Here is a 72,089-nt window from a genome sequence, read left to right on the forward strand (position 1 = left end):
ACACAGTGGCTCCTCAGCAAAATTCAACTGCTTGACTGCATTTATTTTCCTGCCATTTTCTGTTTACTACCTACTAACTTGAGAGCTTCAGGTCATGGACCTGCATTCCCCTGGCCAGACTGTTAGTGGGATTTTTAACACTAGAAAGGAAATCATTATGCAATACATATTTTTGCCCAATCTTCTAGAAACCTTGAGCCATTGAAGAAAGTAACTAATATGACCTTCTTAGTGATTCCACTCCCTTTGCCATGAATTTTATTAGTGAAAAGATTCTTTAACATGGAAGGAGAGGTAAATATCACTTCATCCAATCCTTTCAGTTTAAAGATGAAGGAATGAAGGTCCAGATAGGTTAAATAATCTGTTCAAAGGCATTCAATTTTTTAAATGGTATTTCTTTAATGAGTTTATGCCATTTTTAAAAAATTGAGATATAATTGAAATATAATATTGTGTAAGTTTAAGATGTACAATGTGCTGATGTGATACCTTTATATATTGTGATATGATTACCACTGTACTCTAGCTAACATCTCCATTACATTATATAATTATCAGTTCTTTTTTTGTGGTGAGAACATTTATTTAGTCTCTAAGCAACTTTGAAGTGTACAATTCAATATTGTTAAATATAATCTCAAGAACTTATTCATCTTCTCACAGCAAGTTTGAAACCTCAGTTCCCCTAACCCCTAGTCCCTGCCAACCACCATTCTACTCTCGGTCTCTACAAGTTTAATTGTTTTAGACTCCACATATAAGTGATAACCATGCAATATTTGTCTTTCTCCGTCTGACTTATCTCACTTATCGTAATGCCCTCAAGTTGTATCTCTTGTCTTCCCACTAGTGCTATTGAGTTGAGAGTGTTACAGTATGACGATGATAACTAGATTGTAGGTTCAATTTCTTCATCATAGTCTGCATATCCCCAGGCCCACCTGTACATCTTAAAATCACAAGCTTGATGGAAGTTGGCTTGTGGCTCTCAGTATACAAGTAAAGATAAGTTTATCATCACCAGTGGATGAGAAAAGGCAAAGTACTGCTTGCTGAAGGTGCCATTAAAATTCTGCACAAAGGGCATCATATGTAAAGGTTGAATCTCACATAGAAAAATTGTGCATTGCCTATGTTTGTAACTTACATAGATTATTGGAAATATTAAATGAACCTTATCCTTTCTCCCAACTAAGTAAAAGCATAAGGATGGTAAACTATAAAAAAGGTGTTTTAGAATATATTTACCAAGACTGGATCATGAGCTGAAGGATATGGTCTATGAGGATTGGTGAAGAACATCTCATGGCCTAGAATGATATAAAAAAAAATCTGTAATTGAAGTGAAAAGCAATTGCCTCAACATTGTGGCATGTGCAGAGTAAACTTCACTTATATTATTCAAACAAGATTGTACTTCATAACCATCTTATGGTCTTAAGTACCTTGCAACACGATCTCTGACACCATGTATGATAATGAGGTATAAGAGGCCTGTATATCCGGGTAATTTCAGAATGTGAAGATATTATGAATGTGAACCTCTGGGTTAGATCAAAATATCTGCAAATATATGAATTTATATATATTGAGAAATTCTCAAGATTCATTGAAATGACAGAAAAATATAAAAATAAAAGTGAATCAATAATCATACTAGGAAACTAAGAAAAATGCTATCATCAGATTCGATGAACTTCTGGAAATTATAATGCAGATGAAATCTAACTGATGGTAAAACCAAACAATGCTGAAGAACCAGAGATAAACACAGAATAAAAAGTTAATTTTCCCACAGGACCCAAGATTCCAAACCATAAAAGAGTATCTCCTGTATTAAAAAGAAAAAAGGTTACAATCAGAAAGATGCAACTAGAATTATTCTTGAACATTAGAAATGTGCATATCACAACTTGTAGACAAAACAATAAAGGGGCTGACTTTTTTCCACTAGGAAAATGTTAGCAATCTGGAATATCAATCTGGATATTCCCAAAATGTAGGACAAAAAGACTAAAATAAATTTATGGAAGAAAAGTAAGGGAAAATATTAACCAAAAATAATTTATTTTCAGAATCAGAAACATGAAAAGGTAGAGTAAAAAATATAGTCAAGGAAATGATAGAAGCATATTTCCCTGAACTTAAAAAAGATGATTTATCAATTAGAAAAGAGGCTTTGAATGTTTTAGAGGAATAAAGATGGAACCATTTAAAAATCTACCAACACCAGTAGTAAAGAGAATATGTCATGAATTTCAAAGGAAAAAAGAGAAGTTACCTGCAAGGAATAAAAAAAGACTTTTATGTGTCTTCTCAGTTATGTATGGAAAATAATAGAGCACTGCTTAAAATCCTGAGAGGACAGTTGTCAAATCCAAATTTCTGTATTCAAAAAAAACTATCATTCAAATATAAGGTCAAAAAAGCATTTTAAGGGATAATAAATCTCAGGCACCATCTGTAATTCTCAAGAATGTCCTTCAGCTAAGTGAAAACTAAATTCTAGAAAGTAGAAATCCAAGATATAAAACACATAATGAGCAAAGATACTGAAACTTGTAGTAAACTGACTATTGATAATATGGTGGTGGATATGATTTATTAGACAAAGATGCATAGAACAGATGAGGTATAATAGTAAGAAAAGCCACTGAAAGAAAATTCAGTCTGATTTCAACAAAATGGTTTGATGATGGAAAATATGAGAGGAAATATTGAATTACAACACAGATCCTATGTGGCTAAAAGAAAAGACTACTAATGCTGGTCATTTTCTGTACTTTAATGGAAAATTCTGCTTAAACATTAAAATTTTTCTTGCAATTAGTTGTGTCAGTTGAGAAAGAGCCTAGACAGTGCTGTGGTAATAAAACCCAATGTCAGTGGCTTAAGCATGATAATAGTCACTCAAGAACCCAGGCTGACCAAGCCTGCATCATCCCCGAAGCCATCACCTCAAGATGAGGTACTGAGGGTTCACTCTGCAGAGAAAGAGAACATGGAGGGAGAAAGGAGAGAGGGAAAGCGTGGGAAACCAAGTACCGGCTCTAAATGTTACAGTACGTAAGTCACATAGCTCTGCTCACCCTCAAAAAGGTGAGGAGGTGTACTCCTACCGGTATTGGTAACCACTAATAATGTCTACCATAATAGACTAGAAATTAAGGATGGAACCTCCCAAACTCTGTACAAAATATAATGCAAAAATGTCATGAATCTAGTAAAAATCTGGAAAGAAAAAGAGAAAGAACAACAACACAGAAAATATGTAGTCTGTTGTTAGAAATAATGCCCAGTATATCAATGATCATACGAATGTGAATGCCCCCAAATGAAGAGAAAAATACTGATTGGTTACTGAATAATTAAAGAAAAGTCAGTCACATTTTCTTCCTAAGAGGTCCAGGTAAAACGACACCAAAAGTTGAAAATGAACTGATGAGAAAAATAATAGAAGTATGCTAAAATAGAAAGAGGAAGAGGAGGAGGAAAAGGAAGAGAGAGCAGGCTTGGTAATATTTGACACCAGACAATTTGAAATGCATGGCAGAACAAACTAAAGGGAGCAGAGAGGATTCACACTGACTAGAGGTAAGAATCCAGCAAGACTCTATAAGGAGTTAGAATTTTTAATACACCATAAAGCAAATAATCAAACCATATGAAGCAAAACAAGTAGAATTTGGCATGATTAAAACCAAACAGAACTCAAGGACACACATATAGTAATAATATAGAGGATTTGGGTGACAGAATACCTGATGTGCATATGTCTGAGTGGATGCATATAATGTTTCATGTTAATACTCAGGAAAATGTATAGACTTAACTATTTTCCTTCTAGGAAGGGCAAAATAATTAAAAAGGAAAAAAAGCCATACTATTAGAGAAATTTCAGTAACTTCCCATGTCCAAAGAAATGGAAGCTAGGAATAATGTTAAAGGTGGCACTATGCTTTTTATGATGTGTCTTAACCTCCATTCTGTCAATCAAATAGATTGACATGAGATTGACATGAGATTGACATCCCAACTCCATGTATTTGCATATTCTCATTGTAATTTTTAAAATATTGAATATTTGGGGACAATTCTTATTTAATCTATATAAGGGTTTTTAAAACATTATTAATGTATTACTCTTATTTGGGAGATACCAATTAACAAGTCCACTAGCTTTTATATGTAGATGTATTTTCATTATTTTACTAGTCAATTAGTTTTACTATATTCAGAAGACACAGAATTCCAGATAATTATCACCATCACATTATTTTCTAAATTACAACTTTTGTTTTAAAATCTAAGTTCACTGCTCAAGGTATGTCAAAAATGAACTGATAAGGCCAAAAATAAAAATGCCTACAGGACAAGACAGGTGAGTGACGCAGGTCAGCTCTAAGACAGTACAGTGGTAAGGACTCTGGAAAACTGAATGCGGGCATCTAGTCTTAGAGGGAAGGGCGACCATTTCTCAGCTCCAGCCAATTGTCACCATGTAAAAATCAGGCCCATGTGGCCACATTTTCTAATATACCAAGAGAAGCTGGAAGTCAGAATTTCTATGTAAAATTAATGTGGTAAAAAAATTGATACAATTTTTCAAATGCTACACAAGGAAAAAAGTGCACAGGATCTAGATTGAGCCTATAGGCTGCCAGTTTGAAACCTGGCAGTTCTGGGTATATAGATAGACATGTTTATCTCCAGGCAATCACAGGCATGAGCTGACAATTAGTACAGAGAATTCAGGATAGAAGGGTCACTGCAATAAACTTTTAAGTAGTTAACCTGCTTCACTGTTACTCTATTCCCTTTCATTCCCCATGACTGACAGAGCAGTATTTTGAAAACTCAAATTTCACTAAGTCACTCGTATCTATAAGCTTGCAATGGTTTCCTACTACCGTAGGAGCAAAGACCAACACTGTTAGCAAAACCCATGGTTTTTATGGTCCACACTCTGCCTACTGACCTGGCCTCATCTCTCACCTTGCTATCTCTAGTTTGGTGTGTTCAACCTCACTGGCTCCTTCTGGTTTACCAGATATTTTCTCCCTTCCACATAATATTATACTTAGAAGCATCTTCTAATTGCCACCCCCCCCCCCCCCCCAGTTAACACCCATTTATCATTTAGCTCATAGCTCAAACATCATTCCTCAGAAAACTCTTCCTTGATGCTCCCATACTGATACCCCATTATTTGCTTTCACACATCTGTGAGAGCACTTATTATACTTTGAATTTAATAATCTCTCCCATTAGCCTGTAAGCACTGGGACATAAGGAATGTGTCTATTTTGTTCGCCATGACCAACCTAGCACCTAGCACAGTGTCTAGTAAATAGAGGGCTTGTACAAAATGATTACTAAGTGAAAGAGCAATTGAGCTGTAATGAGAAACTATGGTTTTTTATTAGCTTTTATAGATCAAGCATGATTTTGTCCTCTATATCTGCAATGAAACACTTAAAGACAAAAGAGAATATTAAGGGAAAAAAGTAAAAATGTTATTTGGATACAAGGACAGATATCCCTTTGGTGAGTTTCTTACCTTTGGGAAGATTTTATTAGATGTTATAAATAAGGGTTACAAACAGGGAAATTTTTCTAGGGAGATGAATTTGAATTAATGTAGAAATAAACTTAAGATGAAGAGTGTCGTGTTTTCACAGTTAATAATAAATATATCATTCAACATATAACAATAGATTTTAAAAAGAAATGAACATCCTGCAGCATTAATGGCATTATTTGTTAAGAACAGTATTCATTTATTTTGCACTAAGCCTCCTTCCAGGATGCCCTAATGGACCATGAAGCAGTAAACATTTAGACTTGAATAAGCGCTCTCCCCTCTATCTGACTCTTTAATTCCTTTATCCTTTTCTGTGCTTGAGTCTGACACTTTATTCACTTTCTCATTTGAACACCTCCATCCATCAAGTTTGGGGAACCCATTCTTTCTCTTCCTTGAGGACTTTATATGAAGAATCACACTTAGTTCTACTTACAGGCACGCTCAGAGGGTAAAAACATGGACTCTTTATGCTCTGGTTGGAGAAGAAAGCAGGCACTTGATGGATATCAGCAGCAATTTTCCAATGAGAATAATATTCTTGATACTTTAGAAATGAAGCTTTCAGAAGCTGATTCTCTAGGTTTCACCAACTTGCTACTCCTTTATAAAAACAGAGTTTTAAGATCTTTGCTATTGTGTTATGTATTATGAACACTGATATTTCAAACATTAAAATGCCGCTTGCGATCTTGTTTGTACTTTGCTATCTTCAGCATGTAGCTCTATGGCCTCTTATGATTTAGAAAAATCAGATCATTGTGTACTTTATTCTGTTAAATAGATTGAAAGCCTTCAAGTTGAAACCTTAGGAAGTTATTCTCCTTCCTAATAGGAGACTTAATAGAAGGAGGCGAGAAGTATGGGAAAACTGTCAGCTCTATTGATGGTCTTTAATTCATACCTGTAGGTTCCAGGTTAAGTTTTGATGATAGCCCCTTATAATTGGAGTATAACTAAAATCATATCCTATTTAGAAGGACTATATAGACATTGAGAAAGAGTTTACTAAACTCTTGCTATCTCTTTCAAAGAATGATTGTGAAGAAAAATTGTCTTTAGAGTTTTCACTGGTACTTTGAAAGTTCTTTTTATCTTGTAAAAGATATTCTGAAGAATCAATAAGTAATGTGTAGGTACCAGATATTAACAAAAAAATAATCATCACATTTCAGTATTATACCATGGACACCAACTTTAGATTGCTTTTTCAGTAAAAGTGAAAGATAAGCATGACCCACCCAGTGCTTTCTCAGGGTACAACTTGTAACATGTGAACATCACCTAGACAGCATGAAAGGCTGTGATTAGGGATCATGCAACAAAATAGAGGACTCTAGAAGAATTGAACCTATGGTTTTGATCTCATCTCCACATTTATTCTTGACCCAAACTGTTGATCACCATTGGAATGGACCATCTGCTTGCCTCTTACCAGTTGAAATAGTGAATTTAGCCCTGAATCGTGCAAGGTCTTTTTTTCCAGTTACCAAATTATTTATGCTGAGACTCTCCAGTACTGGAAACTGCTATCAGCTCCTTTCCAGCAACCAAATGGAGTGGTCTCAACACCACTTGACATTAATAAAGGAGAGAGGGAAGCATCTGAAGCAGTAGAATGCCATCAATGCCAAATTTTCAATGAATTTTGCAAACAGACCAACAAAAGATTGAGCTCTTGTATCTCCCACTCCATGCAATTATGCTACAGATGGAGAAGTTGAGGCAACATGAATCTACTCTCATTGACATTGCCCGCATCAGTGGGACAAACACCAGGAAGTTCTCAGGCACACAGACACTGACATCCACCCAAGTTTCTGCCTCACCCCTCCACGTAAGCTGGCTTCCAGTTGTACATACCTCAGGTCCATATTAGGCCCTTACTTTTCTTTGTGCAATTATCCCTTTACTGCAAATTACTAAAACCAGATTTTACTAAGAGGAGCTAAGGTAAAACCCGACTGACTGATCTTTTTTTTTTTTTTTTTAATTTTTAGTTTTACTGTCTTTACTAACCCTAGTTTATGTCCAGAAACTGACTTCACTTCAGATCACTTATTTCTAAACTGTGATGAGATCTTTTTGTTAACTTTACGTTACTACATTTCAGAAATAGGAATCAAATATTTATATTATCTTATTCTAAGCTGGGACCAAAGGCTTCTGTGATGAATACCTGGCAACATTTTTATACATTAAACTTCTGGTCCCAGTTAATTTTATAGCTACCACACAGTCATAGATACATATATTTTATTTTATTTTATTTTATTTTATTTTATTTTACTTTATTTTATTTTATTATTTTATTTTATTTTATTTTATTGAAAGAAGATTTGAAACCAGATTTTTAAATTTTGTCTCCATTATTGAAAATGCTGATTGCCATTTCTCCTTATTCTGATGCCTATCTGGTCCTAGAGTGCATTAAGTTCTATTTGCAGCTGGGGCACCTGGGTGGCTCAGTCAGTTAAGCATCGGACTTCAGCTCAGGTCGTGATCTCGTGGTTTGTGGGTTCCAGTCCCACATTGAACTCCACGTTGACAGTGCAGAGCTTGCTTGGGATTCTCTCTCTCTGCCTCTCTCTGTCCCTCTCCGACTCGTGCTTTCTCTGTCTCTCAAAATAAATAAATTAAAAAAAAATTAAATTCTACTTGCATTTCATTCTACTGGTACATTATGCTTTGAGGACTAATTACCGATCCCTGCATGATTAAGATAATATTCAAAGACAAAAGTAAAGAAGAAATGTATTTAATGATGGACAGACCACATCCTGCAGCTAGATCATAAATTAATATGACTGGTCACAATGGAAAATGGGCACAGGAGTATAAATATCTCAGTAATACTAATACCTATTACTGGGAAGCCCGTCTTAAGCTCAGGGCATACAGATGATAGATCAGTTGCACCACCTTTGTATTCAAAGTACACCACACTTCATTAGTTGACAATCTACAACATTAGCTGTAGCTTCAGAATCAATCATGCTAATGTTGATATATAGCTGGCTATGTATCGCAAATTTCTGCCTAGGAATCTCTTATTCTTACATGCTGTCTGCAGAGCCAAGTTTCAGAACTAGTTGCCATCCATCCACCCTTTCTTTATTTTTTTAAAGGAGCAATTCATTATGATAAAATTTATTGTGCCATTTAGGGGAAAAGTTTCTGAAACACAGAAAGTAGAACAAACTTGGGTTTCCTACCTTTGAGTTCATACAATTAGTCCAGAAACTGGATCTCAAATGGCAGAAGACAATTTTCATGGTTTAAAAGAGAAAACTGTAAATACAGTTTATCATGTTCTTATAATTCTTTCAGAAACATGTGAGGAAATGTGAGGACCGCTGTGAATCGAACAATAATCATAAAATTAGGAACAAAAGAATCAGACAGAACAAAGCCTTTTTTTTTCTTTTTTCTCCTTTCTTTTTTAGGATTCTAAATCACATACAAAACATTTGTTCTGCTCCAGCTCTTTGTGAACTAATTGGCTCTCCTGGAGGGATAGGTAATTGTACCTGACTACACAAGCTGTCCCGAAGCTCCCTTGGAAAGCTCCAGTAAGCTTCTAGTGTTAGCAGCCATCAAGGATTTCACAGGTCAGGCATCGGATCGATACAGCTAAAAGCAGCAGGGACTGTAATGTCGACAGCAGGTTTCAGAAAGCGCTGCAAGTGCCAGTTTGTTCCTCTTCATGCAGAAGCTCAAGACAGCTTAATTAACCCTTGGAAAATACAATTTATCCAGAGGCTCGGCAGGTCCCTACCAGGCCTTATTGGTGAACTGATAGGAGAGATACTATAGCTGTGGCAGCGCTGCATTCCCATTTCCCCCTTTAATGCTGTTTCAGTTAGGATGCAAAGAAAACATGATTTTTGGTGGATGTGTTCATCCCGTCCTGAAGAGCATGTGATAGGAGGCAGCTTTAGAGGGGGGTTCGTTAGAACTCACATGTGACTTCAGCAGGAGCAAGGCCGAGCCTGGGCATTGATCATCCGAGTCCTGGGGTGAGGAATTGGGGTGTGTGTGTGCGCGTGTGAATTGGATATGTGTGTGTGTGTGTGTGTGAGTTAGGACGGTGCGTGTATGTGTGCATATGTGTGTGAGTGTAGTGGCGGGGACGGGGGGAGAAAAAAAGCAAAGGCATTTTTTCACTGTTTCCCTGATGTAAATGCTTCTGTATCCTCATTTAAAAATATCCATCCCCTTGTTAGTTGTCTATTTTTCATGTCTGTAATATCACACAACCAAGAAAAGCACAGATCTGAATTTTTTTACATCCCCCAAATACTTCTTTTGGGAAGACAAAACACCTGCTAGGGGTAAAAATCAGGAAGAAGTTGTTTTGCCATGTTCTACCCAAACTCTCATCTCTACCGTTGCCCATCGTGCTATTGGCCTTGTCTCCTACTATTTCCATCTTAAGGCAAGCTGCTGAAGAGACGTAAACGCAGCTAGCCAGACACAGAAAATATTTAAAGTTAGTGGGGCTTGAGGAATTGTGGCCACATGAATGGTCTGGTGCACTCACGCAAACTGATTGTATCTACTTGTATTTGCATTCACATTCACATTAGCCACATTTTTAATTTGTATCATTTCAGTTAATTCATATAAAAGTATTTTCCTAGGTTCATATCTATGGTCATTAGTGAGAGTTCACGGCATTCTGGTTCCAGAACAGTGAACTCTCGCATGGATGCCGACTGGATAGATACCGTCTCCTTTCTGCTGGCTCATTTCCATTTATGATCAGAAGCAACGTAGATTGAAGTGGAAGAAATAAAATTAAATACAGATGAAATGTGCATAGACTGATGGTATATTTTAGACCAGGCCACGATCTCTTTAAAAGAATTTACAACAAATGTAATACACACAGAATAAAAATAATCACATCAGTTGACACGTGAAGGTCCTGTCCTCCTCACTCATCACCAGCCTTTCTCTGGAGAGGTGCAACATGTAACCATTTCTGTTACTGGCTCTACTTTTGGATATGGGCATGCATTTATTCAATAAATGCATACTAAGCTGTTCCTATGTGCCAGGTAGCATTTTAGATGAAAAAGCCAGACAAAACAAAACAAAATCACAACAAAAAATCCCAAAAACTATGTCAAAGAATTTACTTACTAATATAAGTAGACTAAAGACAACCAAACAAAAACATACATATATAATAGCTTGGGAAGTATCTATAAAGAAACACCGAGCAGGGTAAAAATATAGAGTTGAGTTTCTATCATTATTCCTCCTAGCATAGCCGGGGAAAGTTGCTCTAAAAAGGTGACATTTGAGTGAAATTGGAAAGAAAACAGTAGTTTTCCATGTAGATATATGGAGAAAGAGCAAAAGCAGCATGTACAAAGGCCCTGGGGTCGGAGCATGCCTGTCCCAAACAACAGATAAGCAAGGAGGGCTTTGTAGTCACAGCAAATTTTGTGGGGAGGAATAAGACATGATATTAAGTCATACCCATAGTCGCGGGGCAGATCATGTAAGGCCTTATAGGTCTTTCCAAAGGTCACATAGTGAATAAGTATTGAGTAAGGATTTGTACACAAGAATAACTGCTTGTTCCTAACCACCATACTGTACTGATCCCTTTAAACTAGGGTTTTTATTTTCACACATGATTTATGGTCATCTTTGTTCTCTCCCTTCTGTATCATTCTCTGCCCCACTTACTCTGATTAATCAAGAATTGACTTCAATTCCAAATTACCAGACTTATTAACTGATCAGCAAGGATGGCTTTATCTCTGCCTGAAAACAAACACCAGTGCTCTGGAGTTGCATGTAGAGAGGGGTGACAGAGGCTTTATCACGAATTACATGTATGAGACTTCCAAAAGGCTGAGTCCATACCCAATTTTTGACTAGTGACACAGAAAGGACCACAGAGATTAACCAGTCAACTCTCTTCATTCTATAGACAAAAAAAAAAGAAAAAAAAAAAAAAGAAGGTGAGGAGTTGTTAACAGTTTCCTGTTCAAAATCAAAGAAGTCAATTGCCAGGGAGATGGTCAGGAATGGAGGAACTACAGTATTCTACCTCAGTGTCCAGCATGGCCCCCTTTCACTTATTCTCTTCCTGACCAGCTCTGCCCCATTCCCCTCCTCCGACCTCCATTTCTGGTATCCTGTTAGGCACATTATGAGTTTTTACAAATTCTGAAGGCTGGATGTAAGAAAAAGGAGCAATGAAACCCCTAAACCTTATCTTCATTCTACTGTCATTCTTGTCTTCTGCAACTATTTCACTGGAGCAGGTAGCAAACAAAAGGATAATTTGCACATGAGAATTCCACTTGACTTTTAAGCCTTGTGCTGTGAAGTTCAACAAAATGGCTGGAAAGCCAACGGGAGGGAAGGTGAGGCAGTGTGGGGTTGGAGGCACAGCACTAATCAGGTGACCTGTTTGCCAAATGGTTTTGAGCAAGTCACTTACCCATGCTAAGCCTCAGATTCCTCATGTGCAAATTGAGAGTTTGAACAGATAATTTCAAAGTCTCTGTCAGCATTAGAGGTTTTAGATTCATGTCATCAAAGCACCAGCACCTAGCTGTCAAAACTTGTCCCCAAAAGCCACATACCATTCCTTTACTGTCGAGATTTCTATACATTTCATACAGCCACCATTCAAATTATGGCATGCAGTCCCAATTAGCACTTTATTAAAGCTCAGCTCATGTGTCTGTAGTCCATTTTTCAAGATGACTTAAAAGAAATCAGAATTTGTGTGCTATTCATTCTCTCTCAAAAGCGTATTTTCAAGATGCATTTAGGCGATAGTGCTTTCTCAAAGCATAATTGTATCCTAATGTAAAAACTGCAAATATATTTCTTTTTCCATGTTTGGCAAATCCTTAAATGACCTCACATTTTAGCATCATTATATAATACAGCAAGGAAGATGCATCTTATTTGAACTTACACACATAAATAGGATTTTAAAAAATTCTTGACACATTACCGTATGCTGCATGCTTTTTATGGATTATGAAAGAACAGAAGACTAATATACTAGCTAAAGTTTGAGAATTTCTCAACATTATCTGAATTTCTATGGTATCTATTCCATTTCATCACACATTCAAATGTCAGTCCCGTTAACAGCGTCCTCAAAGTATTTATATGTTGACTGCATTTGAACAAGATTTTTTTATATTTTCATTTTACAACCAATCAATGCTAATATGTCTGAATCACAAAGATGAGAGAATGTCAGATTTATTGACAGATGTTGCATATTCACATTATAGTTATTGCAATGTTTTTACGATCAAACTGGAAATAACAGAATTAGCAAATACATCTGTTTGTTTAATGACATTCCCAATATAGCTTTTGTACCCTGAAAACTTTTTAAAATATCATGATATCATTTAAAATAGCCACCCCTGTCTTTCTTCAGGTTTTACCTGCCTTCATTTTTCTTCATAAGCTTATTACTACCTGAAATTAAGCTGTAAATATATATTTATCCTCGTTAACTATCACAGAATGGGAATTCCGTGAATGTGGAAAGCTTGACTGTCTACTCATTGTATCTCCAGTACCTACAAAAGTGCTGAGCACATAGTAGGTGCAAAGTACATACTTGTTTAATAAAAAATGAATTTTGAACTATTTATATGTGCTTGTAAACACATAAGCTAAATACTAAGTTGATACATAATGCATATCCCCGATTATTGGCATGTAATATATTTTCAACAGTAAGATATCTCTAAAGCTGATAATTATACTAATATAATAACTACACAAGGATGAGATCTGATATTTGCAAAGTCATCTTAAAGAGATTGGAGGCCTCTACAGCTAAGAGGGAGACCTGAAGATACTCATTTTCTCAGCCTCATTCCAAAAATACTTTAATGGGGAAATAAATAGCTAACTCTTATAATAAGACAGCCAAAGAAAATGATATATGAAGAGAACAGGAGTGGAAGGCACTAGAAGTATAGAAAAATAGGATACTTCAAAGTTGGCAATGTACCAGTCAACAATGCATGGAACCAGAACATTTGGGGGCACTAAGAAGTAATATGAGTAAGATGTTTCTTCCAAGCTCCCTCACTACTGTCCTCCTTTGCTCTGATTCTAACCTTATAGAGCAGTCCTTTGATTTAGAATTGGCTTCTCGATGAAGGGGCAGGGGTCTTCCTTGCTTAGCAAATACTAGCATTACTCTCTCCAGAAAGAATATCTCTGATAATAAATTAATGTCTCTGGTTTAGACATGACCTTTAATGGTGTAATTCACCCAGACTAACCCACTCTCAGTATGTGACAACATCCATTTCACGAGATTGTAAGGCTGAGATCCAGAATTTGATTGAGGTGATCCAACATAGAAGCTGTGTCAAAACTGTGACAGCTGGACTTCAGCTAGCCATACCCCTACTAACAATTATGAACAGATTCATTAATTTCATTAATGCAAATTACATTTTAATATATGCACTGTAGTTACACAATACTTCATATCCCTACCAAGGCCTTTGATTTTTCATTCCTTTTTACCTACTTCCAAGTTATTTTGAGTTAAGGCAATGGACATACATTCAGCATCTTCACAAACTCCATCAGAGAGCAACTCCAGCCTCACAGAGAAGAGCAAGGAATAAACCTGTTACCACTCCATAGATACCAAAAATATACAACAAAACTTACTGCATCGCAAGATGCTTTATTACTCAGCAAACAAAAAGTGTATCATCATGGTACCATGGGTTCCTTTTATCCGTCAAGTGTTGTGGGCATTAATGACGGACCAGATGGGTTGGGTTGCAGCCAAGGGCTATAAGGCCAACAGCTCAACACATTTTATAGCAAGCAGCAAATAAGCTAGTGGTGACAGTGGTCACCTTGACCAACTTACTTTCCCTACATACCCCTCTATATCATTTGTTCAGTATTGTGACACAGAGATAAGGAGTAGTAAGTATACAGGTAACAAATTGTATGGAAAGCGGTTGCACCTTCTAACGACTGCCTTCTGATTTGGTTCACTTGGTAAGTCCAGTTCTAAAATTAAAATGTTCTCGTCTAAACAATATCATTACCTATGGGTTTTTCATGGTGACAAATTCCACAGAATTCTGGAAGTTACTTTCTCAATTATCTAATCAAATAACTATAGAAAGGAAATATACAAAAGTTTGTCAGAGAAAATAAAGCAAAGTAATCAAGGTTGAATAGTTCTTGAGACAAAAAGATAAAATAATAACACAAGAACAATAGTTACCAATTCTGTGGAATTTTTTTATTGAAGTATAGTTGACACACAATGTTTTATTAGTTTCAGGTGTGCAGCACAGTGATTCGATGAGTCTATACATTATGCTCTGCTCACCATGTGTAGTGACCATCTGTCACCGTACAATTTATGGAATCATTTTGAATTATTTTAAGACAAAGTTACTAGTTTATGAGGATTTCCTATTATAAACTTTAAAAAAAAATTGACATTTATTTATTTTTGAGGGACAGAGCATGAGCAGGGGAGGGGCAGAGAGAGGAGACACAGAATCCGAAGCAGGCTCCAGGCTCTGAGCTGTCAGCACAGAGCCAAACGCGGGGCTCGAACCCACCAACCGTGAGATCATGACCTGGGCCGAAGTTGGATGCTCAACCGACTGAGCCACCCAGGCGCCCCTAATGTAAACTTTATATTAAACAAATAGACATACTTATTCTAGTTAGGAACAGGATTGAGGTTTAGGATATTCAGAATGTTCCCTAACTCATTATTTATAATATATACAAAATGGAAAACTCACTTGGATATCATAATTAAACATTTGAAATTTTTTAATATAACTGAGGAATACCAGGATAGCAAGTGTGGAAAATAGAACATATTCCAATTTGGAATAACTGAGTTTTTACTTCTTTATTTATTAATATATTTTTAAAAATGTAAACCAATCTCAAATAGTTACCAATTGAAAGTGCATATATTTGGACATCATATACATACCCCCCTTATTAAGAGAAAATTATCAATTTTAAATACAGGAAATGATTAAGTGAAAGTACCAGAAAACCCACCTTCTGAATTTGCTTTAAGATGTCAATATCAACATAGTTTTAAATAATTAGAGGATTTATTTTACAAGGAAAATCACATCTTTTGGATATTAAGAAGTTACTCCTTTCGTACACATAGCAGCATTCTGAGATGGTAGCATTATCTTTCCCATAACTAATTGTGTTTTTCATATATTATGACTATGATATATCAAGAATCTGAGGGGTGCCTGGCTGGCTCAGTCGGTGGAGCCCGCAACTCTTGATCTTGGGGGCATGAGTTTGAGCCCTATGTAGGGTGTTAGAATTTGCTTTAAAAAAAAAGAATCAGAAGGGTTACCCAATTTAAGCAATCCTTCTGCAGACCTGCATGGTGCCCAACTACCATTTTTACGCAGAGTAAGGAGGAGGAATCCTTCTTCAAAGCAGCAAATAGATCAGTATAACTGCTAGGTATTCGTTCCCTGGAAGGAAGTAGTCTAGGAAGTTGCAGGTAACTGAACATTGGTTCCAGAAAGATGTTTCCATTTCTCTCAGAAAAAAATATTCCCTAGGACTGGAAAGGCTTTAGTAATGGAGCATGCTCCGTAGTTTGGTCTTTTATTTATCATAAAAGGCAATGGATTACATCATGTCCCCAAGAATTGGTCCCTCTTCAAAAATAGTAAGTTGAGCTGTGAGGACAGTAAAGAAATCCTATCTCACTTCAGGAAAACTGAAAGTCGAAATAGAAAGTTGAGGGCAAAACTAAGATAAGGAATGAGATGCCCAGCAACTTTATCTCCTTCTCCCCTTCAAAAAATAAAAGCTGACTGAATACAAATCTTTTCTCTCCACAATAACATTTTGTACTGATGGCTTCATGAATTCGAGTTTGTTTTCTTTTCTTTTGTTTTCCCCAGCTACTACCTTAGAGGGCCTCTTAGCATTTCTTTAGCAAACAGCCTTTAGTAAACATGTTGAAAAATAAGAGGAAACTAAGGATTTGACCAATAATGGATTAAAAAGGGGGTAAGGAAAAATTCCCCCATTCTGAATGTTCCCTAAGAAGACATTTCTTCATTCAAGAGTGAGCCCAAAACAACAAATACAGGGCTTAAAATGCAACACACAAGAAGAGAAGGAACGTTTCCATTATGTAAGAGAACATTATCTCTACACAGTAGAGCCTACCATGATGGGATAAATTATAGATTAAATAGAGATTAAATAATAAATGCATATTGAGAAGGAAGAAAATTAGAGGAAAAAATTACCCCCAAATAAAACTGCAATAGCCGAGTCTCAGAGGCAAAGGAGCCCATGTAAACCTGCAGAAAATTTGAATCACCAGTGTACAGATATGAAAAGTACTCCTAGTATGCTGAAGGAAGGGAGAATACAATGTCAATCATGTGAAAAATTTAAAGAAAAGAACAAATATACAAATTATAAATAAATAGGAGGAACAAGAGGAAATCCAAATTTAGTGAATTAATTAAGGTGCAGGAGAAGAAAGCATTTCTCATTTAAAAAGTTTTGAATCTAGAAATTGAGGAGGTTTACCATGACTCAGGAAAAATAAATGAAAGAGTTACTTACCTAGACATATTTTCGACAAAATGTTTGATTCTTAGGTATGAAGCTAGACTCATTAAAGAGGAAGACAGCCAAACTGGTCTCAGAAGAAAATAAAATTTGTGGTGCTTTGAGAAGAAACAGTTATGATTCAAGAATTTTATACCTAATCAAGTTGTTGTTATCATGGGAACGTCATTTTAAGATAAGCAGTGTTTCAGAAAATATACTCCACTTTGCACTTTTCACACACACACACACACACACACACACACACACACACAGATTGAAGATTTGCTCCAGGTTACCAGGAGATTAAAAACTGAATAATGAGGAGGAGTGGCAGATCTGACTGTGAGAGAGCACTGATATCGGTTAAAGATCTAGAGATGGTCCAGGACAGAATCGTCCTGTGGGAAAAACATTGATTTATTGAATGTTAAAAATGTTCCAGGCTTTAAAATGGGTTCCATAGTTGCACAGTTTGGGAAAGTTCTGCATAATGCAACCTCCTATAGATAATTCACAATACTTATGATTATATTAGTCTCTCTTAATATGTGTTTAAACAAGGATGTCAGCATAATTGTGTTTACCTCTGCATTGCTAAGCTACCCTTATGGTAAAAGAGTTCTTTTTAAAGGGCATTTATTAACATATTACAGAACAAAGTGTTTTGAGAGTCACAAATTGGAAAATGCTTGCCTAAATAACTGTAATAAGTGTACCTAAAATAGACAAAAAGGACAAAATTTATAGGGTTGCCCTTTATGAAGGAAAAGAGGGGTCAAGATGACAAAATCAAGATGATGAAAAACAAAGTAGAGAGAGAAACACACACACAGTCTTATCTTCTTCTTTTTTTTTTTAATTTTTTTTAACGTTTATTTATTTTTGAGACAGAGAGAGACCGAGCATGAACGGGGGAGGGTCAGAGAGAGGGAAACACAGAATCTGAAACAGGCTCCAGGCTCCGAGCTATCAGCACAGAGCCCGACGCGGGGCTCGAACTCACCGACCGCGAGATCATGACCTGAGCCGAAGTCGGCCACCCAACCGACTGAGCCACCCAGGCGCCCCCACAGTCTTATCTTCTATTGGATGAAGTCAATGTTACTTTGTTTTTTATTTACAAATAAATAAATATATGTTTAAGAAGGGTTGTGAAAGTCAAACACTTGAAAATTTAAGTGCATTTTCTGAATTACAGATCAAGTAGGAAATAAATTGGGAGTTATTATTGCATACACATTATTGACTTAAAAAATAAGACCAGTTTAAGAAATCGTGAAACTGAATGTTATTTATATACTCAAAGTTTTGGGATAGAGCTAGGGCTACATCAAAAGCAAACTTGCCACGGGAATCTACCCCCAAAACCAAGAGCACAGTGTACATGTTGCATGTTAGCCAATTTGACAATAAATTATATTTAAAAATTATATAAAAAATTATTAAAAATTTGACAATAAATTATATTAAAAATTATAAAAAATTATTTAAAAATATATTTAAAAATTATATTATATCTCTTACTAAAGAGAAAAAGCATTCAATTAAACTTATATGTCAAGAAATTAGAAAGAGCACTTCTAGGAGTCCTAAGGAAATCAAGACAAAGGAAATAATAAATATTAAGTAAAAGATACATGAAATGTGAAACAGGAAAACTGAGGAAGTTACCAAAACAAAAGCACTTTAAAAGAATCTTACTGACCCATATGTCTGAATATGTTACAATTTCAGTTTATCCCTTACCTATTTTCTTTATAGTCTGTAGTCAAAGTCCAGAATCTCAGGTTTATTTGAGTGTGGGATAGAAGATGGAACAATTCCAAATGAAAAAGGGCATATGCAATGCATATATATACTTATATACATCTATACAAAATGTATCTATATGCATACATATGTGTATATGTATATATTTTCATACCAAAGTATGTTTCTTTATGAAAATGTGGGTATTTCTTTACAATGAGAAATTTTTGAAATGAATTTTTTTCTAAAATTTAAAATATTGCATAGTAGCAAAAGAAGTACCAATATAAAATAAAAATAAACAGTGAAAACTATGTATAGATACTAAAGAATTTCTTATGAAAAAGAACGCTGGCTCAAATGATTTATGAATTAATGTTTTAATCTTCAAGGAACAGCATTTTCTTTTAATACATATTTTTCTTAGAGCATAGAGAAAATATGAAGCAGATGTAAATTTAATATTAAAAGCAGTTAAAATGATAAAAAAGGGAAAATTGAAGAGAATCTCACATATAAACATATATGCAAAATATTTAAAATATTAGCACATACAATTTCAAACCTTTAGTTTTCAAATTATTATAAAATTTAAGTTTAATATTTTATTATGTAATAAATGTTTTGTAAATTTTATTATAAAATATAATAAGTATATTTAAACCCATTACTAAATTTTAGCAAATATCAATTATAAGCAATCTGGTCCTCTATAATCCCACTGTGCTATCTCTTTACAACCCCTGTTGAATTTCTTTAAAACCAATCCCAAACATTGGTTCATTGCATCTCTAAATGTTTCAAAAATCCCTTTTAATTAATAGAGTTTTTCTTCCTCTTTTTTTGCTTTTTCAGAAGTTTATTTGTTAAAGAATCCATAGAGCTTTCCACATTCTGTACCTTGCTGGTAGCATTCCTGTGGTATCATTTACATGCTCCTTTATTCCATGTATTTTTGTAGACTGGTGGTAAGGTATAGAGTATTTGTGTTGGGGTCCCCAAGACCACCCTCAGGTTCAATGATTCACTACACAAACTCACAGAACTCAGCATGGGGTGAAGTGTAGAGGAAACCAGATACAAGCTTGAAAGAACGATCTCTGAGTGGATTGAGATATGACTCACTTAACAAGTGACAACACACATAAGAAGCTCATTAGAAACTCAGTGTTAAAGGTTTTTATAGGAAGCTGGTCATGGGGGTACCTGCTACCTGGTTATCTTGTATTTTTCCTGACTGAACTGTGGATTCACCCATTTCTACAAAGAGGCTTGGTTTATTTATTGGGAATTGGTACTGAGGGACCACACTTTGGACATTGTGGGTGCTCATTACTATCGGGTTACTTATTGTTTCTAGGCTTTTCAGTAGACAAATCTAGAAAATATGTTTGCTCTTGGTTCGTTTTAAGATAAATACATATGACATCATGTTGATATTTCTAATTCAAGTGTCAACTTTCAGAATTTTTAACTTCCTTAATATCTACATCTCTTCTCACTTATACAAAAAACCTTTAGTTCCTAATGACACTGATGTACTTGCTTTATCCTACTATACACATAATAATTACAGAATAACAAAGCGAGAGTAGCTTACCAAAAACAGTTTAGTGTGTGTGTGTGTGTGTGTGTGTGTGTGTGTGTGTGTGTGTGTTATTTTGGTCTTCAGGATATAAATCACTAAGAAAAGTCAGTCAATTTACTATATTTTCAAGTCTCTTATATTAATTATTTTCTAGGTAGTTATGCCATGAATTCAATACAGTTAGATTTATTTGTTTCATTTAAATTTTGTTTTTGGCTGCTTGTATTTTTTAATTTAGATGTCATTTTTTACATTTATGTAAAATACATCCATTAGTACAAAGTGAAATCTTATGGAACAAGGTATATGAATTTTTTACCTTCAATGTCTATATTGTTTCTTTTATCTGACCTATAGATAATCATACAGTTTTCTCCAGTTTATTTTTCTTTTTCATTTAAAAACTCATACTAGGAATTATTCCATATGTGTATACAAAAATATTCTTCATTTGTTTTTGTAGCTACATATTTCCATTGCATGAATGTACAATAGTTCATATTCAGTCAGACACCAATTGATGAGCATTTGGGTTCTTTCCAGTTTTTGCTACTATTAATAATGCCCTAGTAAATAGCCTTATGCATGTCTTTTCATGTTTCTCCAGAATATCTTTGGGATATATTACTAGAAATGAGCTTTCTGGGGCAAAGGGTAAATACTTATATAGTTTTGTTAGATATTGCCAAATTTTTTCCATGGGGGTTGTACCATTTTGTATTACCATAAACAATATATGAGTGCCTATTTCCTCACAGCCTTGCCAACAGTTGTCAAATTTCTGAATTTTTGCCAACCTGATAGGGGAGAAATAATAATTCAGTGTAATTTTAATAGGCATTTTTCTTAATATGAATAAATTTGAACATCTTTTCATATCTTTAAGGGCCAAGCAAATTTAACTACAAAATATATTAAAAAGTATGATCTCCTATTAACAAGTAAATGTATTCCAAATAAACAAGAGTGTTGGTTAACTAAAAACAAAGTAATATAATATAAAATACAAGTATGTTAAATTTAAATGTATTTACTCAAAATAGGCTGAAAAGCACTTGTCCATATGTCATCCAATACCCATTCCTCGGAGGTTTTATAGCTTTTAAAATTTGAATTTCTTTTTTTTAATGTTTATTTCTTTATTTTTGAGAGAGAGGACGTGTGCAAGGAGGGGAGGGGCAGAGACAGAGCGGGAGACAGAGAATCCCAAGCCGACTCGCTCTGTCAGCGTAGAGCCCGACAATGTGGGGGTTGAACCCACAAACTGTGAGATCATGACCTGAGCCAAAAGCAAGAGTCAGATGTTTAGCTGACTGAGTTACTTAGGTGACCCTAAAATTTGAATTTCTATATAATGAATTCTGCTTACATATTTACCTCCCTTACCTCCTCATCTCTTAATAAATTAAAAGGAAAAAATTCAAAATAATAATTGTCTAGCAGCACTGTAAAACTATAACGTGGGCCATCAAAGAAGTAGTAAATGTTTGGATTTCCTGGAAGATATGATACAGATCTGATTAAAATTGGAAAGGAACATATTGGTTTTAATGCTGAAATTTAAAGATAAAGAAAGAAAGGATAACTCTCTGAGAGGTTCCATTTCTTGACAGATACATATATTCCCTAAAGTCACAGAGCAATCTTTATGTTCAGAGTAGCTGAGGCCAATAGCTAGCAGAAAAAAACAGAAATTCATTATGAAAACTGTTCTTCCTTAAGGAACAACCCATTTTAGTTTAGGAGGGGAGGTGCTTATATAAGGAAGGAACATTCAAGTACCTGAAACTGTATGATGAGAAGGAGACAGGTAAGAAAAGATGCCAGGAACAAGGAAAATGGGTGGGAGGTGAGGAGGTGGAAGCATTCCAGAAAATTAGAGTATCATGTGCATGGTCTCTGGGGAATGAAGTAACTAAGTGTAGTCTCTAGAGTAAAAGAAGATTTGGTAAGGTAACAGCAAAAGTTTATATTTTATTCTAAGTATGGCAAAAAATACATATAAGGATTCTATAATTATTTAAAAGTATTCTTTCTGCTGTGAAGAAAATAAGTTCCGAGGAGGAACAGAGCTTTAGTCATAAAGAAATATTTTATAATACCTTTCTCTCAGAAATGACCAGATCAAGTAGATATACAAGTTATAATTAATCATAAAATTCTGTCTTCATTTATTAATATATTATAAATCTATAACCAACTAATATAGAATTCACATTCTTTTCAAATGTCCATGGGATATTTTTAATAAATTGTCTATATGCTAAGACCTGTAGTAAAATTGCATTAAATTGAAGAAAGTAGGTGGGCCATATTTTCTTATGTTTCAAAGAACAAGGAATTAAATATGAAATATCAATCTAATCCCTTGGAAATAGAAAAGAGTTTCTTCTAAGAAGTCAGCTAAAAGTACAGGCTCTTTGTAACTCAATGAGAATTTGAGCATGTGATATGAAATCCTCTGGGTTAAAGGCAGAGGCATATAAGACAAAATTCATAGCTGTATATCCATTATTATTAAATAAGAAACACTGAAATTTTTTAAGGAAACAGCTACCTATTAAACTAAAAAACAAACAGCAAAATTAATTAACAAGGAGGTAGAAGACTTAATAAAGGCAGAAAATAATTAATTGAAATCTACATAGAAAGTATAATACTCAACCCTTACCCGATGGGTAATGGCATCAAAATACATAAAGCAAAAACTATTCTACTCACACTAAGAAACTACAGATATATATATATATATATATATATATATATATATACTTACAGCAGAAGAATTGAACATCTATCAGATTTAAGAATCAGGTAGACCAAGAAACCAATAAATACAACTTAAATAATACAACTTATAAAATTTGTGTAACTGAGATATACAAAATGTCATAAATTATAGAGAATAGATGTTATTTATATATTATATTCTACAAGTTACTGCAAAAGTATGTCATCATATTTTTGGCCTAAAAAAGTCTAAAATTTAAAAAGTAGAACTTGGGCAAGCAATATTCTCTAATCACAAGAAAAACACACTGCTACCAGGAAATTAATAACAAAGTTACATATTTTAAACCAAGGCATTCTAGATAAGATCAACGGCTGAGCTGCAACTTTGACTCATCCCCCCAAAATAATCATGCTTCAAACATATAAAAGCGCTACACAAAATTAGACTGACAGTAAACTTTTTAGGAGCAAAAATAAGCACAGAAAGATAATGAAGTACTGCCTTTTTGTGATGTGATTTGTTTTTTAAAAAGTCAACCTAGATTTTAATATACTCTGTATATTATTTTTCTATTGCTGCCATAACAAGTTGCCACAAATTTTGTGGCTTAAACCACTATAAATTTATTATCTTACAGTTCTTGGCCCTTTCTCCATCTCTAGACCCAGCAATACTGTATCTCTGCCCTTCTTTCACATTCACTTCTTCCTCTGACCTCAGCCAGGAAAGGTTCTCTGCTTGTAAGGACTCGTTTGATTAGACTGAGCCCACCTGCATAATCCAGGATAATTTTCCCATCTCAGGGTCGTTAGCCTAAATCATCTCTGCAACATCCCTTTTTCCATGTAATTTATACTCATGAGTCTCAGGGATTGGGACATAGACATCTTTGGGAAGCCATTGTTCTGACTACAACATGCCCTGCCAAACTATCACATGAGCAGAAAGGAAGTGAAATAAAAGGCATAGAAGGAAACTACTCATAATGTAGGATTCTAGCTGGACAGTATTTGTCCCCCTTTAACACTGTGCTTTGGTATTTATTGCTGCTACTGAAAAGTGTACTACCAATAAGAGGGAAGTAGAACCTGTGAAGGAGAGTATATGCAATGCTCTAGAAACACATGTTGATCGATAAAAAAAGTCTTCACTGAAATAATAATTATTATAATAACAAACATCACAATGGAAATTTGGAAGGTTGAACATTGTGACACCAACCGTATCAATATTAAAGAAGAGAAAGTGACATTTATAGAAAAAGTTTGTGTTCCAGTGTTCTAGAATATGTGAAGTCCTGTCTTTCTGAGCCACACAGTAGTTGGGGTAACAATCATTAGCCCCTTCTCTGATCATGACTTTACACAAAATCAGCCAAATAAAGTCATCAATTTTGATATAACTCGCTGCATTGATGGAGTTGGATTAGTTAGGAAATGGGGAGATGAGGTATGTGAAAGGATAACTTGAGGAATATTAAAGGTTTTCAGAATTTACTTGAGCAATACTCTGTTCAAATGGGGCAGTGCCAAACTGGAAGCGGTTTTAGGAGGCTTCAACAGACAGGAATCAGGGGAAAGACGTATAAAGAAGGTGCAGTAGCAAAGAAAGGAAATTATTGTATTGGCTATAGCTTAAAGCCCAACTGGCTATTTGTAACTGGTTGTCCTTAACATTTAAATTCCTACCCTTGAGATAGTCATAGACTTAGGGTTTGATTTGGTTAGTATAGCACAAGGGCATTACAGCCATCCCAACTAGTAGCCTTCATATTTAATTAATTTAACAGGAAATATCAGAAAAGATCACTGGGGTTGTCACGAGATTGGTGCTTGGATGATATTGTAAGATAGTGGCTGGCAAACTTTTTCTTTAAAGGGCCAGATAGGGGCACCTGGATGGATCAACTGGTTAAGTGTCCGACTCTTGATTTCAGCTCAGGTCATGATCTTACTGTCATCAAATGGAGTCCCATGCTGGGCTCTGCACTGAGCATGGACCTACTTAAGACGCTTTTTCTCTCTCCCTCTGCCCTTCCCCACCTTGCTTGTGCATGCACTGTCTCTCAAAAATGATAGCGGGAGAGAGAGAGAAGGGGATAATAAATGGCCATATAGTAAATATCGTCCATACTGTTCATACTGCCTCTGTCACACCTACTCATTCTTAGCACCAAAGCAGCCATAGACAAAGTGTCAATGTATTCATTCTCTAAATGTATTTTTTAGACCCTAATGTTAAATGTGCAAATGAATAATTGTTGCATTTGGATAGTTGAAACAGTAGGGTGGACTCTCTATGCTAAATAAATAAATCAAGACATAAATTAATAAATACATAAATGCAAGAAAAACTTGATATTACAACCTAACAAAACAATTAAACAGATTTGCAGTACATGTATCACTAGAAATGCAAAAACCAAAAAGCCTTCCTAAATAAAATGCTAACAGAGTATTTTAAGTGTATTAAGAGAAAAATACTCAGTGACCAAGTAGGTCATTTCTAGAATGCAAGAGTGGGAAATATGTCAATGTAATTTATCTCTGGTAAGAGAATAAAAACCATGTAATTGTCTTAAGTGCTAAAAGGCATTATATTAACAGTTAACTCTGCTGAGCATTTTTAAAAGTTTGATAAAATGAATCCTTCTTACCAAACTAGAAAAGGAAGGATCTTTGTTTAACATAATAAAGACTATCTACCCCAATATACTACATGAGTAACACATTGAATTAAATCTCTTGAATGTCAGGGAAAAAAACAAATGGCTAAGGACAATGTTTAATGTTGTCCTTGAAGTTACAGTCAATCCAATTAGATAAGGACAGTAATGAGACATACATTTTGAAAAGGAGATACTTTTTTAGTTAACATTACTCTTTACCAAAAAATGCCAAGAAAAATAACAAAAAATATTAATATTATTAAAAGAGATCATTATAAAATAAGCACTTAAAATTCAATAGCTTTCCTACCTATCAGCAAAAGAAAACTGGAGGCTGTCATTAAAAGATTCTATTTTAGGGGGCACCTGGGTGGCTCAGTCGATTAATCATCCAACTTTGGCTCAGATCATGATTGTCCTGTTTGTGAGTTCAAGTCCCGTGTCAGGCTCTGTGCTGACACCTCAGAGCCTGGCGTTGGCTTCAAATTCTGTGTCTCCCTCTTTCTCTGCCCCTCCCCTGTTCCCACTCTGTCTCTCTCAAAATTAAGTAAACATTAAAAAAAATTAAATATTCTATTTTAAATGTAGCAAAATGATGTAACACTCAGGAGCAAACTTTTTTTTTTTTTTAATACACAGGACTTCTATAAAGAAAACTAAACATTTTTATTAAAATTTTTAACAAAATGAATCAAACAGTTAACTTATGAAAGTCATCATTAAGTCATTATGCATGTTTGTTTTCTCAGGCTCTAATTTTTCTGGATATTTAAAGCTTATCATAAAAAAAAAACTCTCTTGCTGGAGTTTGATGAATAGCCAGCTAGTTATACAAACAACGATTGGATGAAACTGGTATCTGGTAGAGGAAATCACTTAATAATATTCTATACCTATCCAATAAAATAGTATAAAGAAAATCAAATCCACACTATGAAATAATATTTAATAATACAGAAATAATATGGAAAAATGAAGTAATATCTTTTTACTTATATGATCAGAAAAAACAATACATTTTCATTAGAAAATGTCCTGACGGAAAAAGGAAGATTTAGTCAGGAAGTGGCACTAGAACAATTGCTTGACTATTTTTAAAAAGTGAATTTCAAAATTTTACTTCACACATCACTTTAAACAGTAAGCAACAAGTAGAAAATTAGTCCTTGTTAAAAGTAAAGGAGAAAATGCACAAAAGTTGAGTCAGCTATTTTACAAATACATAAAAATGATCAACTTGCTATTAAATGAAAATTTGAATAATGAAGGTATGTTATATTAAATTATCAAATATTTTCTCAATCACTAATATACTATGTCAGCAATTGTGTAATGAAATCGATAAAATCAATCACTCGAGATAGCCATGTAAATTAGAGTTTTTCAATTAAAAAGCTATTTAGATGTACCAGTAGAGTTTTAAGAATATTCAAAGCTTTGAGTCAATAAATCTACTTTTGAGATATATCTAAGGCTATATTCCTAAATGCAAAAAACACATAAAGAACATATGTTTAGTTCAAAGTTATTCACAGGACACTAGAAGCAACCTAAATGTTAACTAACATCACAATACCAGAAAAATCATCATGACTTGAAATGTAAACCAATCAGAAAAAAAAAAGCACTTGAAAACATAGATCAAAACACAGTGTTGTCTCTTATCTAAATTCCATTTATAATTTTTTTCAATTTTAATAAAGAAGCATGTATTGACAAGGATTTATGCTGAAATGATAGCATATATACATAGCAAATAAGGAAGGGGAAACTGAATAGAGATGGTAAAAATGGGCACATTAGTAAGAATTTAAGTTCAATAGTTATGACGGATTAAAAAAAATCAGTGTTTTTTTTTTTGTTTTGTTTTGTTTTCTTTTGTTTTTATGATATAAACACAGATTTATCAAGGGAGCTTTGACAGATATATATATGTAACACTATGGTACAGGTTTCAGGGATACAAAAAAACTGTAAAATATGATTCCTGCTCCAAAGAAAACACACTGTTATTGCTGAAGATGTGACTGTAACACTCAAAATAATTAGATAACAGATGATAAAATCTTATATTTTGTAGTACAGGCAATAAATGAAATTATAGAACAACAAATATATGTTAAATAGTCAAGTCATTTATTTTTAAAGGTAATTTTGAAAATTAAACTGGGAATTCTTTTTCTCAAATGTTTCCAGAATCAGTGGTTTAAATAAAATAGAATACCTATGAGGACTAGTCCTACGAGAACTTATGACTCCACGGTGTTAGAGACCAAAGCAGTTGTATCTGGTTGTCCTGCCATTTTTTGGGTGTTGCCCTCATTCACATGTTCTTGGGTTCCCATCTAAATCCCGGAAGAATTGGTAGAAAGACCAATTTAGTTGATGAACAATGGACCCCAAATGGTCATATTTAAGAGTTAAATTTTTATTGCATTAATATTTGGTCTTCCACAATTCAATTATGCTACCCAGAAGTTTTGAAGTTAATAGAATTTTTACCATTGTAGCCAGGATTTCTTGTTTTTATCATATGTTCCAAATGTCTAGAAAAGGAGAGAGAATAATATTACAAACATGTATAAACTCAATACCTATAAACATATTTTGACACATTTTCTGCAGATATTTTTAAAAGAAAATGTTATAGACACAGTTGGAATCCCTTAATATATTTCAATTCCATTCCTCTGCCTCCTTAGAATCAACTATTATCCTTATGTTGTTGGGGTTTCTTTCCAAACATGTTTCAATACTTTCCTCCATATCTAGTATATCATATAGCCATGAACTTCCAAAAGGTTTTAAGATTTGGCTAATCAAACTCCACTAAATATGCTTTTAGAGGTTTTGTTTAAGTTATATTTGAATTTATTGCTTGATTGAAGAAGCATTAACATTTTTTCCATTTGTAATCTTTTCATTCATGAATATAATCTATTGATACATTTATTGGTCTCCTGCTATGTACTTTAAGATAATTTGGTATTCTTTTATAATTTTCACTGTAATAATTATTGATTGCTTATTACATTTAATGTTAGATCACTTTTGGGGTTTCCTCTTAATATGAAACAGCTTTTTCTTAACAACATCTTCCAGTTGGCTTGTTATGGGTTTATGGTGTAGTTTTAATGTTTTCATATTGGTTTTATAAGCAGTTACTTGGCTGAGCTTTCTTACTAGTTTAACTGGTTTGCCTGAGATTGTCTTAGATTTTGTGTTTTACTAGAAATTATACCAGTTATCACTTTTTCTTCTATTTCACTATCCACAATCTCCAGTAGAACAGTGAATGGAAGTAGTAAAAATAGGCACATTAGTAAGAATTAAAGTTCAACAGCTATCCCAGGGACTTAAAGAAAAATCAGTGGTTTAAATAGAATAGGATACCTACAAGGACTGGTATAATGACTCCATGGTGTCAGAGACCACACTGGTTTTATCGAGTTGTTCTGCCATTTTTAGGATATTGCTCGCATCCACACGTTCCAGGATGGTCATAGCTACACGTCTAGTTCAGTAGGCATAAAAGCCTGAGAGTCAAAAAATGAGATGTGCTCCTTCCCTTTAAAGATGCATCTTAAAAGTTACACACATCATTTCCCAAAATGTGTTCCAAAATGAACACAGTTATATCCATTTGCCAGAGAGGCTGGGCCATACAGGCAGCCATGGGCCCACTCTAAAAACCAGTAGTTATACTACTGCAGAAAGAGAGAACAGACATTGAAGGAATCCTTGTTAGGGGGGTTCAAAGAGACTGCTTCTAGCACTGTACCCATTTGAAGAAGTTACCTGCTACAACTAGAACTAGTTATTTTAGCCTTTTTATCGTGAATGAATGTTTCTACTACACCTATTGAGATGACCACATTTTTTACAACTTGCTACTGTGGGATATTTCATTAATAAATATAATGCTAAATATTTCTTGCATTCCTATAGTAAGCCATACGTAGCCAAAGTAAATTATTTAAAGTTGTTACTGGATTTGATTGGCATGCACTTTGTTTGCAATTTACCTTCTATTTTCTTAAGTGTATTAATCATTAATCATATTTTGTGTATTGCCCTTGGCTGGTTTTGGTGTCAGCTTATACTAATATCAAAATTAGGTTGGGTAGCTTTGGTGCTTTTAATTTGTTCTCTGAAACTCTGAGATATGCATTATGATTCCTTGATAATTTAGTAAAATTCATAGAACAATTTCATCTTGGTTCCTTTTTGAGCTAGGTGGTAAGAAGGGAGAACGTTTTTGCCAATTTAATGTCTTGTTTTCTGTTATGTGTTAAAGAATATTGGAATCTATATCTTTTCCAAAAATATTCTCCATTTATTCTAGGTTTTAAAATTTAAAATTTTTAAATTTAAAATACTAGTTTTTCTAGTATTTCCTTATGCTTTTTCTGTTTTCAATTCTACAAAAACTGTGCTGACGTTGCTTTTCCACTCTATGCAATTTATTTGCACCTTCTCTCTTTTTTGTTCAATTTTATCGATATGTATTTGTTGTTCCCAAAAAATCCATTTTTTGTCTTTATTGGTAATTATGTTGTTTCTTTGTTTTCTTTGTGATTAATTCCTGGTTGTTTCTAATTTTTCCATTTTTTTTTACTCTTTATTTGGGAAGAGGAAAATTTAATTCTTGTGTAGCTTCTTAAAAAATAACCCAGTTAACTCAGTCTTTCAATTTTCTTTATTTTCTAAGATACCTAACATATCTGTATATGTTAGATAATATCTAATATCTAATAATATCTAAAATATCTATTTAAGGTGATAAATTACCCTCCCGGTACATCACACAAGTTTTTGTTTTGTTTTGAAATGGTTTTTTAATGTTTTTTCATTTTTGAGAGAGAGGGAGAGAGAGAGAGAGAGAGAAAATGGGAGCAAGACAGAGAGAGAGAGACAGAGAGAAAATGGGGGAGGGCAGAGAGAGAGACAGAATCTGAAGAAGGCTCCGCACTCTGAGCTGTCAGCACAGAGCCCAATGCGGGGTTCAAACTCAGGCCGTGAGATCATGACGTGAGCCGAAGTCGGACACTCAACCGACTAAGCCACCCCGGCGCCCCTCTAATTACATTACATTAAGATCAGGTCATATGATTTATACGATATCACATTTTTGGAAGTTGCAGAGACTTTTTAGTAGCTTAATATATTGTCAATTTTTGTACTTTTTATTGTGCATTTAAGTAGAATGTACATTTTTTTAGGGAGCAGGGTCTATATTATGTCTACAAGGTTGAATTTTTATTTTTTATTCATTTATATTTTTAATTTTTTTTTTACATTTATTTATTTTTGATAGAGAGAGAGCACAAGTGGGTGAGGGGCAGAGAGAGAAGGAGACACAGAATCTGAAGCAGGCTCTAGACTCTGAGCTGTCAGCACAGAGCCCACGTGGGGCTCAAATTCATAAACCGCGAGATCATGACCTGAGCCAAAGTTGGACGCTTAACCAACTTAGCCACCCAGGCGCCCCATGAAAGGTTGAGTTTTTAGTAATACTTTCAAATTCTTCCACACTCAAATTATTTTTTATATTTATGTTATCTAACAGTTTTGTAGACAGAAATATCAAAAACTTCCACTATAACAGTGGAGAAACCTGGTAGATACTACCTAACCACTAGTTTAACTTTTCAAAGGTGACATCACTTGTGATGAAACATATCACATCAATGTGTCTCCCGATATGATACACTGAGAAGAACACAACATCACTCCTGTGGTATTTTTGCCAGAAAATGTATGATCTTTGGGGTGCTCAGTTGGTTAAGTGCCCGATTTCAACTCAGGTAGTGATCTCATGGTTCATGAGTTCAAGCCCCACATCAGGCTCTCCAGTGGCAGTGCAGAGCCTGCCTCAGACCCTGTATCTGTCTGTCTGTCTCTGCCTCTCTCTCTGTCTGTCTCTGCCCCTCCCCCACTCACACTCACACTCACACTTTCTCCCAAAAATAAATAAACATTAAAAAAATATATATATGACCTCATGGGAAAACATCAGACAAACCCAAACTGAGGAGTATTTTACATATAAGTGATCAGTATTCTTCAACAGGCCTTTGCTTTATGTATCTTCAGATAATATTATCAACCAAGTAAAGGATATTGACCTATATCTTTCAGATGGATAATCACTGCATAGGTTTCTTTATTTCTTTTCTATTCTGATCTATGGTAGTCGAGATCCCATCAGGAAAGAAAACCACACTATACAGAAAATCTGTTGCATAAAGGGTAGAGAGCTGAAAATTTTGAGGTAGCTTAGAGCTAATTACTGTGAGAAGCAGTTACTATCTCTAGAACTCAGGGAAGGAATGGATTTTATAGAACCAATAAGCTCAGAGCAGCTGCCCCATGAAGTGATACGTAGACTGCTAATAAAACAAATATGACAAGACTGGGTGAAATGAAAGAAGATAGAAGCAGAAGCGAAGTGACACTGATGAAGCAACAATGACAGAAGAAAGAATGGAACATCCCTTATCCCCTTCACTCTCTCTGGTGCCACCTATTGGCAGAGCTTAATGGAAACCAGTTGGAACAGCATCTAGGAAATACAGTTTGCAGAATCCCAGTAACAGTGACACAGAGAGTGTCACACGTTAAGAGCAGATTTGGTAGTGAGAGACATTAGGAAAATAACTGGCATACCATTAGTGTTTTCTTTCAAATCTGATTCTTCCAATATTAAAATTAGAACATAAGCTATCTTCTAAGACTTGCTAATAACTTTATCATTGTTTAAGAATTTTTTATGTCATCCGCTTTGCTTTTATAGTTTGTACCATTTCGCTTTTAGTAGTGAAGTTTATTTTATTAATGTTTAATGTTATTGCTGATGTATGTTCAATACTTTTTAAACTTATTTTTCTTATTTACCATAACTTTTAACAAACCTAACTTTATTTTGTCTTTTTACCTCCTATCACATTCATCAAATACTATTTTTTCCTTTAATTTTCCTCCACTGGTCTGGAAAGTTTACCTTCTATTTCTATTCTTTAGTTGTCACCTTCCCCTCTTTTAAAATGTATACTTATTCTAACCAAGCCTGCTTATAAGTTTCTTTGCTTATTATTTTCTCATACATGACATGTTTTTGTTCTGGAGTCAATTTCCTTCTCGTAAATGTTCTTTCTTCAAGAAAATATATGTATTACATGTATTAATAATACATGGAAATGTCTTTATTTCACATTTAATCCTGAATGACAGTTTTTCAGAGTTGCAGGTTCTAAATGAAAGTTGTTTTATTTTTCTTGGTACTTTGATGTATTGACATTTTGTATCAATTTGTCTAGGTATATATTTTGTTTTTATTTTTCCTTCTTAGGACTCATTGGGCTTCAAAACAGAAGATTCATTTTTTTACTCTCTAGAAAATTATTTAATATTAGCTATTCAAATACTCAAATTTTCTCCATCCTCTTTTCCTTTTCTGGAATGATTACTAGACATATATTCAAGCTTACCATTTTGTCCTCTGTGTGCCAACTTCTATTTCATATCCCCCATGTTTGGTTTTTATTTGTTATGCTGTGAGTGGTTTTTGTCATATGTCATATTTTCTAATTCACTAAGTTTCTTTTCAGGTGCATTTAATTTGCTGTTTAACCTTTGAATTTCAATTACTAGATTTTTATTTTCTGGAATTTCTGTTTGGCTGATTAAGATTATCCCTTTGGAATCAAGGGACACCACCACAAACATAAAAAGATAATAAGGGAATATTATGACCCACTCTTCCCATAAATTTGACAATATACTTCAGATGGATAAATTATTTTAAAGACATAAATTGCCAAAGCTCACTCAAGAAGAAATAGACAAGCTGAAATCTACCATGTCTGTTAAAGACTTTAAATTTGCTGTTACAAATGTTCTAACCAAGAAAACTCCAGGCTCAGATGCTCCTCTGGCAACTTCTACAAAATAACTAATGAATAAATAATATCAATTTTTTGTATAAATTTTTTTTTGTATAAAACCCTTCCATATTATGGGGAGGAGAAAAACACTTGCTGACTTACTTTATGAGGCTAGCAAAGTCATACAAATAGATGATGGGAAAATTGTAAACCAATGTTCCTTGTGAACAGAGACTCAGATATCCTTAACAAAATACTACCAAATTAAATCTATCAATGTACAGAAAGGACAGTACACCATGACCTAACTAACAAGACTCATCCCAAGAGTTCAAGATTGGTTAAACATTTGTAAATGAATCAATGTAATTCAGCATATTAACAGACTAAAACATGAAAAACAGATATTAATATCTCGATAGATGTGGGAAAAAATTATCAAATTCAACATTCAGATGTGATTGATTAAACCAACAAGCAAGCAAAGTGCTTTCACCAAACTCAGAATTGAAGGGATTTTTCCTTGCTTCCTTAATCTGATAGAAAACATCTCCAAAGAATCTATAGCTAATATAAGTACTGATAAAACAGTGGATGATTGGGGCGCCTGGGTGGCTCATTCGGTTAAGCGGCCGACTTCAACTGAGGTCACGATCTCGCGGTCCGTGAGTTCGAGCCCCGCGTCGGGCTCTGGGCTGATGGCTCAGAGCCTGGAGCCTGCTTCCGATTCTGTGTCTCCCTCTCTCTCTGCCCCTCCCCCGTTCGTGCTCTGTCTCTCTCTGTCTCAAAAATAAATGAAACGTTAAAAAAAAATTAAAAAAAAAAAAAAACAGTGAATGATTTCCCCCTAAGACCAGAAATACAGTGAGGATGTTCCACCTTCAATTTTCCTATTCGAAATCATACTGAAGGTCCTAGCTGACATTACAAATTGCTGGTAGGATGCAGAACAACTAGAATCCCTCATATTTTACTGGTAGAAATGCAAATTATTTACAACCTCTTTCAAGGTGTTTGGAAGTTTCTTATAAAGTGCACTAAGACGACTTCTAACTCCTAGGTATTTATCTGAGTGAAATGGCAATTTATGTTCACACCAAAATGTATATGTAAATGTTTATAGCATCTTTATTCATCGTTGCTAAAAACTGGAGAATGGATAAAAATACTGCGGCAACTCCATACATTGTAATAATATTCAGTAATAAAAAGAAGAAATGACCCCTCATACATGTAATAATATGGTTGAATCTCAGATACATGATGCTAAGTGAAAGAAGCTACATTTAAAAGGCTATATATACTATATAACTTCATTTACATGACATTCTGGAAAAGCCAAAACTACTGGGACAGAAAACAGAATAGCTGTTATTATGGCCTGGGGTCGGAAGAAGGGGTTGGCTACAAAAAGGGGGCATGGGAAAATATTTGGGGCTTATTTTATAAATAACCCCAAATGTGCATTTGTGTATTTATATATACATATATAAATAAAATCAAAATATAAAATATAGTATAGAGATAGTGGTAGTGATTACATAACTGTGTATATATATTATATATATGCTATATATAAAATCAAGATATTTTATAGATATATTATATTTTATATCTTGATTTTAGTGATGTTGGTTACACAACTGTATATATTTGCCAAAACTTTCAGAACTAGGTACCACAAAGGGTGATTTTACTGTACATAAATTATAATTTCATTAAAAAAATTTTTGAATACTCTTCTAAAGTACAATCCTATTCAAGCTTTATGTTTTCCTCTTCTTTATGTTATCTCTTCTACCTTCTTGGGCATACTTACATTAAAATCTCTTCATATAGTGTATGATTTCTACTTCTTGAGACATTTTATCTTCAGCAGTGGTTCAGTGTTTTGTGTCATGATGTTACCTTTGGGTTTACCACCTAATGTAGTCAGTGCACATTTGGACTCCACAGTTTTTCAAAGCACAGTTTGGGGTTATGTATGCTAGCTCTTGACTTTTTCCTCCCAGGGCACCAGATACTGCCAGTTTCTTATTGCTTCCAAGTTAGCAGACTTTTTTTTTTCCTATTTCAGTGTCCTGAGCACAGCAACCCCTTCATAGCTCAGTTTCAGTACCCCAATTGCATGGTTCCATTTCTTCATCCCCTGCCACGCAGATATTAAACCCAGGCATCAGTGTCTGGAGATGGCCTCTGGGCTTGGCTCCAGAAAGTAATTGGTGGCATTTCATATCACTTAAGGCTGCCATCTTGACTGAAAGTTTCACAGCATTATTTCCTAACATACCATTCTAATATTATTTGGTTTTGCTCACACACAAAATATGAGTTGGAACATTGAGTTAATTATTTGGGCATTTTAAAAAGGAAATTTTCATATTGATTTTAGATAATTTGTATTTTAATTACCTGTTATATGGCATCAATTTTCAACTAAGTGCTTCATGTTTTATCAAAAAATTTGTTGTTGTTGTTTTCATAGTGCCTGTATGGTTTTTTTTGACACATCAGCAATCCATTCAGGCAGATGCACGCTGAAACCAGTAAGTGTCACTGATTTAATCAGCAAACAACTAAGGCTTCTTTGTAACACAGCCTTGGAGTTCAAGAAAACCTGAAAGTAGACATGTGTAAAGTATCCACATAATAAATGCATTCTTCATTTTTTCAGAGGATTCAGATTTGTAAATAAAACTTCCAGTTTTAACTAGATAGTAGTTTAAAAACAATGTTTACCTCCTGTTTGTTTTCCTGCTTTAAGAAAAATATATTTCCGAATTAATTTATAAAGCTGCCAAAGGATAGATAAGTTAATAATACTGTATAATAGATCACTAGATTTAGAACATCTAACTGGAAAAGCTGGAAATGAGAAGTTTAAAGTTCAAGGAGGTCTGAAATCTAACAAGCTTAATCAAAGGAAAAGATGTGAAATGTTCACAAAAAGGAGTCTGCAAAGCCACACACACAGAAAGACTCTGCCAGTGTGGGAAAAGAATGGCAACTTTTTCCTATTAAGAAAAAATAAAAATAGGTCACATTGTTGACCTTGGCCATCCTCTGGCATAGTCATGTCACAGCCATAACACAGAGCATAACATAAATGGCCAAGGGGCTCTCAACATGTGAGAACAATTTCTGAAAAGGGGGTAGGAAATCAATTCATACTAATTTTAACTCCCTCTTGTTTCTGCAAAGGCTCATCTTGATTTCTTGGTGAACTTTAACACTCTTAGTCTCCTTGACACAGTTCAGTTTTCATTCAGTTCCCTTTGGACTACAAAAGAGATCACTGGACCATATACAGTGCAACAGATAAACATGACCTATCTTGTACTAAAACCGAGTATGTCATACTGAGCTGAAAGAAAAGAATTATATAGGGTAAATATGGTGCAGATGATATGATCATATTATAGGCAAAAATACAGTAAAATTTGCCTCTAAAAATTGCATAGCAACTTTTTTATACTCATCATCAAAAACATCACCAAGTCTAAAAGTAAACCTCACTCCAATATTACTGTCTAGTGTTGCACAATAGTTCACAAATCAACAACTCTATCAATCAATGAAAAAGCACTCATTAAATATAAATAAGTATCCAGATTTTACTGGATGCTATCGTGAAGAGAAGTGGAAGAATACATTTCACTAATATTTTCATATTTAAAAAATATTTTGATTGCTGTTAGCATGGGAAAACACAATATCTAATATACCTTTCTCATTTCATTTTCTCATTATAATAGACACACACACACACACACACACACACGTTAAACAAACAGGAGGTAGAGAACACAAACCCTATGTTAAATCCGTGAAGAGGGAAGTGTTAGGAAGAGGAATGTTAAGAACGCCTCTGTCCATAGTGATGGATGGAAAAAAATACATCCTTGAATATCTCCAAATATACCTCTAAAACTGAATGGCATGGATCATTTCAATAAAAGACTTTGATCTACCTCCTATTCTCTGACTCTAACATGAAGATATAGAGTCCATTATTACCAAAATATCAGTGAACATGCTTCAACTGTAAGAGGCATACCTTCTGAGTTCAACCATCAGTACCCCTGTTTACAGATCCATTTAGGCACTAAAGTTTTTAATATTTGTTATGGTTCTATATCTTGATAGTAGTGGTAGTTATATGGCTGTATGCATTTGCCAAACACATAGAACTAAACTTTTCAAAACGAGTGAATTTTACTGTAAATTAAATGTTAACCAAAAAAGGTAAAATATATACCACATAAGAAGTGATGGGAGGTGGAGACAGTGTTGTGTAGAACATGGATATAGATATCTAAGGAAAACATTGCAAATAAGTATTGAAACAGACAAATGCTGACAAGCTAATAGTCTATGGGAAGCAGGCTTAATTCATCCTGTAGCATTTACCAAAGTAGAGTAGTCCAAACAACGTTCCTCGACATATTTACAAAGCATGCATGTTTCTTGAAAGTAAGTTGAACAGATACTGGTTTTAAAAAGAATGACTAACAAGCTTCTTTGCTATAGGATTTTTCTCCAGGTGCTTTATAGTGCATTTCCAACAAGGGAAAGCAGCACATTGTATTTCCCAAAATCATTTGACCGCTCAACATTTTTCTTCTAAGACCTGTAAAATGGCAAACAAATGGCAACCAGAGACTAATTTGACCCTCAGGAATAGACACCCTGAAATTAAAATTAGAAGAAAATCCACACTAAATAATGATCTCCTGTGCAACAGAGACTGGGCTGGAGACTGTAGATCTTGACTTTCAAATCACGGACAAATATAGGTGCAAATTTTTTCACAGCTAAAATATATAGTTAAGAGTACTAAAGATACAGACCTGTATAGTCGTGAACCACCTGTCTAGATGTCCCTGAATTCAAAAACAGATTAAAAAAATACACACACACATGTGTACATATACATGTACATATATGTATATGTATACATGTGTGTGTGTTTATTTATTTATTATAAATATGTATTATATAAACACACAAAAAATACCGAGTCACAAGAGAAAAGTGCAATCCCCTAAAAGCTGGGAAATAACAGCATAACTGAAATCTCTTCCTACACAAAACATAAGATTACTGTGTAAAGCATTTATTTGGTATACCAAAAATTCTAAATAGATGAGTTCTATAAAGTAGAAGCAGGGAGTCATGAGAGGGCAATATTCTGAGGTGAAGTTGGACAAGCAAATGAAGCTGGCAAATTCTTTACAAAACAGACAAAGAATCAAACAATTCATAAAAGCAACAACAGAATAAAAATTAGTGTTTGCATCAGGAGAGAACAAAGTTGACCTCAGAGAAAGCCAAATCAGTAACATGAGGACAAACTCAAATGGCTCGTGCCACATTAGAAGAAACAGATAACGAGAATACAATCCAAAACCTATTGGCAGAGCTTCCAAAACTCATCACAATCTGGCCCCTGCCTAAATCTTCTGACTCATTTTACCACCATCTCAACCCTTCCACTTAACACATCCCACACTTCAGCCTTAAATAATTACTTACAACTCCCTGAATATGATGCTACGTTTCCATTACCCTAATTTGAGAGCATCAACTGTGGAGTGAAAATGCCAACTTGAATTTCAATTCTCCCAGTTACTAGCCTTATGATTTTGGGAAAACTTATTTAGTTTTTCTGTGCCTCAGGTACTTCATCTACTATTAGAGTTTTTCCTCCTTTTTTTCAAAGAGCTAAATTCCATTATTTCTTCAAATCTCAACCCAAGGTTTGCTGTCATTCCCTAGTCTCCTAATCGACGACGTTAGACATCTCAAAAGCATCTGAGTTTTTAAAATGAAAGCCATGTCTTTATTATTTTATCTTCTAGAATCAAAAAGAGTGGTGTGTAAAAAACTCTAGTAAGTATCTATTGAAAGTGCAAATATATGAATAAATGAGGAGATGAATAAAAACAGCTGCATAATGCTAAATTTCAGTCAGAAAGTGAAGGTGTTAGTCTAGCTTAAGATGGTAAGAATCACTAGCTAAATAGAGTTTTGTGAAGAGAAGATATTGGGCACCATGTGACAGAACGTTTTCAGCCAGAAGCTAATGTCTTGGTAATTCCCTGATTTGGGTAGAAATTGCACTAGAAATCCTCTCTATTCCATTCCAACACTTAAATTTTGGGAGCCTCTGCTTTTTAACAGATATAGTTGTATGGAGAAAGTGAAATTTGATATTAACATTAAAGAATGGGTTGAATTTGAATGGTAAGAAAGGTCATTCCAGATTAGGGAACAACATGTACCATGACATGAATATTTCAGTTGTCTTACTTACAGTGAAAGGAAAATAACTCAGTAAAACTAAATACAAGAATCAATGAAAATTCCATACATTGCTAACAGAATTCACTATTATTTTCTTATGATTGTGCTATATTTTGACTACCTGGAGAGGAATCATAGTGTAATGGTTGAGTTCACATTTTCTGCAGCCAGACTGCCTGCATCCTAATCTCAATTCTGACACTGATTAATACACTTGGACAAAGTTTTGAAACTCTCAGTGCCTTGATTTCCTGATCTATAAAATGGATACAATGAAAGTATTGACCTTATAAAGTAGTTCTAATGGTTAAATAATTTAACATGCAAATCACTTAGAATAGTGACTAGCACATTTAAGGGCTCAATAAATATTATTTAATTTGAGGCCACATGCCATTTCCCATGAAGGTTAGTTGTATGTCTTTCAACATTTAGCATAATTGAACACAGTCCTTTCTAACCCAGAATTACATTGACTCACTGCCACTTTAAGACAGGTTGTCGCAGTAACAACGCAATCTTATTTAGCGTAGCATGGTACTTAACATCATAAAAATCAAAAGAAGACTATTCCCTCTGAGAATACCTGTTTGTTCTCATTGATGCGTTCAAAAGTCCTAAGTACAGTTGCCTTAAATTTGATTGTGTTAAGCAATGAGTTTTTCTTATAAGCAATGTATCTCTGGAAAAAATGAAAAGAAGGAAGAAAGGAAAGAAGGAAGGAAGAAAGGAAGGAAGGTAGGGAGGAAGAAAAGAAAAGGAAAGAAAAGAAAAGGAAAGAAAAGAAAAGAGAAAAGAAAAGGAGGGAAGGGAGGAAAGAAGGCAAGGAGGAAGGGAGGAAAGAATTACAAGAAAAGCAAAAAGAAAAGGAAAGGGGAGTTTAGACCATGTCCCTCCCTACCCCACTTGAAAAAATGTATCAGAAACTGTTTAAACACCCTAAAAACTTCTTTCTAAATCATACTGCACATGATCCATTGATTTTGTTTGTTGCCTCGGACAGGATTCATTCAAAGAAGTAACTGAAATATTAATCTGATCTGTGATTTGGAAAATGTTTCTCAATAAAAATATTCAAAAGCCTGACAGCTTCTCAGCTCTCAGATGAATTAAGATTTAACTCTGACATGAATTGAACCTCTCTCTGGGGATGCTTCTCTTTATGGGGCTGAGATCACAGAGTTCATCCCTCTGGCACTCGTAGCTCTTTGATCTTTGCTAGGGAGGCCTGCCACCAGAGCGCAATGCGCAGCAACGTGAAGGCATGTCTCCCATATGAGGGTATGTCTTCCCTAATGAAAAGCCAGCCTGGAGGTTGGGGGGGGGGTTGGTTGGAGGGTAAATTTCAAAGAGGGGAAAGGTCAGCTCTTGGTCAAAGTATGAAGAGCTTATGGAAGAAAGAAAACTTCGAAAATAAAGCATTAACATAAATTACTGAACACAGGCTTTCAGGTTCTATAGAAAGAGATGAAGCAATGCAACCATGATAAAAGTTCCCTTTTAAAAAGATGTACCCGTCTTTGTCCCCTTCTTATTACTTCAGAAAATTATCAGAAATGTCGGTAGATGATTCCGTTTGAGTTTCTTAAGGAAAACTTTGCAGGCAATGAAATTTGAAAGAGATCCCACCTCTTTAAATCAGAAAGGTGATAAGGTCATGGTAAGCTTTCTGGGAAGAAAATAAAATCTGTAACCTTACCAGGAGAATAGCCTTTACTAATTGAGGGGGAAACGGTTAAGTTGACATAACATGATGACATAAACTGCATTAGTTCAAAGAGATAGAGGCATGAGTCAGTGTCAATAATCTAGTAAATCTATGAATCTGAATAAACTAGATAATTATTTTCCCATTATTTTCACAAAGTGAAGGTTTAGGGGGAGCCTGAGACACCTGCTGTTTATATGGTTTGGAGGAATAAAAATAACCGACCAGTCTCTGTTTTCCACTGCTGTCCCACTGGGATGAGTGATAGAAGGATGAAAATCCTCAGAAAGATACAGAAACAAAAACTCAGATAAGAAGAGAGAATATGGCAAACACTTGAGAGCTTTGCAGGCAAGAAGTCAAGAGCAGTAGTTTTGGTCTCAGGACTACTTTGCTTCCTTAAAAATTATTGAAAACCCCAAAGACCATTTTATCTGTGAATTATATATGTCAATATTTACTATTTTAGAAATTAAACCTGAAAATATTTATGTACTCATTTATTAGTTCATTTAAACAGAATAACAATAAGCTGATTCTATGTTAGCATAAGTAACACATATTTTAACCTTAATTTCTATATTTTTCCAAACAAAAAATTATTGAGAAGAATGACTTTTGCAAATCTACACTTTTGCAAATCTCTTTTAATATCTGGCTTAATAAAGACAGCTGAATTCTCTCTGCTTCTGTATTCCATCTGTTGTGATATCTTAATTTTGATTAAAAATATCAAGAAAATCTGGTCTCACACAGAAATGTACTAGGCAAAGGAAGAAGCATTTTAATAGCCTTTTCAGATAAGTGTGAGTACTCTTCTCTGATGCTACACTAATATCTGACAAGTGATAATTTCTCAAAGGTTAGCTGCAAAGTAGAATCTGAGACCATATCAACAGATGTTCTATACTTGATTACATTAAAATCCATTGGTCATTATGAAACTTTGAATGAATCATTAATCCATGTATGATTTGCAACATCATGCAATTGTCTTTTGGAAAATAATTGTTTGCTGAGTTATATAGATCTTTCATTACAAAATACATTTTTAGTAAATCACATTCATCAACATCACTACCAATCTCAGAAAAAAATACTTTATTAGGAAGCTGTCAAGCTCACAGAAGTGGCTAGGAGTCTTCCAAAAACTTAATCATTGCTTGAAATCTTAAATTTTATTATTGGCAACAAATATTGTAAGTGGTTTCCATGAAGTGATAGTTTCACTCCATTCATTATCAAGAAAATATTGCCAAATACCCACATCTACATAATTATAGTTTTTCTGTCAGTCATTTTTTTCTAATAAAAATAGTATTTCATGAAAAAAAGTAGTTCAGCTCACTTCTCAAATAATCACACTAGTGCTTTCGCTCAAGACAGTTACTGTATTTCCGTATGCAGCAAAAGTACTTTATGCATACTTCCTGTCATGTCACACAATATTAAAAAGACATGCACTCAAGGGTCAAGATTTAATACAGTAACACGTTTCGCTTCTTCATTAAGAACGTTCTATGTGAAATTGGCTTTTTTAAAAACTGTGAGTCCAGTTTGGTACTACCGCCTGGATTCACGCAAAGATGCAAAAGTTTTATCCACCGCCTTCACTTTTGCACAGCAGGCCAAATGCCAAAGCAAAGAAACAAACAAAGTAATGTCTGAGTGTTACTATGAAATATTTTTTTTTACCTCACAAACCACCTGAGAGGGTCTTGTGGACCCCCAGAGGACCACATATAATACTTTGAAAACTGATGAAATAGAGAAAAGTTGGCTAAAGCCCAAGGAATGAGCAAGTACTGTGAGGCTGTGTTAAGGAGCAGAGGGGAAGGCTCCTGACTCTGCTTTTATGCTGATCCATCAAGGAGGGAGTCTTTGGGACTATTAATGTTGGCCATAGCCAGAAGGAAGGCAAACATATGAAGTCAACCCCTTTTAAACCTATGTCTTGAGTACAAAGAGGGGGAAGTGACTAAAACTAATTGGATATAACTATATTCACAAGGAAGAATTTCAGGCCAAATTAGAACAAGAAATCTCTGGACTCTTGGTCGGAAAAAGAATGTCTTCCAAAAAAGAGTGAGATTCCAAGAAATAGACAGGATGAGGAAAAGCTAGTGATATGATAAAGATGGCTCACATGCTCCTTATCTCAAGAAAAGAAAGATGACCCCAGGCTTAAAAGAAAAACGAAAATTATACAAGAAAGTCTGATCCATATAAGAAGCAAACAGAGTGTGTTATGATTTTGAGCAATCAATGGAAGGAAAGAAGGGAGAATCTATTTAATTTGATGTTAGGAAATTTCTCTTTTGAGTTGCTCGGAAATTTTTACATTGGTTTTGTGGAGAAGAAAATATTTACATAACTATAGTAATATAGATACTGTTTACTCATTTTTAATGTATATGTAACTATATACATTTGTCTTTCGGTTAATTATATATATAATTACATATAGATGTATATGTTATTTATATTTTAGCTTGATTGTAACATACTATGTAAATACCATCGATACTGGGGATGAAAAACAGAAGAGATGTAGAAGGAACATATATCCTCAGTAATGGGGAGTCAAGAGATGCAATTAAAAGTATAGGGAAACTTTAAGTATTTAAGTCAGGTATTATTCAACATTACAAAGTTCAAGTTAAAAGATTTAGAAAATCTTACAACGATCACAAGTTGGAACATGTAGGAGAGATAGGTATTGCAAATGAAATATATTTTCTTTGATAGTGCTGACTCAAGAAATAATGTTTAAATGTGATAAATCAAGAAATTAGTATGTAAATTTTATTATTTAGACAGCCCTAATATTAAAAATATCTGAAAAAAAATATCTGGTAACTATTATGGCACAAACACTTAATGATCAGACCAAGAGTCTATATATTCAAGATAGAGGCTGACTGGGACACACCGGCTACATTATCATCAGTTTTTAAAAAAGAATTAAGGAAGTAACAGCCAGAAGAAATAAAGATAGGAGTAAGCCAAAAGGTGGGCAAAGCTGAAGTAGGAAACTGTTGCTTTTTATTAAAAACTTTGCTGTGCTATTTTTATTTTTATTATATTACTTTGATGAAAAATAATATTAATATATAAAAAGAATATTTTATTTTTATCAGTAATTAAGACCACTTAAAAATTGTGCTGCCATTCTCTTTAAAGTCTATAAGCAATTAATGTTCAACAGAAATAAGTTTAATAAAATGCAACTGTAAACACTTCCTTGGTTTAGTAGCAGATCTGAAAAAAATTCTAATGTGTTCTTATACTCTCAAGGATGTATAAAGGAATTACTTCAAGTTTTAATTTAGGAGATAATTCATCCTTTTACTTCTTTCTCATGAGAATAGAGAAGCAGTGGAAAATATCATTATCTCTAGGGCACATTTTTTTTAAGTTATCAATGCTTTTAAATAGTAGGAGATTCTCCTTACCAAAATTAAAGATGATGTTGGGAATTTTATTTTACTTTAATGAATGGGCCCCAATGAACCATAACTTATATCTATATGGCACAATTAACTCTCCTTTCTATTCTTTAGATCACCACAGAGAACAGGGGGCCTACGATAATTACTAGAAGATGTATTTCGAGGACATTGCTTTACTTGAATTTATGAGTAGTACAATTAGTCACAGATATTGTTGGCTGCAAGAAATAAGTCCATGAATAATAGTCTCCCAAATAACATAGATGCCTGTACAAAGAATTATTTGAATGTTGGACTAATTCATTCTGAAGGTCTATGAAGTCAGTAAAGGAAATTATGTAAGAAAAAAGTTATCAAAATGTAATTACTTGCAATTTTCATACACTTCAAAACCTAGAATTTTGTAGAATTGTGTGTACATTTATAAATATGAGAAAATGGCTATATTATTGGACAGTTGTTACATTACAAGGTATAGAGGTGTAGTTGATGGAAAGTCAGGGTAAATGAACACTTGAGTTCGTTTGAAGGAGGCCCGACACAGAACGGTTTTGCAGGTAGTATCCATTTTACCAACACTTCCATCTTAAATCGAATTCCTCATTCTGTAATATAACGATATCTTTGTATAGTATTTTGGACCTCCAGAGTCAAATAACTTAGTATTTCAGGCTATATGGCTTTATTATTTTGGATGTTTCAAACATTCAAGTTGTAATTCCTTCTTTACTCATACTTTTTTATTCAATTTTGATAGGTCCTTGAGAATATAAATAAACTGTAATATTTAAACATAGTTTGGTAATATACATATTAGAAAAATAGCAGAATTGCCACATGTATGTGTATAACATAACCCTGTTGGAAATGAAAAGGAAATCTTCAAGTATTGGATTATTCAAATGCGGTAGCTTTGCGTTTGAGCACACATGTCTACAACAGCCTAATCACAACAAAGATAAGAAGTTAATAATTCAAATCTTTGATTATCTTTAATCAAATAGGTAGAAGTTTGAGGCTATGAAAGTCACATATATATAAACATATAAGGAATATAAATATATAAAATGTCAGAAAGAATATTGCTAGAGACCTGCATGTTATTTAAAGCGCTGATTAAATCTTGTGTCATATGTTAAAATCATGAATTCTAGCAAACATCTATAGGAAGATACCAAAATCTGTCTTCAGAGCTCATATACATTTATTAGTTGCAGTAACAAGGTCACATAAATCATATATACTAAAACATTTCTTTTTGTCCTGGAGTATAAAGTATTCAAAGCAGAGTTCTTAAGGGTCTTACAACACATCAAATGAACATGTATTAAAAACTGTTTAAAACCACATTATTTCTACCTAAGAAAGCAAATTTAATGCACTAGCTTTTCCCCCATTCGTTCAATTATTTCTCCACCATTCATCTTATAAATATTTATTGAGCTCCCTGCTCTTACACTACTGAAGAGAAAGCAGAGACATAAAATATACGGCCATAATACTCTGTGATAAGTGCTCTGGGTTATTTACCAAGTTAGTCCACTCACAGGAACAAATAAGTTAATTACAAAAAGTCTTTCAATAATGTTACTTCTGAAGTAACAGCGTTTAAAAATAAAAAGTTGCGTACATTAGGCTTCATTATACTACAAAAGAACTAGCAAGTGGAAAACTCTAGAATTATCATATTTACATTAAGGAAAATTAGGCAAGATGCCTATCTTCTTAACTTTATATTCATTTAATGGACACCCATTCTTCATCTTTTCTCTTCAGTTATAGAAATTCTTGAAAGGCATTAGACAGGTTCATTTTAATAAGAGAGAGAACAATCAGACAGAAAATGACTAAATTATCCTCAGTTTAGGATTTCACTATTTTTTTTTTATTTTTTGCCTCAGGCTTTGGGGACATTAAGGCCATGTTATAAATCCTGGCCACTGCTTTTTCTAAAGAGCAAAAATGAGAGTTTATTAGCATCTCAGTGGTTGCCTCAATAATGACAAAACAGTTGCTCATTATTGCTCATTAGTTTCATATTAGATTCATTTGCAATAGCAATACATCTTCTATTCATACTCGATTGCAAAACAACTGATATGATTTGACACCTGCTGTACAATGGAATTCATTAGATAGTAATAATACAAATAGAAATTCAGAAGCTGGACTTGTATTTGCCTCTATGATGACTCCATACAGGAAAAGGCCTCTGAAATCACCTAGACTAGAATAAGACAAATAAATATGCACAACAGATGATCAAGGTTTCAAATACCAAAGTCTCTGTTTCTCTATCTACATCAATGTTCTATATGCACAATGTTATATTTTAATGAGTGGCATAATTTCCAAAATAATGAAGCACTTCTCACTCTACAGATGAGTGAAATATAAATTGAAAGAACCATACTGAACAAGTAAGAAGCCTAACATAACTTTTTAAACCATAAGATAAACTACATTATTTTTTCATACGTTTTATATATATTTTTTTTCATACATGTATGTCTTAGTCCACGGGGAAGAATCAGGTTTCAAAGTGTACCTAATCATTACTTCTGATATTCAATTATGTTTGTTTACTTGAACTCCTTGTGGCTGATGCCACATGTCACTGCATACAATAAAAGAAGAGACTTTCAGCTATTATTCTTTGGTTTAGATTCATGTCACCTAAATCATCTAAATGCAACACACAAATTCAAAATGAAATGACTGCTCCTGCTTATCAGAAATGTTTTAGAAGGGAAATCTAATGTGCTTTGCTTCAGGTAAGAGAGTCAGTTGTTAACCTTCTGTCATATAGCCATAGAAAATAAAGAAAAACTACGTTAACCAATTCGTAAAAATATGAGCATGAGAGACTTTTTTTTTGTTCCATCCCACAACCATTTTTTAAGGTATCCTCAATATTCAAGGGATTATAAGGTCATGATAGTCACACTTTTCGCAACTAGAATTTAACAACGCTTTACCGTTTCCATTAGACCATAAGCTCCAGAGAATCACAATAATGATTAAATTCCTACCACATTGCATAGGCCCAGAACATGGTGGGAACTCATTAAATATTTTTTGAATGAATGAATGAATGAGCGTTGTGAGAAATATAACAGAGGGCAACAATATCTGCCCCTTGATTGGTTATAATTCTGCTGAAGAAATAAGTCTCAAGAGTTTTTTTGCTTTGTTTTGTTTTGTTTTGGTTTGGTTTGGTTTTAATAAAATGAGTAGTTTATAATGTATGAGAATGGGTAGTGGAGACCACACTTTGGGAATACAGAAATCAATATAGGTTGAAATTGCAAGGGAATTTTTTTGTTAGACGGTTATATCTTCTTCCAAGCTGTGAAAGACAAGCTGAATTTGGATCAGTGGAAGCTGGAAAGCAAACATACTAGGCCAGGGAAAAGAATTGCCCTAGATTTAGAGGTAGAAATGAGCATAGAAAATATTGATAGTGCTTACCATATATTTTTTATAGTACACTTAAAGTTTGTAAATAGACATTTTTGCATATGCAGTGCCTCTTTTCAGACATCAGAATTTTGCTGTTTCAATTGTGGAAGCATACTTTATTTTGTATCCTGAAACAAAGCTACTAGAATCACAAAATAGATGGCTTTCAAACACACCGGTAGGAAGAAAGCCAAGTCAGAGTCATGATGCTTTCTGCCCAGCAAGTAAACTCATTCCATTTAAATACAACAGCATTTAGGGGCGCCTGGGTGGCTCAGTCGGTTAAGCGGCCGACTTCAGCTCAGGTCATGATCTCACAGTCCGTGAGTTCGAGCCCCGCGTCAGGCTCTGTGCTGACAGCTCAGAGCCTGGAGCCTGTTTCAGACTCTGTGACTCCCTCTCTCTGACCCTCCCCTGTTCATGCTCTGCCTCTCCCTGTCTCAAAAATAAATAAAACGTTAAAAAAAATTTAAATACAACAGCATTTAAATATTAAGTAGAGTATAGAAAATACTCACGGTATTAGTATGTACAATATTATTTAGGTAAATGAACTCAAATTCCAACTAGTATATTATCTGAGAATATATTTAAGCAATGTTGGAATTTTCCATAACAAATATGTATAAAACAAATTTTATGATAATCAAAGCCTTAAGAAAATGTTACTCCTATGATATAATTGTTTTATAATAAAAAGCAGATTTTCCTGCCCTTCTCCATAAAAAAAAACAAACCAAACAAAAGCTACCCATAAATTCAATTTCATCATGACAAAGTACAGACTATGTATAAATATAAGTTATGTCACCTGAATTTCTAATACTATTTATACCTTGCATCTTTATAGTAACTAATTTGAAACCATATTTCAACATTTTTACTTATTTTTAAGTAAAAATACTTCATACCACCTGGCTAAATCTTTTTTTTATTCATAAATATCTTACAGTACTTTCTATTATTCTTTATAATATCAGCTAATGTCTAATACAGAGTTTACAGATTTTGCAAATAAAAATACAGGGTGCTAGATGAATGTGAATTTCAGATAAACAACAAATAATGTTTAACAAAAGTATAATTTAGTGTAAATATAACAATCATATTATAGTATAAATATGTCCCAAATATTGACTTGTGGCCTATGATTCAGCTATAATTCTAATCCAAGCTGAATCAAGGCAGTTTGGATTTATACCTTTTTATTTGTGCAAAGTTATATTACATAATAAATTGTTTACTTTAACTGGTTAGATCATGTTACTGATCCTTTTTGGTAGATTGGATTCTTAGGGCTATTTATCTTTGCCCTACTTAGACCAGATATATAACATTCCTAATTCTAGACGACCATCTTTCATACGTGTGAAAGGCATTCTCTCTTCATATTACTTTAAAGATTAATAACTTTTGATCCTTATTCAGAAGTCTATGTTTAATAGTCAAAGAAACATCTCTGCTCTTTTCTTCCTGTTAATTTTCAATCTCTTTCTTTCTCTTTGTCTCTCTCTTTCCCTTTCTCTTTTTTTCTTACACACACACACACACACACACACACACTCTCACAATTTCTGATCCACCATGTACCGAGGAGATTATTATAAACTTGTTGCAATTTAAACCACACTAATTCTTGAAGCCATAAAAATATTAAGTTACTGTGTATTATCTGAAGATGTGATATAATTTTTATGACTTGTATGATTTTTAAAAATTATTATTTAATGTTTCAATGGAAAAATGAGTGAATCTGTTTTGCTCAAGGTTTTTAAGTAAATCCTTTACCAAAAGTTTTTTATTAGAATGGTAATTGACTGTTCTCCAAATTGCAATTGTAATGATTTTGTCCAGTGAAACAAATCGATGCATTATTTTGAAATAGTGAGTGACATTTGAAATGAGGATTTTTGAACCTGAGTTTCGCAAATAGCCAAAAAATATATTGTTGGACAGTCATGTGTCATTTGTTTTGGATTTTATTACCAAATAGAAATCTTTTATTCCTTTAAAATGCTTCAGTAATAGTTGATTTTCTTTAATTTTGTCTTCTGCCAAGGTAAAGCAATATTTGAAGCAAATAATATAGATGTTTATAGCTCTTTTATAGATGTAGTTGTATTAGGTTTAATTTTAATAGAATATATAAATGAAATTTTTTTCTACCTAAACATTTATCTGGTTCTTTCATTGAATCAGGCAAATAAAATAAACATGTTGCTTTGTGAAATATCAGAAATTCCTAAGTTGATCAGGGATTGTTGAGCCATATACTAGTTCTTTGAGTCTAGTGGAAGACTATTTTATAACTGTATTAAATAAGAGCCTATAAAGTTCTTAGCAATTACAGTTAATTTTGAGATTTAAAGACTAGTTAAGTAGGTAGTATTCTAATTCCAGAAACCAATTAGTTGTCCATTTAGTCTAATTTCACAATTGAAAGGCAAAGAAATGCATAAACATTCAGGCATTAACACTCATGCAGTGAAGAAGAGACTTGCAATTTTACAGGTCATCTAGAAAATATTCATCAAGGATTATCTCATACATTACATTCTATTTGATATGACTTTATAATTAGCCAGGTCAGTCTGTAGGGATTCAGATGTAAAACTATTTTCCAGGAAACCATGCTTACACAGGGATTAAGTTAATAAAAGAAATAACATCTAAGAAGATAATAACTTACTTAAAAATTATCAAAATGGATAACTTTATTTTAAAACTATGGATTTTTGTCACAAAAATAATATAAGCTCATAGAAGAAAATTTGGAAAATACAGAAAGTGTACAGATTAAAATGAAAATAATTTCTTACTCCAACAGTATCTAGAAAGCTTGTGCTTTTTGATATATTTGTTTCTAGTCTTCTAAATCTTAATAGTTTTACAAAATTGGGATTATATTGGATGTAGTTTTTTACAATAGAATAATTAAATGTAAAAACTCAGTTGGTGAAGTAAAGACTAAATTAGAACTAAGTAAAGAAAGGTTAAGATGCAAAATGAATCTGGTGAAATGATACAAAAATATAGTAAGAAGAAAAATATAAAACACATAAAATAAAAGACATGGAAGAATAACTGAAAAGGTCAGTAATAACATTAAAAAAGATAAGGGGTCAACATTTTTGAAGAGGTGTTGGAAACACCAAAACTTAGATTATGAATCTCAATCAATCTTAGGTAAAATAAAAATTCTTAGTAACAACTATATAGGTCATAATAAACCAAAGAACAATGTGTAGAAAGAAAGATTTCAAAATTATCTGGCAGTGTGTGGTCTTTAAAAAATTGATTGTGGAGTTCCACTTCCAATAACTAGAAATGTGGAAATTTTGACCAATCTTTTTCTGAGAACAACTAGAAAAGTTGGACAAAAAGAAAAACCTTGTTTCAAACCATTAAAAGGCAACAAGCAATGAAAAATTATGGGACAAAAATACAGAATGAAAAAGAAACTCAGAGTGTTGACCCAGGCATTTGGAACTGCCTTATACTAAGAGGTTTTTTCTAGAAAAACTGATACAGCTGAGAAACTGAGCAGAGCTTTCATCAAACTTGTTAGGACATAGGAAAAAATAGGTATGTATATCTACCAAAATATGGGAGTGGAGGGGAAACGGGGCCTGGAAACTTTACTGAGCTACAAACAAAGGGTAAGTGAATCAGATAGACCATCTCTTATAGAGACTAATGCTCAGTTTTGAATAATATTGATTTTTGCTTGATTTCAGGTAATCCAGGATTGTTGTTTCTGCTAGCTTCCTAACAGAAGCAATTATGAAACATCTGGGGCAATGGTAATATTGTCCTAGATCTCAAGTTATCTTAATATCCATCACTCAACGATAAAAAGCAGATATATGAAGAAACAAAATAAACAGATTTAAACCAAGAGAAACGATGAGAGTAAACTAGTTGTACTAGGAATCAGCATAATAGAGCTTTCAGAATAGAAAAAATAAAACAAAGAATATTGAAAGTGATAATGGTAGAGAATCAACTATAGATTACAACTCTAAAATAAATCCCCACTGATATTGAGAATGCAATGCATAGCAAGAAAACAAGGGTAAACACTGATAAAGGGATAATTTGTGAACTGGAATCCAGGTAATAAAAAAAATAACAAGAATTAAGCAGAGAAAGACAAATGATCAAAATTATACTCTATATAGGCCTCCAGCTTATTCCATTCTGACCTCACGTTTTTATTATTGCCATTTTCCTTGAGACAGTTTTTACTATAGAATAGAATGGGGGTGGGAAACTTGGGGTGGGGGGAGTAGTCAGCTTGTCCAGCCAACCCCACTCTTGGATCCTGCCATTCCAAATCAATGATGTCATCTTCTCAGGAGAACTTTACCTACTACCAGAACTTTACATACTACATCCTGAATCCTCCATTAATTTTTGCCAAAATTCACTGAATTTTTCATCTAGTCATCATTTTTGGTTAGGTATTTGGTATTATTTTATAGTTTCTATACAAAAAATATAGTAATTTCTTTTCTTTGTTCTCTTTATTGATTTTAGTAGATTTTTGAGAACAGAGTGGAGCAGAAAGACTTAGCCTACCATTCTTAAATGGAAGGCATTCTAAATTTTTCAAATTTATAGAAAATTCCATGATAAATATAGTTATTTTTACAAGTGTGTGAGTTTATATTATTATTTCCTTAGAGAAATGGAACATCTGGGACACAGGGTATGACATTGTCAAACTGTCTTTCAGAAATTTGTACCAATTTTGATGTCCACAATCACATGTGAGTGTGCCTATCTTCCTACCTTTTACCAGTTATATTATCATTCTTTTTAATCTTTACATATCAGATAAAGGAAAATTGTATACCATTGTTTTTTATTATGAATCTCTTTATTAAAATTTTTATTTATTATTTTGAGAGAAAGAGAGTGAAAGGAGGTAGGGGAGGGACAGAGAGTGGGAGAGAGAATCCAAAGCAGGCTCTGCACTGTCAGCACAGAGCCTGATGTGGGACTCGATCCCACAAACGGTGAGATCATGACCTGGGCCAAAATCAAGCGTCAGATGCTCAACCAACTGAACCACTCAGGTACCCTCGGTTGTTTTAATTTTTAATATTTGATTCTAGTGGTAAATATTATTTAATTATTATATTACTAATTTGTAATTTAGGGGGTGAAGTTCTGATTGTGTGTTTCTCCCTCTTCTCATCTTTGGTCAGTTTCCATGGAAAACAGACACTGTGATAGAACTTGTTTCACAGGAAGTTCTTTTAGGGTGAATGTCAGGGTTCTCCAGAGAAACAGAACCTGCAGGAAATATTAAAAAAATATATTTATATATGACATATACTTTAAAAAAAATTTTTTTTAATGTTTATTTATTTTTGAAAGAGAGAGTGAGAGTGTGAGTGGCAGAGGGACAGAGAGAGGGAGACACAGAATCCAAAGCACGCTCCAGGCTCCGAGCCATCAGCACAGAGCCCAATGTGGGGCTCCAACTCATGAACCGTGAGATCAAGACTCGGGCCGAAGTCAGATGCTCAACCAACTGAGCCACCCAGGTGCCCTTATATATGATATATATCTTTTATATGTTTATTATATATCATACATATTATTATTATATTATAAGGGATTAGCCTATATGATGATGGAGGCTGAGAAATTTCATGATCTGCCATCTGCAAGCTACAGACCCCAGGAAAACTGGTAGTATCATTGTGAGACCAGAAGGGCTGATAGTATGTCCATGTCAAGGGTGGAAGACCAACATTCTTCCCAAATAGTCAAGCAGAATTAGTAAAATTCTCCCTTCCTCCACTTTTTTGTTCTCTTCAGGCTCTTAATAGGACACATTGGGGAGGTCAATCTACTTTACTCAGTCCACTGATTCAAAAGCTAATCATATCTGGAAACACCCTCACAGATTCAAAAATAATGTTTAACCTGGGCACCTTGTGTCCCAGCCAAGTTGATACATAAAACTAACCAACTTGGAAGCAACACCAGTAAGGTGTTGTGAGGGTTACTTGGAAGCAACACCAGTAAGGGGAGTGAAGGAAGTAGGTATGGGCCAAGAAATGGAATTGCCCATGGAAGTTGCCCTCATTGAGACAAAGGGGCCAGACCTTTGTATTCCCACATAAACTACCTATTTGATGAGGGCTGTCCCAAGTAGGGAGCATGATCTTGGGGGAACACAGCATCCTTTGACTGAGAAATTCCTGGAGAGGGCCTCAACTGTGAGCCAGCTTCAACCAAAGTCCAGAAACTGATGAAGTCCCTCTGTCCTCATAGAAAGATACAGACAATGTACCACAGCATCCACTACACCCAGTTCCCAAATTTTCCTTTGGTGAAACTGATCTCCTGGAATTTTAGACATGAGGTTTGTATGAAATTGACCTCAGATGACCTCTAGTTCCCAGGATGGATTGTAATTGGCCTAAACCTGTCAACAGAATCCCAACCTACTTCTTTGCTATCATATTCAGTTTAAGGATGGGCACATCAGTAAATACAATTACCTGACCATGATAGTTTATTTGAGGCTCCCAAAGGCACCACAGATGTTTGAATCAGAGCAAAGACCAAAACTGAATTTCAATCAATCTCTCTCTTTCTCTCTCTCTCTCTCTCCATATAAATAAGGAAACATGTATCCCCTCTGTGCTGCTGGCAGCTGTTGTGTGGGGTTTTTTTCTGCCTGTTGTTTTTGACTGGGGAAACTAGGCATTGGATGCAGACACTAGGATACACAGGCTTTAGTTAGTTAGCAGTAGGGGATCTGGGGTCAGGATGAAGCTGACACCTCAGAAAGAAGCAAAGATGTGGAAAAAAGCAGGGTCTGTGGCACCATTGGACTACTGGATGAAAGCAATCCTGAAGACTCTCTCTGTGAAGACTATTTCTGCACATATGTGAGCTAAATAGTTCTTACACTGTTGAAGTCAGTTTGAACTGTTTGGGGGTTTTTTGGTCACTTGTAAAGTAAAGGGTACTGAGACATCTGCCATGCAGACATCTATTCCTGTGTGTTGGTAGTATTTCTATTAAAGTGTGACCATTTCTTTCTGCATAAATAATTTTTTCAGCCTGTTCGTCTAAACGCCTATAGAGTCAAATATTTCATATTTTTCCTTTGTAGTGTTCTCTGCAGTGGTGTTATCCACACTTCTTATATAATACCCTATCAGTAAAAGTATTTGAACTTAAACAGCTTACCACACAGGTTGAACCGTCAAAGTAGACTCTGGCTAATCATGGCTATTACCCAAGATATAACAAAACTTTACATAGATTCAAAGGACACAGGAACTGCCACAGAGGTAACATTTCTTTCTAGAAAAGCACAAATCCTTTAGACACAGTTTTCAAAAACATCCGTTTCTCCTGCATAGATAACAAACACATTCTGATTGAGGAGGTGAAACATCTTTCTTAAAGAAGCCATCTCAGGAGTGCCTGGGTGGCTCAGTCGGTTAGGTGTCCGACTTCGGCTCAGGTCATGATCTTGCGGTCCGTGAGTTCGAGGCCCACGTCGGGCTCTGTGCTGACAGCTCAGAGCCTGGAGCCTGCTTCAGATTCTGTGTCTTCCTCTCTCTCTGGCCCTCCCCCGTTCATGCTCTGTCTCTCTCTGTCTCAAAAATAAAATAAACGTTAAAAAAAAATTAAAAAGAAGCCATTTCAGTTTTGTGGTTCCCCAGTTTTATACTCAGAGAGAAAATGTTTATGTTACTATATCCCATTCTCCAGCAGCCAAAGTACATACAGGTTGATTTATAATAAGCACTCTAGACAGACCAGGTATAGTATTTTTTTTCAGATAGGCATTTTCCAGTATCTTTCCCCTAATAAACATCATCAATGGGTTTTATAATGGAGGCTGGCCAAATTGATCAATGTCTCTGAGTAGGTAAGGAGTTAGCTTGTTTTTTTTTTAATGTTTATTTATTTTTGAGAGAGAGAGAGAGAGAGAGAGAGAGAGCAAGTGGGGCAGGGGCAGAGAGCGAGAGAGAGACACAGAATCTGAAACAGGCCCCAGGCTCTAAGCTGTCAGCACAGAGCCTGACACGGGGCTTGAACTCTGACAGGCGAGATCATGACCTGAGCCAAAGTCAGAAACTTAACTGACTGAGCCACCCAGGCGCCCCTAATATTTTCTGATATAATGTCTCTAAGATCTAAGTTTTGGATATATAATGTTAATGACTATTATAACTGAAAAGATACGCAGATCCAGTGGGATAGGTGCTGAATTAATTGTGCTTACTAAATTAGGATATTCACTTTAAAATTCTCATTAACTAATTATGCACAGGTTCTTTTTATTAAATTTTTACCTTCCTCCTTGTCGATCAGTCCTTGCAAAATAATCAAAATGTAGTGTAATTTTACATTTTTAACAAGTGGTTTGGTTTCAATATTCACTGAAACCCCTCATATGGAAGATTTGTAATTAGGTTAGAAAATTTTGTATCAAAGTTTTTAAAGTATATAGATATGAGAGATTTAGCAACACATATACCTCAATATCAGACACACACACACACACACACACACACACACACACATTCCACATTATGATGTAAATATTTCCATATATTTATTTTCAAAATCTTTTCTGCTTATCATGAATTTCTGTTGAAAGCTGTTAACTTTCTCACTTTTTGATAAAAAATCACTTCCATGAAGAAACTGATTATGGTGTTTATTTTTTCTAGAATATATATCAATGAACCATTTCTCTTTATAAAAATCTGGAATGCTTGTCTTTTTAATAGAGAAAACCTATAGCCCATATGCAAGTTTAACAATTCTCTTAAGTACTTTGTCATGAGGTAACCAGGACAAGTGTTTGTTTGTTTGTTTGTTTTTATAGTCACTTCTCATCTCCTGTACTGAAAGAAGTATTCTATGATTTAGGAAAATACCATCAGTGGATCTGTTTAACAAGACACATAATACATTGTGTAGGCACATCCACACATCATTATACGCGTAAATAAATACATACATACATACATACATACCTGAAAGGACCACTGTCAGTCTCTCCATTTGTACCATGGAGCTTTCTCTATTTTTTTCTCTATGTACCACTGGCATTGAATGTCATCTGTGACCATGTGATATATTAACAAAGGACAGCCACCAGTGCAACCTGTTTACTAATAAAATTAATAAAGGGTCATTTCCTTCTTATTTTTAGTTTAAAACTAATATAATTAGTAGATCTACTATGTCTTCTTACAGTTCAATTGATCATTTCATTTTCACCCATATTGTTCACACATTCCATTATATGCCCATTTTATTTAATTCCTACTTTGATTTTCTGCAGTGTCAATTTGAATCATTACTGCTTTTTAATGTCATCGGACATTTTAGACTATTCCATTTTCATCTTGTTCATACAGCCCATATTTTATTGAAATTGTAAAGACTTTATCGTGGATACTTAGTAGACTTTTCCTTGTTTCCTGAAGTAAGCAGTATTTAGATATGCTTTGCTCATTGCCTGTAGATTGATGTTTTATTTATGTGAGAGAATACTTTCGTTGATTCCTCATGTTGATATTTTTTCAGCTTACTCATCCTTTAATGGGGAGCAATCAATATACCCAGGCCTACAAGTTGTAAACGGACAGTGTGAATGTGTATTCCAAATTTTCTCCTTAATGTTTCTACCTGATGTCCACTGGGATGCTGCCAAAATTCTTCTGTCCTACCTTAAGCTGGTTAACAATAGATGTGTGCAGAGCACCCCCAAATTTGTGGCTTCTAGAAAACCAGTACAACTGGTTAGTTACTTTAGTTAGTATAAAATAAAGAGTTAGTCCCTATTGACCCTTGATTAGTTCACATACTGTGACTTTCAAATACTCAATGGATAAAGGCAGTTAGTCTATTGGTCAATTTTGCTTGCCCCAGAGGAAGAATGATTGCCACTCATTTTGGCTGTAACACAGGTCTCTGTTTCTACCATAGGAATAGGGAGGAGGGGTGTGCAGGGGCTTTCTGCCATCTATCTGCCTGTCCATGCAGTAGTTTCCAAGGCCCAGGCATGAGGACCATGGTTTCCTGATCTGATCCTTCTGCATAGTTAATACTTCCAGACTAGCAATTCCACGCATCTTTTGCACTCATAGCAATCCTTACCTTCTAAAATGTTATGTTAGTTGTGTATTGTCTGCCACTACCCTCACCCCATCCACCTCAGCTACTCTACAAAGGCAGGCAATTTTCTCTGAATGTTTACCTAAAACAATGCCTGCCCCAGAATACGCCCTCAAATATTTTTAATACATTAATAACCTTACATTTTAGTACAATTGTGATGTAACTCTATAAGTCTTTCTGTGTTTTCAGAGACATTTCAATGGATAACTCCATCAGGCAAAGCTAGCTGGCCACCATGACTTGGAGGTCAAGTATCAAGTGTACTGTTTTAGGAGTTAATCATGTGGACTTTATCCAATACATATCAATTTTAAGAAATATATAAATACCTAAAAGCCCGGGGCATCTTTTTTTTTTTTTTTTTTTTTTTTTTTTGGTAATGTCAGAGAAGACAATTGAAGTCACTAAATTTGCATTAAGAGCAGCAACTTTTCCTGAGACAATAGCTGCCCTAGGGCAAGGGCAAAACTTCAGCCATGTTTGTTTGACAGGGATGAAAAACCTGTGATTGGCCACAGACGCTGCTCTACATATATAATCCAATGAAATTGGTTTTAGTCAGTAATATTAATGGCATTCCTTCTTTGGGTTTCTTCCAATTCTTTTCAGTTGTAAAGTTTTGCCTCTATGATGGTTCTAAGTGCCAGTCAAAAAGCCTCTTTCCAAAGCTGCTGGCTGAGAAGATACTTGAACCAGAATTGCTATTAATAAGTTTTCTAAACAGTGATTTAGCGTCATTCCTCTAATAAATCATATTAAATCATGGAAGAAATACACAGTTGTGCCTGGTGTACTTTCCTCTTGATGAATTTGCTTCTTCCTAACAATAGCACTTGAATTGCTAAGATGGTAAGAGATGTATTCCTGGAATTTCTCCTCCTGACATTCCATTTTTTGGGTCTTGTTATACACAAGGAGAGCAAAACCAGTTCAGTAAAATGCGTTGTAATAGTTGAAACCCAGGGGTTCTCATTGTTATGCCACAGGTTCAAATTCAGAGTATCATTTGCTGTTACATATGTGCTATTATCTGAGCTAAATATCACTTACTATATGAAGAACAATATCTGGGTCTGTCATTTTCCAACAACAGTTCTGACTCTCTAATGTGGCCTACGAATGGGTGTCCTACAATTCGATCCTATTCTGACACTAGCTACCCAATGTTAGCATCAGACTTCATAAGTTTAAGAGCTCAGTCCTACAAGACTGTCCTCACTTCAGGGGCACCTGGGTGGCTCAGTCAAGCCTCCAACTTGGCTCAGGTCATGATCTCGGGGTTCGTGGGTTGAGCCCCATGTCGGGCTTTGTGCAGACAGCTCAAACCCTGGGGACTACTTTGGATTCTGTGTCTCCCTCTCTCTCTCCCCCTCCTCCTCTGGTGCTCTGTCTTTGTCTCCCTCTCAAAAATAAACATTAAAAAAAAAATACTGCCCTCACTGAATTCCTGGGTCCACAGCTAACTGCCCTACTGCATCCAGCTTGGCTAAAAATCAGGGGTTCCCACAATCTACTCCCTTCAGGTTCGATAATCACTAGAATGACTCATGGAACTTAGGCAATCACTGCACTTAGTATTACATTTATTACAAAGGATACAACTCAGGCACAGCCAAATGGATGAGGTGCAAAAGGCAAGGTAAGAGGAGGAAGGGGCAGAGTTATCATGTCTTCTCCAAGAGTGCCATCCTCCCAGTACATCAATGCATTCACCCACCCCAGACTCCTGGAATCTTGTTGTTCATGAGTGTTTTAAGGTTTTGTTACAGCAAATACTCGCCCACAAAGAGACAAGCCACATGCACTCGGGGAATCAGGAAAAGACTGTTTATTGTACACCGGTGCCGGCCCAACAGAGTCACCTCCAAATGCTGAGCCCCAAACCTTGGCATTGGCCTCCTTTTATGGTTGGGATGGTAAGGGGTTGAGAGACAAAAGAAAAAGGGGAAGGGGCACTTATCAGTGGTGCTATACAGGCAGTTGCTGGACACAGGAGGCAAACAAGATTACAGAAGCCAAAAGCATGCCAGGGGAGTATCCAGCCTTGGACATCTGGCTGGCCCCTTTTATATTGTTTTTACTAGCTTTTCTTGCCATTTCCCCCTCTTGATTCTCAAGCTGCTGTAGCAGACTTAGAGAAAATCAGTTTGTGGGAGCCAGGGAACACTTTGCTGCCATGGAAGGTGGGGCAAAAACTGTTCTGGCTTCTTCCTGCTGGACAGGGACATGGAAGGGAGGGATGAGGCAGCTAGGATTCTTCGTCATCCAAAGGAGAGTAGCAACAGTTAGAATAGTCCAACTGGAGCGTCATCTGGAGTTTTATAGCTTCTAGATAAGAGGAAACAAACCTGGCTAGCCTATTAAGAATACAAGGACCAAACCAGAGGGCTATGAAAAGCCTTAGGAGAGGACCAGCTAAAAAGAGGAACCAAGATGCCCAATTCCATATGTTGCTCCATGAATCTGCTAGTTCCTGTCTTTGTTTGTTGATTCACTCCCTTAACTGTTGGACCATATCTCGGACTATCCCTGATTGGTTGACATAGAAGCAACATTTTTCATTTAGGAAGAGACATAGTCCTCTCCTTTCAGCAGTTAGCAGGTCCAACCCTCTTCTGTTTTATAAGACTACCGCTACTAGGGAGTGTCCTTGGTCTTGTAAAACCATCAGCGATTTGGTAACCTGTTCTATGTCATTTGTTAGGTCTTGGATAATTCATGATAATAAGTGGTTGAGGAGACTATTCCTCCTATTCCAGTGCCCACCCCTGCCATTATTTCCAAGGCAATCAGCCAGGGATATAACTTGAATGGCTCTTTTTGATGGAGTATATGCTGCCAAGAATACTATAAGAGACTGATTGTTGGGTATAATGTTTAGCTGAGGAATGAGGATGGCCAGGGTGCAGATGCCTGTCTAATTGGCTGGTAGACCATAATTGGGTTATAGGAAGATAACTGAGTTTCTAACTGTCAAGAGTCTGGTTGCATTTGCCAATGGTCAGATTGCCGACTGGCTCCATTCCCATTTTGTTTGTCAGACATTAGGGAGCTGTTTGGGACAAGTTGACTCCAGTTAGTACAGGTCTCACCATGTGGGCATTGGGGTCTTTAGTTAACAGGGTCACATTTGCAGTTGCTTGTGTTATTGGAGTAGCTGTGTAACTGGGGGGTCCTGTGGACAAGCAGAGCCAGCAGGCTCTGTCCAGGCTGGGATTGGCATCATTGAGGAGGAGATGTGTTGTGTTTAACATTTGGTCTAGATGGGGATCTAAGATGAGTGGTCTATCTGATTTATATTTAGTCGGAGGTTGAAGGGCTAGGTCAGAGGTGACCCAACAGGCATGGGGAACCTCAGGGCAGGTTGGATCAGGCAGCCCCAATAGTGTTTTATTTTTATTTTTCCTATCCAATAAGTTTTCCCATTTCTGGTACAGAGGGTGATCCTCTTGGTATCATAACATCTGTTCGGCATGTGGGGGTACAGGGTGGCACAAGGACATGGTGGTAGTGTCGTTTTACCTCTACGGGCCAGAGGAGCAGGAATTGGCACAGGGAGAGGAGCTGGAGCAAGAGTCGGGAAGGGCACAGGGGGAGGAATGGCCTCTTTAGGAGACCTTGTGAGGTAGCAGGCAGTGCAACCCCGTGCACCTGTAACATGAGTTTGTCCCTCATGAAGACAGTAGATGGGGTCCAACGGTTGGGAGCATAGAGTGGCTCTTTGTGCCTTGGGGGACAAAGGGGAGAGTGACAAGTCACACATTTGCATGGCAGGAGTGAGAAAACTCCTCTTGAACAGGTTAGGAACAGGAATATGTGTAGCAGGAAAGGAGATAGGGCAATCCCATCCTAGGGTAGGAGACGGTTATAAAGGCAGAGAACAACATGCAGAGAAGGACATCAATCATAACTCAGATCATATACATCTAAAGAGAATAAGACATCCTGACACCAGTAAGTAGAAGAAGGCTAACAAGAGTTTGTGAGTGAGGTGCCAGTCTGTGGGAGTAACTTGGGTCAGCGCTACAGCAAAGAGTATAGCAACAAGTATGGAAAGAGAAATAAGTAGGGGATGACAATGAAATCTGAGAGAGAACAATTTTTTATAATTCATTTAAGTTCCTTGGTGATTTTCCTCAAGCTTCCGGTTACAGAGAGTTCTCAGGTGTTGGCTTCAGGCTGCTTATTGTCTGCTACCTTCTTAAGGGTGGTCTGGAGAGGATTATTCCAGTTAGCGGTTACTTTCCATTTTAAATGGTTGTCAGGTGACAGGTGGGCTGCCTTTACTCGAGAATGGTGGACCCAGGCGGTTAGTCCTGCAACCTTGAGAGCTGTGGGCGTGGTTAGCACAACTAAATAAGGACCCTTCCAGGTAGGTGTAAGCGGTTCCTTTTTCGAATCTTTTATCCAAACCTGGTCCCCAGGTTTGTGGGGGTGCAGAGTTACTCCTAGGGAAACAGGTATCCTGTCTGTCACCCATCTAAGTATCTCAAATACAGTTTTCCCTAGACCTTGTAGTTGTTTTTGTATTTCTAAATTACCTAGCTCTGTCAGGTCCCCCTTGCATTTGACTAGTGGAGGGGGCCTTCTGTACAGGATCTCGAATGGGGAGAATCCTATTTTTGCCTGGGGTGTACAGCATATTTGGAGAAGAGCTAGGGGTAGTATATCTGGCCAGGACAAGTTAGTTTCCTAACATAGTTTGCCATGGCTGATTTAAAGGTCCTGTTCAAACACCACTTTCCCTGAACTCTGGGGCCAGTAGACTGCATGTAAGTTCCATTGGATACCTAGGGCTTTGGCTACTTACTGCACCACCTCAGCCACAAAAGGTGGGCAGTTGTCTGAGCCTATGATTAACAGCATTTCATGTCTGGGAATGGTATCCCTTAGCAAATCCTTGGTTACTTCTCCTGCCTTTTCGGTGCATGTGGGATAGGCTTCAATCCAGCTTGAAAACATGCAGATGAATACCAAAAGATATTTGTATCTTTTACTGGGTCTTATTTTGGTAGAATCGACCTCTAAATCATCAAAGGGTGGCTAACCACAGCGTTGGATTTCCGTGGGCCCAGTGGGGCCTTGTTTGGCATTATTCTGAGCACAGAGGAGGCAGCATTGAGAGACGGAGGCACAGAGGGAGGGGAGTCGAGCAATTACATAGTAATGGCTTAATAAGATATCAAGGGCAGTTTTTCCTAGGTGGGTGAACTCCTGCTGTTGGAGGACCACCTGGTGGGCTAGCTGCTCAGATGTGTAGACTTTTTGGTCTGTAAGTACTCACCATTCTTCTTTTGTCTGGCCTCCTTTTTCCTGTTGTGCCCATTTTGTTTCTTGGATTGTGTACTTTGGGGAAGTTGGCAGTTCCAGGACCAGCATGATTTTTGAGGGTGTTGTTTGTTTTCCCACTGCTTGTTTAGCTGCAATGGTAGCTCATCGGTTACCTTCTGACACTGAGTCCTTTCCTCTTTGGTGTCCCTTGCAGTGGATGACTGCTACCTCCCTCAGTTCCCAGACTGCTGTTAATAGTTTTAGGATTTCTTCCTGATTTTTTTATTTCTTTTCCTCCTGTGGTCAAAAGTCCTCTCTCCTTGTATAGAGAGAGTCCCATGTACATGTAGAGTGGCAAAGGCATAGCCGGAATCAGTGTATATGTTGGCCCGTTTGTTTTTACTGAGTTCTAGTGCTCTTATTAGGGCCCACAGTTCTGCTCTTTGGGCTGGCCATCCTTGTGGAAGGGATTTTGCTTCTATGACCTCAAAATCAGAGACTGCTGCATAACCAGCGTATCTTTTGCCTTTGTTCAAGAAGCTGCTGCCTTGGTTGTACAGGACAAGGTCAGGATTTTGTAAGGGCCTGTCTGATAGGTTGGGTTGGCTAGAAAAGACTTCATCAAGTACCTCTAGACAGTCATGCTCTGGGGGCCCCACCGCTGCGGGCAAGAAGGTGGCAGGGTTTAGAGTTTTTACAGCTTCCAATCTATTCATGGGTTCTCACATAGCAGTCCCTGATATTGTATCATCTGAGCATGCATTAGCCAGTGTTGCCCTCTGGCATCCATCAAGGTAATAACAGAATGGGGAACCTTAATATTTAGATTTTGCCCCAATGTGAGTTTGTCTGATTCCTTGATTAAAAGTGTGGTAGTTGCTGGGGCAACTGAGTGGCTCAGTTGGTTAAGCGTCTGACTTCGGCTCAGGTCATGATCTCAGGGTTCGTGAGTTTGAGCCCCATGTCAGGTTCTGTGCTGACAGCTCAGAGCCTGGAGCCCACTTCAGATTCTGTGTCTCCCTCTGTCTACCTCTTGGCCACTTGCACTCTGTCTCTTGCATTGTCTCAAAAATAAAAACAAACATTAAAAAAAAAAAGTGTCGTAGTGCTAGGGCCCTCAGACAGGGTGACTGTCCTGCCGCAACTGAATCAGTCTGCTTTGAAAGCTATGCCACTGGTCTTTGCCAAGCTCCAAATTCCTGGGTGAGAACACCCAGGGTCACTCCATTCTTCTCAAGTATGAACAGGTTGACATCTCGTGATACATCCAGGAGTCCCAAGCCTGGTGCCTCCGTGAATTTTGTTTTCATAATTCCGAATGCCGTTTCTTGATTAGGACCCCAGGGAAGGGGTGTTCTCTCTTCACCCAGGAAAGGGGTGCCTTGTATTGAGCTCTGGCCAACTCTGAGAACCCTGGGATCCATATTTGAGAGAATTCTGCTGCTCCCAGAACTCTTGGACCTGCTAGCGGGTAGTGGAAACCAGAATGGCACAGACTGCCTGTTTCCTTTTGGCTCCCAGCATCATTTGCCTTGGGTAAGTTTGAAGCCCAAATATTTAACTTCCTGTTGGCAAATCTGTGCCTTTTTCTTTGACACCTGGTATCCTGCCTCTGCTAGTAGCCTGAGTAGGGCCCTGGTTCCCTCCAAAAACTGGGTCCACGTGGGAATGGCCAACAGAAGCTCATCCATATATTGAAGGAGGATACATCCTAGGTCCCATCTCGGAAACCTGGATAAATCAGATGCCAGCGTGTCCCACTAAATAAGGTTGGTGAATTGTTTTAATCCTTGCGGGGAGTCTAGTCCAAGTGAATTGTTCCTCTGTGGAAGGTTTGTCCCATTCAAAAGCAAATAGGGGTTGGCTATTAGGCACTAGCTGGAGATAGAAGAAGGTGTCTTTTAAATACTAGGGATTTGAACCATCCTGCTTCCGAAGGTATGAGCCCTAGTAGAGTATATAGGTTAGGGAATGCTGAATGCAGTGTGATGACTGGGGAGTATTCCTTGGGGACTGGCGTCATTTTAGAAGTCCCCATTTGAGTAGACTGTCCAAGTGTGTCTGGATCCCTAGGTGTGCCTCCCGTGGGACCATATATTGGTGTATTTTGACAGGTTGGGATCCAGACTTTAGGTCAATTAGTATTGGGGTGGGTTTTTTTGCCAGACCGGGGTGGAGGGGCGGTTTCCTTCCTTCCACCCAAACTGAAGGGAATTCAGCTTCTATCTTGGGGGGACAACAGTTGGCTCACCAGGAGGGGAAGTATATAATCTCTTTTCCTCTTCCCATGGAATCGTCAGGAACAAAATCATGGGTTGGGCCTTTTTGTTTAGGCATAATTGCATCTGTCCATCTGAGGCGAAGGCTATTTCTGTGCTCAACTTGGCTCGGAGGTCTCTACCTAACAGAGAGACTGGGCAGTTGGGGAGATACAGGAATTCATGAACTACTTGGCGACCTCCCACCCTGCCAGCACTGTCGGGGACCCCAAAATGGCCTTTGGGTTTGACCCCTGTGGCTCCTGCGATGGTGACTTCTCAACCCGACAGAGGTGCCACTTCGTGTGTCACGACAGAGTGTTCGGCCACAATGCTGACCATGCAAACTTTTGTTTGGCCCCTCATCTTCAGTTTGACCATGGGCTCATGGGGGCCTAGCTGGATGGAGCGCAGACTTCCCTAAGCAGAGTCTGCTCCTGCCAGTTCGATCAGGTCAGCCTCAGGTGGTCCTGGTTGGTAGCAGCTGGGTGGAGTGGAAGTTTTTGGTTTTCCCTTTTTGGTGGTTGGGGTGTTCATTTTTCCAGTGTCCAAATTCCTTGCAGTAGGCACATTGATCCCATCCCAGTGGTGCCCTTCTTTTTTGTTCTTGCATCCCTTGTGGTTTCCATGGGGGGCCTTTCCGGAGGTGGTGTTCGCCCCAAGACCATGGCCAGGAGAGCTGCCTTTTGTTTCATTTTTTGGTCTGCCTCCTTCCTGGCAACTGGATCCTGGTTTACAAAAACCTTGTTGGTGATTTCCAATAATTCGGTGGCATTTTTTCCAGCGAATCCTTCCAATTTTTGGAGCTTGTCTAATGTCACTTTGGGCCTGTCCCACAAAGGCAGCATGGACCATGTGCTGATTTTTGGGGGCTTAAATGGAGTGTAAATTCTGAAGGCTTCACAATCTTTCATAGAAATCAGCTGGACTCTCTTCTGACTTTTGTAGGACCTCAGATACCTTTGCCATGTTGGTGGGCTTTTTGGCCTCTGCTTTCACCCTCTAGAGGAAAATGAGTCAACATCTTTGTAATCTGGCCCTTCCCACCTCTATGTTGGGGTTCCAGTGGGAATCCTCTTCAGACATAATTTCCCATACTCGAGCCTCAACGTCTAGATTCCCATCTGGTGCCTGTGTCTGGAGCCATTTTCTGTCTTCGGTGACAATTTGTCAGTGCTCTTCCATGTTGAAGAGGGTAAGAAGAAGTTGCTTACAGTCGACCCAGGCAGGATGGTGAGTCTGAATTATGGATTCTAGGAGATCTATCATTGCCTGTGACTTCTCAGAGTAGGGCGGTATGTGGTGTTTCCAGTTGAGGAGGTCAGTAGTGGAGAATGGTTGGTAGTAGGAAACTGATCCGCTCTCTTGTACAGTCCCATCGAGGCCTATTCTCTGGGGATCCCTAGTCTCCCATAGTGGCATCTGCATTGCCATTAGGGACCTCAGACCTCTAGCTGTGGACCTAAGGCATCTTCCAACTGGTTCATGTGTCCCTGGTTGGGGCAGACTGGCTGTTGGCAGAGGTGAGACCGATGGAGGTGGACTATTAGGCAGTTAAGGCCTCTCTCGATTGATGGGTCGCTGGGGCATATGGTGGCAGAAATGGAGGGACTTCTTTTGAATTTTCTTGGAGGATGGGGGGCAATTTTTTCTGTTGTGAAGTCTTCTTGGCCTGAGCCACTAACACTCTGCATTGTCCCTTACTATTAACACAGAACCAGACCCAAGGAGGCTTGACTCAGGCTCCTTCCAGACATGGATCAGTGTATGGGAATTGATCTGGGTGGCTAGGGTCTCCACTAACTACTTTATAAACAGCTTGGACTATGGGGACACCTTGGGTGCCCTTAGGGGGCCAGTCTATACCAAACATGGGCCATTCTAATTCACAGAGGATGGATGCATAACTTTCCGGGGATCAATTTGACCGCAGAGTCACCTGAAAATCTCTTTTTAAAATTCTTAATCATGTATTCCAAAATAGTTGGTTTTGAGGAATTTCCCCCCATCCTGGTATCCTAGATAGATCCCTCCCAATGTACGATGTCACAGGACAAACACGAGGGAAGAGTTTGCTTCAACCAACTGGCTGCTCCCCTCTCAGGGATTTAGACGCCTCTTAGCATTGGCAGGTCAGTATAAACCCCTGACTTGGATCAGGCCTCTGCGGACCTGATTCTGCCTTGAGCCCTATGAGGTCATCATGGAATCCCAGGGTAGGGCCCACTCAGGCCCCTCAGCAGAGACAGTGGAGCAAGGGCACTCACACACACATTCAGACAGATTGCAGACTTCTACCCAGGACTTCCCTGTCTTATGTGGTGACTGTGTTGCCCAGGAGGTGATCAAGCTCCATTTCTGCCTCTAGGGTGGGCCTGAACTCTCTCCTGGGTCCCCGGGGACACTTAGCCCTTCGGATGTCCCATCCTGGTAGAATTTTCTGATTCCCCCTGGAGTCCCTCTGAGCGCAGCGGGGACCAACTATTGCCTGGCCCAGGGAGGGTTGGGGTCCAGGGAAATCACCAGCGGTGGCGTGCCTTCTTTTCTGTCGCGGGGGCCTGTGAAGAGTGGCCTCTCCGCTGGTCTCTGACAACGGTGGTTCAAGGGGCCAGTGCGGGTGGTCGACTGACTTTCCTGGCCAATGCACCTAATGTTACAGCAAATACTTGTGTGGCTTGTCTCTTCCTGGGTGCTGAGTATTTGCTATAACAGTTTATTCCTTAGACATGTTAAATTAAATCATAGATCACATCGTCAGTGAATGAACTCTTTTTTGTTGTTGTTGTTTTTGTTTTTCTTTAATGCTTATTTATTTTTGAGGCAGCACGAGCAGGGGAGGAGTAAAGAGAGAGGGAGACAGGATCCAAAGTGGGCTCTACACTGACAGCAGAGAACCTGATATAGGGCTTGAACCCACAAACCATAAGATCACAACTGAGCAGAAGTTGGAGGCTCAACCAACTGAGACAGCCTGGTGCCCCAGTGGATGAACTCATTTCCATCCACCTTCCCCTCTCCAGAGGTTGGGGGAAGGGATTGAAAAACCAACCCTCTAACACGTATAGCTAGTCTCTCCCTTGAAACTATCTAAGAAGCTACCCTGAGTCACCCCATTGGTATAAACTCATAGTAGAAAGGGGCTCATTATATGAATAACAAAAGACATTCCTGTCACTCAGGAGATTCTGAGGGTTTGGGGGAGCTCTGTGCCAGGAGCCACAGACAAAAACCAAATATATTTTTTTACTATTCAAGCCTGAGTAAATCATATTTACTAGACAAAGACATCTTGCATGTTATATACATGTAATACTAAATATTTTAGCTACCATTGTGTAGCCAGGTATTTATAATTAAAAAAACAAAAACAACTAATCTTCCAGTGTGTTTTAAAGTTGCAAAAACTTTGTTAAACATTCTGGTATCTGAAAATTCAAACTATGTGATGATTTATTAATTATAACTAAGAGGAAATCAGTTTATAGAGAAGAATAATCTTTCAAAAAAGTGAAAAATTTTAGTGTTAGATGTATTCTATTTTTTATTTACTTTTATTTTATTTATTTTATTTTTTTTAAGTTTATTTACTCAGAGAGCAAGCAGAGGAGGGGCAGAGAGAAGGAGAGAGCAAATCCCAAGCAAGCTCTGCAGGGTCAGCACAGAGCCTGACATGGGGCTTGAACTCACAAAACTGTGAGATCATGACCTGAACCAGAAACAAGAGTTGGACACTTAACTGACTGAGCTACTCTGATGCCCCTATTTTCTATTTTTTTAAATAAATCCTTTCAATTACAGTTTTAGATGAATAAAGTTAAACCAAAAAAATCACGAAGCAAAGAAAAAAACAAAAACAAAAACAAAAATGAAAACTACTGGCATTTCTGTTCTTTAAATGCCAAAATATTTTAATGGTAAAATATGAAAATAATGTATAATAAAAAGATATTTCAATGGTAAACCCAATAATTTAATTTTTTAATTACCTAATTACCTAAAAATGTTGAATATATAATTCTCTTCTTACATTTTTGAAATAAGTAAAAGTTGTGAAGAGTTTTATAAAAAGAGACAGGTGTGGTACAAACTGATTAAATTTTTCATATTTTTATATTAGACTGTAATGTTTTTTCATTCTATTCTATTTTTATACATGCTATAGGTTAATCTTTTATAATACTTTCAGGCAATATCACCTAGACAATCATGACAGTTTTTCTATTTTCCAGCAGCGATTTAATATCAGCTATTCTTAGCACAGATAATTCCTTTCTAATTAGTTCATTTTATCAGTTTTTAAATTGATACATATACCATAAGTTGGTGCACAAACTTGGGAACATACTACGTTGTAATTTGTTCTATGTAGTATCCCTTACTTAAAGAGATAAACCATCCAGTGGCACCTGGGTGGCTCAGTCGGTTAAGTACCCAACTCTTGGTTTCTGCTCAGGTCATGATCTCACAGTGTGTGAGTTTGAGCCCCGCATCAGGCTCTGTGCTGACAGTGTGGAGCCTGCTTGAGATTCTCTCTATCCCTCCTCTGCTTGCTTGCTTTCTCTCAAAATAGATAAGTAAACTTAAAAACAATCTTTTTAAAAGGAGAGAAACCATCCAATCTATACAATGTGCATTAGACAACAATATTTTAATTATCAATACTACACAGTCAAGGATAATTTCAACCAACACAATGTCCTTTCTGCTACATTTAAATACCTTGCTCAAATCCTATTGTAAGCTTTTCTTTGATTATGGGTCCTTTGTCTACTTCCTTTGCTTTTTCTAGTATTAATTTTGTGAGATCTTGAGTTACATTGTCTAACTCTACCACTTAAAAGTCTTTGATCTTTGGGCAAGTTGCTTAAACTTTCTGTGCCTCTCAGTCTCCTCATTTGCAAAATTGAAAGTATAGTGGTATTTGCCTTGTAGCTTTGTAAGGATAAAATATGTTATTGCATGTGAATGATAAAAGTTCTAGAACATAATAGGTGTTCAACAAACATCAATTATTGTTGATAGTATTTTAATCATATTTTTATAGAGCTTATAATTTACAAATTCTCCATTGTGTTTTAATTTTGAAATAAAGATTTGTATCTAAACTGCAATCTTTTTAAAAGTTCTAAATTGCTGCATTTGTATAGATGCCATATCTTCTCGACACTAATGGAGAATATGAACTAGAGAGCTTTGAAAATTTTGCTCCTGTTTCTTGGAATGACTGTTTTCTTTCCCCTCAGAGGATATTAGCTGTACCTCCTCATGGTAGTTTTTCTCCCCACAACTACAAAATATTTCCATTTGCCTAGTGATTTTTCTGTTTGTTTAAATTACAGAGTAAGATACTATGTTCAGTTGGAGGAGTTAATATGAAATCAGCTGGTATATAGGTTTCATTACTACCTTTTAAATCCAGTCAAGGGGGACAAGGAAATATTTTCATTTCTTGTAGCTTTATTTTGCTAGATCTGGGAGTCCCGAGTGGCTGTTGTGAGAAGTGCCAGAGCTTCTGAGGAAGCAGTCACATGATAGAAAATTCTCTGCTTGGGGCACCTGGGTGGCTCAGTTGGCTAAGCATCCTACTTCGGCTAAGGTCATGATCTCGCAGTTCATGGGTTC

The sequence above is a fragment of the Panthera uncia genome, assembly GCF_023721935.1.
Source record: "Panthera uncia isolate 11264 chromosome A3 unlocalized genomic scaffold, Puncia_PCG_1.0 HiC_scaffold_11, whole genome shotgun sequence".
Taxonomy (NCBI): Eukaryota; Metazoa; Chordata; class Mammalia; order Carnivora; family Felidae; genus Panthera; species Panthera uncia.